The 72,089-nt window shown below is 42.6% G+C and overlaps 1 long non-coding RNA gene across 1 annotated transcript; it reads left to right on the top strand.

The window, feature by feature from the left end:
• Positions 1-30,592: 30,592 nt before the first annotated feature.
• LOC129622514 (uncharacterized) lies at positions 30,593-67,951 on the top strand. Its single transcript, XR_008700029.1, has 2 exons — positions 30,593-30,699; positions 67,657-67,951. It is a non-coding gene; the product is annotated as an uncharacterized LOC129622514 (long non-coding RNA).
• Positions 67,952-72,089: the final 4,138 nt, after the last annotated feature.

Here is a 72,089-nt window from a genome sequence, read left to right as displayed (position 1 = left end):
GCCTGTAGAAAACAGAACTTTTATTTTAATATTACACTTTCTAATTTATGCAACTTGAATTTCCATAAGATGACTCGTGAATCTATGTCTTCTTCCGCATCACCTCTGCCTGTCCTTTAGTTCAGAAAGTCATCATCTCTTTCTAGATCGTTAAATTTCTCTTCCATATTGTGATCATAGTGCTCATTTCTGTATGTATATCTCAATCTGTAAATTTAAGAGTAGGGAACCATTTCTGTTTATCTTTTTGCTCTGTCTCCCTTCTCATTTCCCTGTGTGCACCTGCACGCACGTGCACACACACACTCACACATACACAGAGTAATTGAAAATATTACCTCATTCAATCTTCCCAACCACTCTAGGAAGTAGGTGAATATTGTCTTCATTTTTCAAATTAATACACTGGGGCTCAGGGAGGTTAATAAAATTATATAAGTTCACAAAATTCAAAAGTGATGGAGTCAGTGTTTCAACCCAAGGCTCTGTGACTCCAAAGTCCATATTCCTTTTTCTGCCATGTCAGATCTCTACTCCCAGGATGTCCCTCACCCATTTTAAGTTTCTTAAGGACAGACTGTGTCTCTTTCCCCTTTATTTTGTTAGCATTAGCATAGTAACCTACAGTCATATTCGGGTTGGCACTTAAGAAAATTGATAGCTGTTGGATTGGTTATTCCTAAAGCAGAACATAGAACTGGGAGGAATAAGGAATGCTTAAAAGTGGAGCTGACTTAGAAGTTATGGTTGTTAGATATATATGTTTATCTTTTCAAGTAATGCTGTGGCCAGGACCCTGAGTTCTACCAAGTCCAGTTTTCATTCCTTTTTATGATATGAGTCAGACAGAATGTCCTTAAGACCTGGCCATGACTTTGATGTTTACTCAGCTGTCTGGTGGTAAAGAACTGCAAAAGATCCTAGTTCAATTTCAGGGTCAGAAAGATCCCTTGAAGAAGGGATAGGCTACCCACTTTGGTATTCTTGGACTTCCCTGGTGGCTCAGATGGTGAAGAATCAGCCTACAATGCAGGAGACTTGAGTTCGATCCCTGGGATGGGAAGGTCTCCTGGAGAAGGGCATGGCAATCCACTCTGGTATTCTTGCCTGGAGAATCGCCATGGACAGAGGAGCCTGGTGGGCTACAGTCCATGAGGTTGCAAAGAGTCAGAGATGACTGAGCAATTAAGCACAGCACAACTCTCTGGTTAGGTTTTGGCCTTAGTAACAGATTTAGGGTGAATGATCAAAACAGAGTAAGCAACCAAACCCTGGAGCCATGGACCAAGCCTAAAGGAACCTTATCCCTTTCTGGGGCCTCATCCCCATGCTCAGGAATGCTGAAATACTTTTTACTTTTTAAAGTTACAACATTCAATCTTATTCAAGGCTTATGAGTCAGTTGCAACCTCCATCTGCAGCTTTCTTCCTGTTTTCTTGCCTACCCACTTCCTGTTCATCATTCAGGTCTCAGTCAAGTATCTCTTGTTTAGGGAGGTTCTTTCTGATTGTCTAGAGTAGATTAAGGATTTCTGACAAGATTGCTGAAATAATCCTTTGTGCTTAACACCAGACATTAATTACACAATTATTTGATGCCTTTTTTGCACATCTGGACTATAAACTACATAAGGGCAGGGATTGTGTTCATTTTACTCATCATGTCTGGCACCGACTACAGAACACATGCTTAATAAATATTGATCAATGGGTAGATGAACAAATGGATGAAAACAATCATCTCTCGGCTTCTCCCCACTAGAGGCAAGTGAAGAGAGAGGACAAAGAGGTGACTTTCAGATTCACCTGGAGAACATAATGTTTCAATAAGAAAGAAGAGATTTCATTTTCTGGACTGTTGTTCTTCCGAATGTTTATCATTTAAATTCTCACTTTATTTGACAGCACCGCTTATATGCCTGTAAGAATGAAATTGAATAAATATATTTCAGAGTAACCCAAGGTGACCTGCAGGCCTAGGCAGCCTGAACTTGTAGAGGGCAAGCAGTCTTCAGGCACCAGGAGAGGAAGACCAGCATGTCTTGTGTTTGAACTGGCATTTCTCCTTCATTGCAATCTTTAGAAATCAGATGCAAATCTGAGAATAGCATTCATCTTCGGCTCTGGAGTGTGACGGGTTTTAGGTCTTACACAATGAAAACAGCGAGGGTCTAAGTTAAATTAAAACCTCTCTCCTTACATTCAATGTGTTCCCAAGTTTGTAGGGGTTGTTCATTTTCCATCTTTTGAAATGAAAATGGCAATGCATGCTCACAATAAAAATATTATTGGGTACTGTGTGTGAGGAGCCAGACTGGTGTGGAGGATGCCAGGAAGCCCTGAGGAGCTTTTGGATTCTCATTAGAGTCTGGAATGACATTGAGTTTAACATTTCAATGGGTTTACCATATTATTTATCTTCCCACTGAGGGGTGGTTTTAAGAGTAAACGGGTGTTATTGTTAATCTGAATGAACTTGCATAAGCCAGTACGGGCTAAACCTGGACACAGGTTTGTCCTATATTTAACAAAGCTCTGAAAGAACAATGACATAGATGCCTTGTGTAGTACATGATTCACTGCCAAATGAATTTTACAACTTATAACTACTCTAGAAATTCAGAAAATGAAGGAAGTGGTGTCACTGCTTATTAACAGTGGGTTGTTAGTAACGCTGTAACATGAAGGTCAAATCTGAGCTGTAGTCAGAGGATGGACAGGATCTGTAAATAGGTAAAGGGAGCAGATTGGCCCATGTGAGTGACAGTGCAGACGTGTTTTTCAGGAGTTAACTGATTGATTTTGCTTGTTTAGCCTAGAGTGAAATATATGAAAACTATCAATATCTTAAAGAAAAAAATTTGTGTTAATGTTCCCACTTTCTGGCTCTGCTCACTGTGGGATTCTTCCAGCCTACAGTAATCCCAAACCCAGCAAAGATCAGGCTGAAGTTGCTGGAGGCAGTACCTGCTATGATAGGTCCCTCTCTGCTTCCTTGTCTCTTCTTTCTTTTCCCTTCCCTTTTCACTCTTTTTTTCTCTCTTCTTTCCCCTCCTCCCTTCACTCTCCTCTTCTAGGCCTTTCTATCATACTCTCCTGCATCCTCTCCATCCTCTTTCCTCACTGGTCATGGGGACTGGGGCCAGAACAACAGCAGCCAGGATGTGGTGAACTGTCAGGGCCATGATTCTCAAGTTAGACGCTGAGACTCTGGAGGCTGGAGTGACTGATGGCCTCCTATCCAGGGAACATTATCTCCTCCAGGCTCCTGAAATTCCCTCACTACGATTACTCTCTTCAGAAGGAAAACCGAGGGCTGAAGACCCAAGTGGGGCACTTCCAACAAAGGACACATTCTTTGTCTCGTTTTCATCTCTAAGCCAGGGTTTAATATTCCGTCTAGAGGAGAGCTTGCTATCATTTTTCAAGAGGATTTCTTTTAAGACAATCAAATTGCTGAGTGTCATTGTTCTGATCCTGCCTGGAGAGCTCATCCATTTACAGCTGTGAAATGTAAGCTCCCCTCAGTCAGAGTGGCTCAGAAGGAATTGTGTTCCCAGGTGGATGTGAACTGGTTGAGCTTCCTCAGACTGGGATTCTGCCCAGTTAACAAAGGCAGAAGGGCAGGGCATTTGAGTGCATTAGCTTTATATTTTTTATTTTCATGAAAAATGTATAATTTTTAAAGTATAAAAGAATATTTCATAATTTATAATAGGTTTGCATGCTTTCCACAGATATCATGTTTGGAGACATTTTTCTTCCTCTGGGAAGTTATAGGCAATACCTTCTCCAGCAACCACTCCCATGCCTTTTGCTTTATCGATGCTGGTTTCCTTGAAGGAAGCCTGGCACCAGTATCTCCATCACTGCAAGATGCAGGAAAGTATGGGGAACAAGAAAAAAGGGCAACAGGGAGAGAGACAAAACTTGCTTTTAAACCAGAACTGTGTATTCCTTCTGGTGGTTAAAGTAGGAGGCTAGTGATCTTGGGGAGACATCTATCTGTGGGGAGACTGGGAAGAATTGTAGGTTCCCATGATGTAAAGAATAGAAATATTAATCAGGCATGAGAAAAAAAAAACCATGCCATTTGTGACAACATGGATTTTTGGATGGATTTTGAGGGCATTATGCTAAGTGAAATAGGTCAGACAGAGGAAGACAGATACAGTATGATATCACTTACATGTGGAATGTTAGAAGTTCAGTTTCTAACAGAAACACAGAGTTGAACAGTGGTTACAGGGCTTGGGGGTGGTAGTAGCGAGTAATGGGGAGGTGCTGGTCAAGGGTACAAGCTTCCAGTTATAACATGAATAATTTCCGGGCATCTAATGTACACCATGGTGATTATAGTTAATCATACTGTATTATACACTTAAAAGTTGCTAAGAGAGTAGATCTTAAATGTTCTCACCACAAAAAAGAAATGGTAATTATGTGACATAATAGAGGTATTAGCTAACACTATGGTGGTAATCATTTTGCAATGTCTAAGTATATTAAATCAAACCAATTTTATTTGAATTCCTAAGGATCAGACACTTTCACTGATAACTAGTTCACAGGAGTCCCCTCAAGAGTTCAGCATGAGCTGGCTGTGGCTCCAGACATGGGGTCTTGGCTCACGTCTCTCGCGTATAACTTCCCCTTTCCTCATTTCACTTGAGGCACGTGCTTTCTTCTTTGAGTGAAGGATGTTCTTCTGGGAAGGAGGCACAGTTACAGATGTGGTTTGCTTTCATGGCTCACTATTTTACAGTGTCTGGTTGCTTTTGATCATGGCCCCATTTCCTGGTCCTTTTTTTCCGCTCTCACTGTCTTTTAAATCAAAGTTACTGTCACATTGCCCCAGAGAACAAAATAGTTACAAAATGTGTGCTAAATAATGGATTAATAATTTAAAACAAATTCTCATTTAAGGACTATTTGCAAGACTTTTTGTTAACCACTGTAGAGGGGAAATGGTAGTTTTTAACCTAGATTATGTTTTGGAAACTCCTAAGGAACTTCTAATAAAGTAGAATCTGTAGATTGCTTTGACAGCATGTGGAAGTCAAAGCAATCTATAGTTTTAATGCCATCCTTATCAAAACCCCTATTTTTGCTTTAATAAAGAAAATCTACCCTAAAATTCCTATGGAATCTCAAGGGACCCAGAATAGCCAATCCAGTCTTGAAAAATAACAAAATTGGAGGTTTTATATTTTCTGATTTTAAAACATATTGTAAAGTTGTATTAATAAAAACAGTGTGGTACTGGCCTAAAGATAGACATACAGACCAATAGAATAGATAACCCAAAAGTAAACCCTTGTCTGTATGGTGAAATGATCTACAGCTAAGCCCACTTAAAGGAAAAAAGGACAGCTTCTTCAACAAATGGTGTTGGAAAAACTGGATATCCATATGCAAAAGAATGAAATTTGACCCTACCTTACATCATATACAAAATTAACTCAAAAACATAAGACTTAAAACTTTGAAATTCCTAAAAGAAACAGAGGGAAAGCTTCATGACTTTGGATTTCAAAATAGTTTCTTGGGTGTGTAATGCCAAAAGCACAGGCAACAAAAGTAAGATTAGACAAATGGGACAACATCAACCTTAAAAACATCTGTGCATCAAAGGACACATTCAACAAACTGAAAAGGCAAACTGTGGAATTAGAGATAATATTCACAGATCATGTAGCTGATAAGGGGCTAATATCAGAATATATAAAGAAATCCTACAGCTCAATAACCTCAACAACTAAAACCTCAAATAACCTGATTAAAATATGAAGGAAGGACTTAAGTAGATATTTCTCTAAATATGATACACAAAGGGACAACAAACATATGAAAAAATGCTTAACATCACTAGTTAGAGACATGCAAATCAAAAACAGAGATATCATCTCAGTGGAGTAGGATGGTTACTCTAAACAAAAATCCAGAAAATAAGTGTTAGTGAGGATGTGGAGAAATTGGAAGCTGTGCCCTTTTGAAGAATGTGACATGGCAAAGCCACTATAAGAAACACTATGATGGTTTCTTAAATAATTAAACATAGAATTATCATATGACCTAGCTAGTCCACTTCTGGGTGTATATAAAATAATTGAAAGGATCTTGTGGATACAAACTACAAGGCCTTTCTCTCTGCCTATGATGCAGGAGACTGAGAGTTGATCCCTGGAGTAGGAAATGACAGCCCACTCCAGTATTCTTGCCTGGAAAATTCCATGGACAGAGGAGCCTGGTGGGCTCCAGTCCATGGGGGTCACAAAGAGTTGAACACGACTGAGCGGCTTTCACTTTCAGAGGAATCAAATTCACAGAAAGTAGAACGGAGGTTGGTAGGGATGGGGGAAGGGGAGGATGGGGAGTTGCTATTTAGTGAATAAGGAGTTCAGGCTTTATAAGGTAAATATATTCTGGAGACTGGTTGTAGAACAGTGTAAGTATACTTGATACGTCTGAACTGTATACTTCAAAAGGCTTAAGGTGGGAAAAAAGCACCATGCCTAGACCTCAAATTCAGAACATTGCACCAGAGTCTCTGGGGTAGGAACCCAGTGCTGGTGTTTCCACAAAGCTCCTTAGGTGACTGAGGTGTCAAGCAGAGTTAAGGACCACTGGACAGGAGGGATGGGTGAGGATGGATGAGTTCTGGTTCTGCCTTCAAGGAGGACCACCTCTGGGTGGGGGAATGAGGGAGGAAGTGCAGTGTGTATGTAGAGCACCGTCAAGTTGGTCCATCGTGATAAGGACATTTTCCAAAGTGTCATGAAGATCCGGAAGGCAAAGGCCTTCCTTGCAGCTTGGAGTGCGTTTTCCAAAATGCACTTGTGCCAGGCTTTGAGGAATCAGTTGGAGTTGACATGATGCCCGAGGAACGAGAGCGTCTGCAGCTGTCACGGAAGGATGGAGGTGGGTAAAATGCCGGAAATGATTAGGAAATGGAGGGTATGCAGTTTCACTGGAGTGTGTAAAGGGTGTGTGGTGTGGAGGAGGCAGTGGTAAAGAATTACAATTTTCACAAGACAAGCCGATGCCAGCTTGCAGCGGGTCTTGAATGTCATGCTAAGAAGATTAGATATTATTCAGTAGACAATGGGGAGTCATTGCTTTTTCAGCCAGGGAGTGAAAAAAGCTAAAACATCTGGGTGATTTAAAATCCAGTGATAAGAGTTATGTTTGAAGAAGATATATTTTACTCTTCCTTAAATGACATATACCAACCAATACTTTGGAACTGCCTGTTCACATTTCATGCAGGTTTTCAACACATGTTATTTCATTTTCCCCTGCCTGGCCCAGAACTCTTGTTTTCTCCAACCTGATGCTCCCTAGGCTTCCTGGCTCACCCAGCTGAACACACAGGAGTCACATTATCCTGGTGCCTATCCCACGGGCCCAGTCGCTTTGCTAAGCTAAAACTGTCTGCCTCCAAACAACCCTTTTAAGGGAGGGGCCGTTCGTATTTGAAAGATTAGTGCTAATTATCTTCCACAGCGAAAACCACTTCGTAAGCATGATTCCTTACACAGAGACTGGAGTGGGGGCTGCTGATCTCCTTGAGCTGGGGCCTTTGGGAACAGCATGCAGCCACTTGGCCCTTGGCTTCTTTCACAAGTGCTTGCTTTCTTCTTCTTGGAAAGTCCAGATGCTTGTATTTTGCAGAATATTTTCAAATCTGCTCCTGGACCCTGACATTTTCAAAACAACTAACCTGCTTTGTTTGAGAAATGCATTTAAATAAATTAATGAAACCACCACTCCAAATGAATCCTTTCAGGCTGCTTACAGAGAAATTTTGAAAGGGCAATATTATCACTGACAAAAACTACAGCATCTGAGCAATTTGATATCCAGAACGCTGAGCAGGGAGGCATAACATAATGACAGAGTTTTACCTATAGCAAAACCATTAAAGGTCGCCTACCAGAAGGACAGCTGAAATAGAATTTGTTTTCAAATTATAAGATTAAAGAACATTCCTTGAAGAAAGTATTATTATGCAGTGTCAAAAAAAAAAAAAAAAGAGAGAGAGAGAGATTAAAATGGTTGGAAGATGCAATCACAGCTGAGATAAATTCTACTTTCTCTGTGGTTTGCACACCCTGCTGTCTCTCCGCCTCAGTGGATTGGGTGGGTTGGAAAAATTAGCAAGTGCTTCTCTCTCCACACACATCTTTCCCCCACTGGGAGTTCTTTTCCCCTCTGGTCTCACTGAAAACACATTGGCCTACCATGGAAACCATGGGAGGAGTGGAGGGTTTCTTTGTTAATGGTGCCTGTTGGAGAGGACAACATTAAAAATTCTTTAAAATGAAAGGGGCAATTTTGAGTTTCCAAGTCATTAGGCAGGTTTATGACTTGTCCATTTGCAAGGGAGCCGATGGGAGTCTCCACACAGCCATTTTGTATAAAATTGGCTCATCTAACACGTGGGCTTTTGCTCAGTTGCCCCCCACCCCCAACACACAGCCCATGCCCAGAACTCCTCTGGTCTAGGCTGAGGCTCCCTTTGGAGGACATGTATCATTCATAAGTTCTTTATAAATACTGAGAACGAGCCTGTGCAGCTACAGATGGAAACTAATGCAGGTGCTTTCTGCAGTTTAAAAGTATTTGACTACGTCCCTTGAAAACAAACTTTCTCTTTACCTAAGGCTTTTTGTAGTGGACACAATCTGTTCAAAATTAAATAACACAGAATGGCAGGAGCTAGGAGGATTATACAATTGACTGTAATGTAATAAATAGTAGTGTGTTATTCTCAACACAGAAACAGGGAGCTTCTCAATATATTATCAAGCTGATCATCCAGGTCTTCCATCTTCAAAATGTCTACTCTGGACAGAAATGCCACCTCAGTGATCCCTGAATGTCCATTGTGCCTTTTAGCCCTCCTGTGCCCTTCTTGAATGTTAGCTCTCTGTGAGGCTGGCCCATACCCCCTCCTTTATCAGTGCCTGGCGGGTGAGTGGGGAATTATGAGAGTTGCTGCAGAGCTGAGGCCAGAGTCAAGCTGTCAGGAGGCTGGAAGCTGGTAGGCATGGTCCTGGGTTATCTTGGACCCAGGGTTCCAAGAATGCTGGGTTATCTTGTCTTTGTTTCCACTATCTTGGCTGGAAAGACCACAATGTTAGTGACAGTACAGCAGAGCTCCTGGGGTTTCCCTGCTATGGGGACCAAAATGTGTTTTCCATTCCAGTCAGTGGGGCAGGAACCACTGCTGCTGTGCTCTCGTGGTGAGGCAGGAACAGCTCCAAGAAAATATCATCAGCTCTCCTCCCCACCCACAAAGCAGAAAGAACTTAATTTGAACTCAACATCAAGCAATTACTTAGCTGAGAACCTTGGATTCCTGGACAGCTGGGTTTCTCAGCATCAAAATCCAGTGCCAGGGACAAAGTGAACCTGCCTTTTGATGTCATCCTTATCTCTGTTCTGTTCTCTTTAACTTCTCTTTTTGGTTTCATTCTCACCCAAAGTAGATCTAAATTCCAGTGTCCTGGTTAGGAAATGTGTCCTGTGTTATGGAGATCCCAGTGAACAGATAGAACTTTGCTATCTCTGTTACTTTGCCCAGGCCAGAGGTCAAGCTTAATATTTTATCATACTTTTTTCCTTTGTCTGAGTTTAGAACCAGTTAAGGAAACAGGTGGAAGAATCAGACATGGGGATTAAAGTGATAACCTTACTAATCATAAATCTGAATGTTGAGAATGTCAATTAGATAGGCAGTCATGAATGGTACCTTCTAGTATTTCTGTCCTAGTCTAGACTTTGCATCTACTCACATCATGGAGAGCCTGGACATACCAAATAGATGCCTTTACCTGGATTTCCTGCCTCGCATCTGTCACACTGCTGTCGTGGGGAAGAAAGCAAGATATCTGTGGTCCTGGGTTCTTAACATGTGGATCCCTGGTTGGGGGGAAGAAATAGAAGAGAATGCATCTGTTCTATGGAAAAACAGTAGAGAGAGAGGTGGTGGTGAGTTGGAGTGGGGACAGTCCTGAGACATTTACATTCAGGTGGTTATGTGCTGGTTTAATACATACTTGTTAACTAGAAAAAGTGACCATAGTGAATGATATTCTGGTGAGTTTTCAAAATAGTGTAGAAACTTGAGTAAAAGTACAGAAAATAACTTCCAAGCCAGTAGGATTTAAAAAGCTGTAAAAGAAAACTTCATTGATTTGACATAACAAGAATACTTAAAAAATAAAGAAAAGCAAAGTTATTCTGGAGAAAAAAGAATTGCAGACAGAAATCATAAATAATGATGGAGAGGAACACTTCATTATTAGAAAGGAATATCACCGAGAAGTAAACAGACAGCTGTTACAGATATTTACCAACATACCTTTCAATCATAGAAAGAAAATAAACATTTAGAGCAGATTTGGAAGATTAAAATAGCGTGAATATCAAGCTTGACTTCATAGATATAATAGACCTAGAAAATATGCATTATTTTTAAGACATAAAGAACATTCATTAAAATGAACCATGCATAGGTAACAAAAGTTAAAAAAATTAAAAAGTTATGTGCAAACTGTTTATCAATCTGCTGATAAAAGAAGCTGTTAATGGGACTTGCACTACCAATAGTTAGACATTTTATACAGCTGCATTAATTAAAGCAGTAGCACTGGCAGAGGGAACAGCAAATAAATGACTGGAACCGAATGGAGAGTCCAGAAACTGAGGGAAGCTAATAGAGGAGTTTGGTGGCTGACACAGGAGTCCTCAAAAATCAGGGGGAAAGGGTGATCTGGAATTGGGAAAACTGGCTTTCCATATCGAAGTAAAAATAAATTGCATGTCTATTGCTTATAAACAAAATAAATTTCAAGTCGAATAAAGACTAATTGCATAAAAGATGACTTTATATGAACATCTCAGTGACCTCAGGGGAAGAAAGGGATTTCTTAAGCAAATTCTCACCTACACAAGTTACACAGGGAAATATTGATATATTTAACTTAAAATTGATAAATTCCTACATGACCACATGCCATGAACCACCTGAATGTGAAATGACAGGTTAGGAGAAGCTGTTTGCCACACATGTAACTAGGAATCTGGAAAGTGTTGTCACTCAGTCGTGTCTGACTCTTGGCAACCCCATGGACTGTAGTCTGCCAGGCTTCTCTGTCCATGGGATTTCCTATGCAAAAATACTAGAGTGGGTAGCCATTCCCTTCTCCAGGGGATCTTCCTGACCCAGGGATTGAACCCAGGTCTCCTGCATTGCAGGCAGATTCTTTACTGTCTGAGCCACCAGAGAAGCCCCAGAAAACAAACAAACAATTCTACAAGTCACTAAAAGACAAACAACCTAATAAATATGGGCAGAGGATGAAAGCAGACAGTGCATAAAAGAGAAAGCCTAAATAGGGAAAAATAATCTTGCTAGCAATCAGATAAATATAAATTTAAAAAAATATTGTGTTGCTAAAAGTTCATTTGGATTTTTCCATATGAACTTTTTGGCCAATGTGATAACTTTTTATCATCCAATCAGCCAAAATATTTTTAAAAGGTGAAAATTCAAAGTGTTGGCCTGTGTATGTATAGGCATATGAAGACTCCTCTACACTGCCAGGGAGAGTGTGAATGGTAAAAGCACTTTGGAGGGGCTTTTGATGTTTTCTGGTACATTTGACTATTTGCTAACCTATGAACTCACAGTTTGGCTTCTGGTTACATACCCAGAGATACTCTTGCACATGTGAAGTAGGTGCTTATTATGACATAGCTTGAGTAATGGAAAATCAAAGGGAAAGTAATGGTCTGGTAATCAAATGTAGAATTTTCATAGAATGAAATACTCCATCTATCTTTCTACCTGTCTGTCTTTAGAGAACTCAGAACCTTAACTTGAGTGAGAACAGTTGCAAAAGGGTAGGTACACTGTGATAGCATTTAAGTACATTTTAAAAACATACTTAAACATTGTATTATTTTATGGACATATCTATATGTAGAAAAAGCATAAAATTGTGAACCTGGCATGATACACAAGAAGATCATGACATTAATTGCCTACTTTTTAATAAAAATATTAAAAAGATGAAACCCAAGTAATAGGCCTAGTCCATAGCTACGCACATGCTGGAACTTAATAATAATGCTTACTATTTGACAAAAAGATAATAAGGTATTGGTTTGTTAGGATTTGATGCAGATACAAAGAAGAACTGAATATGCATCAAGTAACTAAGATAATCACCTTTGGCATGGACTCCTTAGTCTTTCTTTGCTATGAGAAAAAGAAAAGCTTAAAAAATTTAAAGTCAGTTTCAACTGCAAGCAAATGATGATCAAGAGATAGTGGGATGTTGTCCAAAGAACTTTTCCTATTTTTTCAATGCATCTTTAGAGTTCTTGTGAAGTACCATTGCCTAGATTTTGGTCATATTGGCCAAAAAGTAAAGATTTTTATTGTTCCATTCTGAAATATATCCAGAACCTGACACAGTGTTCTCTGAGGGGCAAGACTCTTTTTTTATTAGATCATGCAAGATCATCCACAAATACAAAGTCATTGCCAGTTTATCTCACAGGCTGCTCATGAAAGTACATCCACATTGATGAATTCTACTGCCACAGATGCTTTGAGAGCTGGATGAAGAATCCTGTTCTCATCGATTTCCATGTGGAATATGCTTTCATAGATCATCTGAAGTTCAGTCTGTGGTCCAGCAGTATTGGCATCACCTGGGAGATTGTTAGAAATGCAGTCTCTGATGCCACTCCAAAACAACTGAATTTGAATCTGAATTCTACAAGGTCCCCTGATGTCTTATATACACACTCAAGTTTGATAAGCCCTGATCTAGTTCAGTTGTTTCCAAACCTGGCAATAAAGCAACCAATATCCCATAGCTAGCACCACTCTCCCATCCCCAGCTCCCACTGCAGAATCTCCGCCTGCCACTCTGGGGTTTCAGCACCTCTCCCCAGGCTGCTACCATTGCCATTCCCCTGAACTAGTGCCCTTCTTACTGTGCTCCTACATTCCATTCCAAATTGCCATCACTGCCCCTCTGCCCTTGAAAACACTTTCCTCACTCAACCAGGCTTCCATACCCCTTGCCAGGCTGTGCAGAAGCTTTCCTCACTGTTTGGGCTCTGACAACAGATGCCAGACTGCCATAATTATCTCCTGCTCTACTTTGCACCCTGCTTGGGCTCTGACACTCCACATGAGCTGCCACTGCCACTGTTTACCCAGCTCAAGTATCCTCTTTGCTCATCTAGACTGTGGCTTTGGGCTATCTCCCCCTCCATCCCTCATTATTCTCCCTTGGGTCAGTACCTCTTATCTCCACTTGCCTCGGCTATTTCCTTGTCTGATCATTCACCCTCTCCTTAGCATGAGGGCCCACATTGCTTGACTCCACTTAGATTCCAACGCTGAACTCACAGTGGTATGTTGAGGGTCTAGTTGGTAGTTTGGTCTTTACCCATCTCCATGATTTTCTGCACCACTCCTAAAATTTTCTTGACTATCTTTTGCCCAAACTCTTTTGGGAAAGGAAGCCTACATGAGTCCTTTACTTCTTTTAAAGCTGAAATTTTATTCCTTCTCTTTCCACCCCTCATTCCTTGGGCTGCTCACTTTTGGCAAAGAACAGATTTTAATATATTAAGACAACCATCCCATTTCACTCTAAATCTTCTCCTTTATAGTCCCCAGATTTCTAGGTCTGTCACCATCATTTTTATGCATTACAGTTTTTGTACTCTTTAATAGTTTAATTACTTTTATTAGCAGTGTTCTAGGTTACTAACATTCTTACAGTGTAGCTACTGGTATGGTAACTTCACCTCCTTTAACTTGAAATACATACCTCTTCTAATTCAGCCCATGACCCATCCAATTTTCCAGTCCATACATCAAACAAACAGCTCACATTAAGCAGTTTTCTAAAACTCTTATAGTCTTTTCTTCATAAGCCTCTTCATTTTATTAAAGAGAAAAGAAATGCTTATAGAATTCAAAATAAATTAGCCCCAGTGAGTAAACAAGATAGCAGGGGAAATATTTTAAATTACTGGCTTTTTTTTTTACAATATTCTAAAACTATTTACATTCCAGAATAATATGCTTATGATGATATTTCTTATCAATCTATTATGAAATTCTTAAAATAGCCAAGCTTTTCAGAGTGCCCCTTAATTATATATATATTGTCACCCACTCTCTACAGATCTTCATTATGAAGATGAATCTTATTAATTTGCATTGGATCCATGATTTAGCAATAAATAACTTAGTTCAAATAAATTCTTAGATATCACTCCAACATACAAAATCTATAGAAGTGGATCCACCCTTGATATAACTTGTAACCATCTTAGCTTTTTCCTTGTCTCCTGGAGTATTTCCCGGGGCCTCCACAGAATATAGAAGATGTGCTAGATGGATTATCAAGGAGCCTCAAAATGTATTGAGCAGTCATTTTGCCACAAATAGCTGGTCTGAAAGTGCAGTTTCCATTACTAGCCTAATAGGTCCCCTGTCTTGAGTGCTAGGAAATGTATTTATTAACTCTAAGCCCAGCTACTGTGGGGATGAATTGGCTGTTCCTTAATAGGAACGCGATGATTGGAACACTGAGAAATGTCAGAAATAGCCCATTCATCCACCCATCCATCCATCTACCATCCATCTACGCGATAAAGAGTTAAGATCCCTAATTGTTTGTAGAACGAATACCTAAATTTCTTAAAGGCGTGTTGTTCGCCAAGTTAATTGGTTTATTATCCTCAGATGTCTCGTGGTTGGTGGATGCCATCACATTCTACATGTTCTTCTGTCATTGTTCAAGATCAGGCTTTTTGGGGGTCCTTTCCTCTCTAGTTTTCCTGGGGCTGCAATCACTTTTAGTCTTATCTGTTCATGTAGGCTCTCTGGCTCAGAGGTCAAGCCTACCCTGATTTTCATTACTTTTTTCAGTCTTAGGAACATAGTCATCTTCACCATGATTATAAACATTTTAGTGGCTACTCGTATCAAGTTTCTTTAACAGGGAGTTAATAAGAAGGGAAGACACATTTATTAAGCAACTGCTATGCTTTAGACAGTGTATTAGGTGTTTCTTTACTTTAATCCATGCTTCTCTCATCTTTGGTTCTTTCTCATCTCTCAGCCCTAGCTTCAGTGACCTATTTCATGACCTAGTCATGACCTCTAAATTGGTCTCTTTCCTGCTATTTTCTAAATTTTAACTGGTGTAATTTTGCAATATCTCCCATTCCCATAGAAGATAAGTTATTTGAAGATACTGGTTATGGCTGTTGGATAAATTAGTTATCATGTGAATTTATTCACCTATGAAAAGTGGCCTGCCATTAACCGTCTTGTTAGGGGTCTGAAATGAGCTAATAATGTAAGGTTTTTGTTAACTGTGTCTGACACTTAATAAATGCTCACTCATACTGCTCTTCTATAATTTCTACAACCGCAATAACAGCTACGATTATTCCTACTACAACTATTATGCTTACTCGTTAGGGTATGTGCCATTGTAGAATGAGTGCCCAATAAGTCCTTTTTGAGTGAGTGAATGCCCAGTCCTCACAGACTTTGTGTGAGGTCACAGTAAGAGGAAAATGAGGCATTGAGAGGGAGATACCCTGCCCGAATCTGCTCAGTAATAAAACTGGGTCCGGGACTCAGCCCTGTCTTCCCCCAGTGAGCCTTATGTTCACCATGGGCACTGTTTCAGACCACAGGGATTCCCTCCTTCATAAGAACGCTGCCTAATTAAATGTCTGTTTAAAAGGAAAAAGAGAGAGAGGTCTTTCACGATTTTGGTTAAGAGGTTAGCTACTAGCTACCTGGTCTTGTGTGAAGAACATCTTGTGTGTGTGCCTGTTCTGGCCCTTCCCCGCCCAGCCCAGGATGCTCTGATATCCGCACCCGGGAGGCATCGGAGGCCTGGGGGAGCAGGCGTGGAGTGTGAAAGCAGGGGTCTGAAGCCCATGTCCCCATGCCCCCAGCCCGCCCTGAACACATTTCTCTTTCCCACCTGCTCTGTGAGCCACATTTGCCGCAGCAGCCTCCCCCCTGGGGCCGGCTCTGCCTCATCTGACAGGCCATAATTTGGGTTGTTGCACCCTCCCGTGGGCAGCACTGACATTTTTTTCTTTCCTAGACACGACCCTTGTGCAGTTGCCTCACGAAGGGAGAGTCGATAATGATTATTCCTTCTCTTTGGCTCCTGGCTCCACCCTGGCAGGGCTAGTGATGGCGGAAGTCTGCTCCAAGGGCCCCTTTCCTAGTCGCGCTTCCTTTTGGTGGCGCATATTTTGGCAGAGATGCTCTGCACAGCGGAAGGGGGATCTAGAAGGGTCACACCCTGGATTGTGGCCACTGGGGGTAGTGTGGGAATTGGCACAGGCCACAGGGCAAGTGTCCTTGTTCGAAAGCAGCCCTGCCTTTACCCCCAGAGGTGCTTTTGCATTAATAAGCTTTGGGGAAGCTCAAGCTCAGAAAAGCACCCATCTTAGTGAGAATTATTAGAATCACCTGGTGTTGGTCTATTCCCTTCAGGAAATATGTTTGGATGAAAACTGGAGAGGGATAATGGCCAGTCCTCCATGAAAGCGCTGGCCGGAGCAGAGCTGCCAGGAACATAGAAACTGCTGGAAGCCATTGCAGACCCTCCTGGTCCTATTTTGTGGGAGAGGGTCACAGAAGGGGAGGCACGGTGGTGACAGATACATGTAATTCTGGCTTTACCTTAGGATGCTGTCTAGACTGTCAGCTTTACCCAAAGCACCACTTAGAGAGATTGTATGATGGATTAAACACACGCCGACCTCAGGTCAAATAGAATGGAATCCAGTCGTGTTCTGCCAGTTACTCCCTTAGGAGTGCTGGCAAGATGTCACAGCGCTCCAGGCAGTGTCCTTATTTGTCAAATGAGGGAACTGCTCTCAGCTTCTTAGGGTCTTTCACATAGTGTTTTATGACTCTTGAGAAGCAGCCGTATTTCTATAAGACTACCAGGCTGAGACTGAGTGCGGGGCTGGGTGGAAGGTACCTCTTGTCTTCTGGGCCCAGGAACCCTGAGCTGTGGGTGACTCTGGGTTCTAGCAGAATCCACTTCCAGCCCCTGGCCCAAGGGTTATGACTCTGTTAAATTAACATCTGTTAAGTAGAGCACAAAGAACTGGAAGCTGAGCCACAATTTAACAACAGACCTCAGGAGAAAATGAAGTAGAAGAGTTTATTGCTTACAGTTCCTGGAGGGAGTACATAGTACATACATAGTGGCCCCCTCGAGGGGTCACATGGAGAGGTCAAGGCCAAGGGCTGTCAGGCAGAGAAGCAGGCCCCAGGGCACATACCTTTTTTAGGTCCTGTGGGTGAATGCTTTGGGACTCCTGGGCTAGGGCTGCATCCATCAATTCAAACCAAAGGGTGAGGTTTTGATGAGGCCCACAGGGGTACATAAGGCAAACAGGGCCAGGTGCTAAAAGGCAGGGAGACTGTAGATCACAGGGTTTGCTGGGGAAATCCTACTGGAACATAACATTTGCTTGTGACTTTACTATCTAGGGTATCTAGGGCATGAGCTTGCATGCGGGGTCTGGTATCATTTTAAGGTCTCTATAGCCCACTTGGCCAAACAAAATGGATGCTGAGGCAGCAATTCCATGGAGTAGCTTAGCTCAAGTCTCCACACTGAGGCTCTGACTGTGGGACTGAGACATTTGTAAGCACTGGGGATTTAGTTAGCTGCCAAACTCCGATTTAGGTCACTTCTATTTATCCTTCCCTCATAAACCCAGTTTTCAAACTGCCAGCAACATATCTTTCCCCAGTGCTTTAATTAATGAGTTTTTCATTTGAATTATTTAAATGTTTAGAAAGTGACTTTTTTTCCTAAGGTAGTTTGCTAGTAAGTTACAAGTGGAAGTAAGAGGGGTTTGGGTTCTTGGTTATAAATCTACTCTTTTCTTGAGACCACCTAACAGCGGGGCATTAGGTTCTGGAATGTCCCCAAGTGATCAGCTCTTTTCTTCATAAACAGCTAGGGCTTAAAGTGAGGCACCGTCAGCAGAAGCCTAGACACATCATTCTCTTGAAATATGACATCTGAATCCTCTGTTTTGTTTTGCTCAAGTTACAGTATATTGTGAGTGAGAAGAGGGAACACAGTAGTCATTTAAGCTCATGTTAAAATGACAAATGAACACATCCAAAATCAGAGAAATGTTGGTGACTTGGGAGGGGCACTTTCTGGGTTGTATGGAGGCAAGGGGACCACTACAGTGTTGTGAAGGAGCCAGAGTAGTAATTCCTGGGGTTTATTAGCAGGGGCACAGATGATGGAGTGTTAGCTCATTGCTACCCAGGTGGATGCCAGTCACAGGTCAGAGAGAGAGAGGAGAATATTCTGTTGATAATAGCTGGAGTCTCAATAATCTTGTATTATTTATAGGGGCCACCTGTCTGCCCTCTGCTTCTCCACCAAGCCACCAGCATTGAGGAATCTCTTGTTGGCAGCACTTTTAGCCTCCACCTCCTGAACACTGATAGTGTTATTGACATGTGGTTTGCTGACAAACTCACTACTTACTTCTAAGGACACTGTTTAGCATTGCCAAACAGCTCTCGGTACCAGGACACTACATACTAGGAAGAGCTGAGAGTTACCTCCCTGTAACTCCAACTCTGGCTCTTTGGCGACTGATTTCCATGGCTACTCTTCAGAGAATTGAAACCAGCTCCCTTGACCTTGCCCAGACCCAGGTCTTCACATCTCAAAGTTTCTCATCAAAATTTTTATTTCAGACCTTCCTCCATTCTGGGGACCCACCCCTGATTAAGCTCCATTTGTGTACTAAGGCTTCCTACAAGCATGTCATGCTTTTGTTTCTAAAGTATAGTAATAATAAAGTTTGGATTATTATACTATTGAATTTGGATTAAATACCCAGGGTCACCCTGAACCTTCTGTCTTTGGGAAACATGGAGTGAAGGAGTCTGGACTGTGTTGAGAATGGCTGGTGGGAGCCAGGCTATTGGTGGACACACACACACACACACACACACACACACACACAGACACACACGTGGACACACACCCCCTTGGAATAGGGTCAGTGGAAAACAGTGAATACACTCTGTTCTCTTCATCCTTCCATCTTGTAGGACACCAGCGGCAGCTGTTACTCTGCCCTGCAGAGGGGCTCCTAGCTGGCAGGAAACAGATTTAGGTTCTGTCTGCAGCTGTGCTTTAGTGTGTCATCTTTACTCTTTGGTTTCTTTGGTTCCTACTGAGGTACCTCGTTATAGACGTTAGACGCACTTCCTCCAGTAATTATGGTTAATTCCTGGAGGAAAGTTCCAGTGCTTATTTTGTCCTCAGCTCTCAGTGTGATTTAGGACAAGTTATTTGCCCCTGTCAAATGAGGAGATTGGATAGGGTGAAGTTCCTTCCTGCTTTTACTGGAAAGCTTCCCCACTGCAGGACAATCAGCCAGCACTTCGCATACCAGGAATGGGCTTTGACACACTTGGTTGGACTGTCAGACTTGCATGCCGTCCTCGATCCATTGGTGAGAAGCATGCTGATGGGTGAGTTAATCCCTCCTCACTCTGGGTTAAGTAGTTTACTAGATGGAGATTTGGGAGCCTTGGAATTTTCATCTCAAGGTTTATACATCACCTCTGAAATTGCATGGGGAGTTCTAGAAGGACAAACGGAAGATCAGAGCTTCTGGGTGGAGATCTCTGAAGCAGGGTAAAGGATAAATCCAGAGTCTAGTCTCAGTCACAAGCCATCTATGAGATTTGGGCAAGTCAGCTGACCTCCAAGCATGGCTTCTTCATCTTGACACAAGATTGGAGCTGAAAGTCTGTTTGTCATAGTACTCTGATGCAAAATTTCCCCTTAGAGAAGTTTTATAAGTTTTCTACCCATTAGAGCTCTTGATGCCAGAAATTAACCTCCTGGAGGTAGGTCTTACCTTCATCCAGGCATATAAGAGAGTGTTGGGAAGTGCTCACAGTAGATACTGGTCTGTGTCACTCAGAACTAGCCCCTTTGCCATTAAAGAGCTTATTCTTTCCATGGTTAGGAGTTCTGTTATTTGACAACCCTCAGCTGTTAGCTCTTTCCAGCATTACCCTTGGCTGCAAAGGTCTCTCTCTCCCAAAAGTTGCTGATCCTCCACTTGGAGGCAGACTTCATCTAATGTTTCCTCCAGTCTGGAAAAAGTGGCCAGGAAGTTCAGAGGGGCCATGAAGATTATAACCAAATCTAAGACAAATATATACTCATAGGAACCAGAAAGTAACATTCGTATGTTAGGCAGTGGATTCTGAAGGTGCTGAATCTAGGAGGATGGAATTGGATGAGGGAGAACATATTGGTATAGACACACAGGATTTAACAAACTGGCAAGGCCCCCGGGAGATGGTGCTAACGTGTTGGCTCTTGCTGTGGCTGTTAGAGGCATGGAGGAAGTGATGGCTTAAATCAAGTAAGGTAAGGATGCTAGAAGTGGTATGGCAGATGGTGGATCTAAAGTCTCAGAGAAATGAGCATGCTAGGATACGATGTACCATGTAAGGCTGGAAAACTCACCAGCTGGTTATATTTACTGGGAGGACCCAGAGGATGCTCCATTTCTCAAAGCAATAAGAGATGTACTAGAAAGAAGGGCACCAGCATCTCCCAGAACTCAGTGTTAGCTGTCTCTGAAGATGATTTCTGACCGTTGGAGAATTTAGAGAATTAGGTTCACTGATGGCAATGGGATGGTAAGATCCCCAAATCATACAGGCTGGGTCATGGTACTTAACATTCGGAAAGAGCATGAGTAAAACTCTCATAATGTCAGAATGGCAAATGAATGTTGTGTCTCTAGTAGGTAAAATACATATGTCTCCAGGAGGGAAGAGGAGGAAAGGCCCACCTACCATCAGTTCCACAAAGCTATTTGGGAGAATTAGTGCTCCTTGTTCCCACAAGTCTGGGCTCTGTAGGTTTAGAAGTTTTGATTCCCAAAGGAGATGAGCTTGCATTGAGGGACCCAGTAAGAATTTTATTGAACACTGAGCATTAGCTGCTACCCAGACACTTTTTGCTCTTTGTGCCAGGAGATTAGGAGACAAGGAGAGGAATTACCACCAGAGGTTCTTATAATCAAAGCTATGATTTTTTCAGTAGTCATGTGCAGATTTGAGAGTTGGACCATAAAGAAGGCTGAACACTGAAGAATTGATGCTTTCGAATTGTGGTGCTGGAGAAGACTCTTGAGAGTCCCTTGACTGCAAGGAGATCAAACCAGTCAATCCTAAAGGAAATCAACCTTGAATATTCATTGGAAGGACTGACACTGAAGCTGAAGTTACAATACTTTGGCCACCTGATGCGAAGAGCCAACTCATTTGAAAAGACCCTGATGCTGGAAAGATGGGGGACTGGGGGAGAAAGGGGTTACAGAGGATGAGATGGTTGGATGGCATCACTGACTCAATGGACATGAGTTTGAGCAAGCTCTGGGAGATGGTGAAGAACAGGGAAGGCTGGTGTGCTGCAGTCCGTGGGATTGCAGAGTTGGACGTGACTGAGCAACTGAACAACAACAGGGACACGAACTTAATGACTCAGGGAGAGGCAGGGCTGCTGCTACATGGAAGGGACAGGGAAATTGTGTTTTGCATTTGGATCTTCTTGGCACCCCTTTGCCTACTTTTAATAGTAAATGTATATATGTGTACAAACCCCGTATAGCAGCCATGTCCTAAGAAGGGCATGGTGACCTGAAGCTCTGACTTCTTAGGGAGGAGGGTCTAGGTCATGCCACCTAGATAGCAGAGGTGCTGACTGAGCGCACAGGGCATCTAGGATGTCCAGTAAAAAAGGAGTGTGATTAGTAGCACCTGGAGAGCAGCTGAAGCCACAGAGGCTCTCATTTGTCCCACTATTAACTCTTTTTATGCATTTACTCCAAGAAAAAAGGCCCCCAAGAAGCCTGGAAGAGCTGGTCTTGGAACTTAAATGAAACGAATCTGTAATAGACACAGGATTGCATGCTCCACCCAGACTCTTCCCTCAGGACTGAGGGTTTATTTCCCACAGGTTCTAGCCTTCAGCTGTCGGCTCTTTCCAGGAACTTCCGTGTAGAGATCCTCCTTCCCATGGGCAGTATGCCTCCAAGGACTAGTCTTTGCAGAGGCCCGAAGGCCAGCCCTCCCACCCTGATGGGGACGATTCTGAAACAACCTCCAGGCTTTGGAGCCAGCTGAGACTTCTGTTGTGATTGCATTGCAGTCCAGCTTTTCTCTTTCTTCAGATCTGTTCCCTTTCCTTCCCCCACTGATATAGGTCCTGAGAGCACCGCCTCATACATTTCCTGTATGCTCATCTCCCTCTCAGGGTCTTCTTCTCAACTAACTGGACCTGTAAGAGTTGTAAAGTTTTGAGCTTGGTATAGGAAATATTAGCATTATACTGATGATTGTAATGTAGTAGGCACTCAATAAATACATGTTGGCTGCAGTGGAGAATGTTCAGGTTATTTTTTATGCCCTTTGCTACAATTCCCTTAAAGAATATTCTTTAAGGCATCAAGTTCTGGTGTTAAATAAAGTCATATAGATTCAGAAGGGTAAAAAAGTGCTTTCTCTAGACACGAGGAGCATGATGCACCAGATCTTTTAATGGGTCTCCTTCAGCCTCTGCTGTGATTTATTTGATCCCAAACCGATAACTATGGGCCTGCTTTGTACTTATTTCTGGACTAACCTGAGAAGAAATTATGCTAGTTGTGCTCATTTTAGAAATTTGATCAAACAAACTCTGGCATAGCCTGGATTTGAAGTCTACAAACTTTGTATATAAAGATTCAGATAGTAAATATTTCTGGTTCACAGGCCACATGACCTCCGTGGCAATTACACCTCTCTGGTAATGGTAGGGTAAAGAAAAGGATCTGTGTTATAATCAAATTTAACTTATAAAAACAGGTCTTAGATCAATTTTGGCTTGCAGGCCATGTTTAGAGTTGAATAATGCACAGAGCCTATGAAATGAGATGCCTGCTAGTCCTCCTTTGCCAGGAATTAAAGACTTTCCATATGTGTGCCTAGAATCACAGACTAGCCAATTAGTCTTATTCATTTGTTAGTTCTCCCGATCAAGAAATGTACATTGGACATGTTCTCTGCACAGATCCTAGGCATATAAAGATAAACAAAGTATCATCCATGCCTTTCAGGGGCTAATACAGAACTAAGAGTTGAGTCAGAATGGTACCGTTCTGTAAGTATAAGAAAGGATCTATGAGGGAAAGTACATGAGGCAGACCCAGAGGAATGGGTGGCCCATTTTTCATCTCGACCCTTTGAAACATGAAAGCAGCCTGATATGTCATGGGCATAGCATGCCTGAAGGCTCGATGGAAAAAGGGCCTGTGAAAGGGGCCCAGCTGGAGGATTAAACAGGAGCCAGAGTCATGGCCTTTATCCTGAACATGGTGGGAACAACCGAAGGGTTTTACTCAGAGGAGTAGCATGGTGAGATTTGCATTTTACAAAAGTTCCTTTGAAAGCAGATTGCTGGATGGGATGGGCAGGTGACAAAAGTAAAAACATAGTGCTCACCTCCTTCTGACTTTAAATACAGCCTACCTTTATTGCGAGCATTTTTATGTAGATACATTTATACAGCATTGCTTTTTAAAATTGGACTATAGTTGTTTTACAACACTGTGTTAGTTTCTGCTGTACAACAACGTGAACCAGCTAAATGTATACATATGTATCCTCCCTGTAGAGCCTCCCTCCCATCCCCAAATTAAGTGTATTGTTTGTTTCTATCTGTACTGCCTACAGTATAAACATCAAGAAGCAGAGAGTTGTTTTCCTTCCCCACTACTGTTTTCAAGCACCTAGGATAACAGGGACACAAGAAGGTGGTAATATAATTCCAGTACTGGTTCCAAAAACATTTAGAAGCAGCAAGTAAATTTAGTTAGTTGATTCACAGCTCTTTGGGCTACAAGAGAGGCTATGGAAGACCTAAAATGATACATGCAAAGAGAACTGAGAAAAATTACCAGTTATTCAAAGGGCAGTTCCCAAGAGTAATCTGTGAAGGAAGAGCCGTCAGCTGGGAATCCAGAAATCTGTATTTTTCTCCCCACCCTCTGGCTTAGTATGTGAACCTGGCCATGCCCACTCCAGCTCTCTGTGAGATGAGACCGACTCTTACTTATCTCAGTGTAGCTCCGAGGATCTGGCCCATAGTAGGTGCTCAGCAAGTATGTGTTGAATGACAGCTGTAACGGGTGTTAGGAGCAGACTCCTTATGACCCACAAAGTTGAGAGGGTGTGGCTTAGAGGATAGGAGATAAACCAAGCTCAGAGGATGCAGGGTAAATCATCGCCCTTCCTCTTTAATGACACAATGTTATGGTGAGGAAGGCCTAGCCCCTCTCCATCTAATCATTTTCTGGCTCTGGTGTAAGTTCTTCATGTGTAAATTCTTACCATAGGCAGAGAAACTCAGGCCTACCTCCGTGCTCCATCTATAAGCCTGAACCCTCTGGGAAATGCAGAAGGTGACCCAGGAGTCCTGGTGTTGAGGTAGCTGCTGAGATCCAGTGCTCTCACTGCAGGAAACTGACTTTTCTATGGCCCTCCTACACAGGCCAGGATTCCCTAGACTCTGTGCTTGATCTCAGATCCTTGGAACACTCTAGCTTTACTGAGTTTAAGAAGCCCTGCTGGGAAACAGAGCATTTGCCTCCTAGGAGCTATCCCAGTCCTTCAAAGGTTTTCCCTGTTTAATTTTCCTCCATCTGCTTGGTTCTCTCTCCTGGAACAGTGCTTTATATGCAAACTTTGCAGTGAAGGCAACTTACGACATCCACAGAGAGGGAGATGCTAAATGTTTCAGAAAAAAAAAAAGCATCAAGCAGGCCAGAATCAGAAATCTTTTCCAAACTGGAAGTGATGAGAAAGGAAACAGACTTGTCTATTTTTACCATGTGTGTCCCACAGCTGTGCTTGACCCCAGCACAACCTGCTAGGAAAAAGTCTTGAGTCACTTTTCAGGTAACCAGGAGTAAGGAAGCACCACCTCTGTTTTCTTTAATAGCTCCAATTCTCAGCCTGAGTCAGATTTTCAGTCCACACCCTGGTGGCTCAGATGGCAAAGCGTCTGCCTACAATGCAGGAGACCTGGGTTCGATCCCTGTTTGGGAAGATCCCCTGGAGAAGGAAGTGGCAACCCACTCCAGTATTCTTGCCTGGAAAATCCCATGGACAGAGAAGCCTGGTAGGCTACAGCTCATGGGATCACAAAGAGTCAGACACTACTGAGCAACTTCACATTCCTGTCAAGTTAGTGAGGTTGGTACTACCGAAATCTGTCTGTTAGAAGCGTTAGGAACCTCGTGAGAGAGGCTCATTCTGAGAGAAGGGAATGCACGATGAGGTTGGTCCTACTAAGGAAACCTTAGTCATGGTAGGAGGGAGAATTCTGAGTACAGTCTGGTGTCCATCACTAAAGGATAAGTAGAGGACAGAAGTAACAGCTGGACTGAATGCTTGCCTGAAGCATGCGTGGATCACTGAGGTGCAGAAAACACAGCTCAAATATTTCCCTAAACAGTAGAATTCTCTAGCCAGCTCTTACTAGGTCATCAGAGCTGACTACATACCTCAAGCTGAATGGTAGGTGTGAGTATTTACACCACAGAGATTGGCAAACAAAATTTTTGTCTGTGGAGAAATGTTTATTAAACATTTATCAGCACACTAGTAACAGGACATAACCAACAGGGTAAAAGAGAAGACCTAGGCTTCCAAGCAGTCCCAGACTGGAGTACATTTGAGCAGAGTGAAGTTCCAATACACGATTTTTCAAAATGTGTACTGCAAAACACTATGCGTGCACACTTGATATGACTCTTTAGTTTATGATACACAAGCACATTAAAGGCTCTGAGGAATTTTTTTAGAAATATGCTTAATTTTGTTTAATTTAGAGTAGTAGTTCTCAGACTTTAATGTGTGTATTATTCACCAGGGGATTTTGTTAAAATTTGGGTCTGGGTTGGGGTTGAGTTTATACATTTTTAAAAAGCTATCAAGTAATACTGATACTGCTGCTCTAAGAGGACCATACGTTGAAAAAACAGCAATTTAGAATCCCTCGACTTATTTAATTATGGAGCCCAGCATTAAAAAAAAAAAAAAAAAACCTATAGAGAACATTTGGTGTTTTGCAGAGCTCTGATCCAGTGAATACACTTTGGAAACCTTGTTCAAATAGAGCAGTGGGGATATGTGGGGGAGGGGAGGTGTGAACAAGTCCTGGTGAGATCAGAGTGTCTCCAGGGCCGGATAGAGGCCACGGGTCCACAGGCATGAGACAGGCCCTGGGGAGACCTTGGTTTTCAGGGAAAAAGAAGCAGAGTTTGATGGAATCATGGCCTAAAATAGATATGGAGATGGAATTCCCATGGGGGTTGGGGGTAGCAGGCAAACTTATCCAGGAACATATGTAAAGTGCTGTGAGACACTGCCTGGGGACATCCAGAAAGTTTTGGTGGGAGAATTTGGCAGGAGACCAGTTTTCTACATCATGGAGATGGTGGTACGAGGAAACCAAATATTAGATAATACTGTGATTAACACTAGTTTGTACCCACAGGCTGGTGAAGACTGGCCAAAATGAATAACACTGCTCAGTTCCTCAGAACAGGGGACACATTCTGTCTTAAAAGATGAACAGAAATTGTCTAGGCAAAGGTCGGGTATGGACTTGCATAGGTGGAGGCCAGGAAGGAGTGCACATATCATCTTAAAGGATCAGAGAGGGCTTGCAGAGTGCTAGTCCTGCTGGAGCGAGGCTGTGGCTTTTGCACCAGCTGTTCCTTCTGCTGTACTCACATGGAAAATGAGGCAGATGTTGTCTGGAGTGAGGCGGTGCTTCCTAGCCCTCTAAAGGCCAGGCCTCTGGCCTGGGAGGGGATGCTGAATGGGAAGTGTGTCAGGGAAGGACGTAGGAGGAGAAAATATATTGCAAAGGAAGTAAACTTTTCAAAAGAAATCGCCTGAAGAGTCAGGGGACCAAATTTTATTTAATAATTTCACATCTTAGTGGCCATATCGCTATAGGTAACAAAGGGAGACTCACTAATATAATACAACTAGAGATATTAGAAGTCTTTGCTGTGGAATATAATTACACTTCCAGCCTAACAGGTAGGAAGCATTGGCAGAGAGCACCTCATCCACCCCGTCTGGGGTGGATAGGAGCAAAGGAGAGCCTGGCAGGTGGTCGGGACCCACTGCAGTTCTGCACATGGGTTCCTAGTCTCAGGATAGCCCCCTCTGTGAAGGCATCCACTCCTCTTTCAGGGAGGTTTGGATCCCACCCCCATTATGCTCTGGCTTATGTACGAATGTGCTTATCTCTCCTGCCAACTGCTGAGCTAGCTAAGGAAAGGAGTCATATTTTATAAAAATAAATAATAAAACTAATATTTATGAGCATCTGTTATGAGAAAAGCGATTTCAAAAATGTTATTTTCTTTACCTTTCATGTCAACCTCACAAGGTAAGTATGACTATCCCAGATTTACAGGAAAGGAAACCAAGTTGCAGAAAGGAAGTGAGGCTTGTGAAGGTCCTGCAGGGAGGAGCTATCTGACTTCCAGTTTGGTGCTCATCTGCTGGGTTGCAGCCCTTCCTTATTCAGGTCTAAACTCCCCCAGGGCTCAACCCAGACATGTGGTGGACCTGCAAGAGACGCCTTAGTTATGTCTGTTTATCCTTTATCCAGAAATTGCTTGTTTCAAAGATAAACATAATCAATGAGGTACTAAGGAAAAAAAGATATTTCAATCTCAGTGCATTTTACAATTTGATTTTTGCCAATTATATGTGGCTTTGGGCTTCCCTGATAGCTTAGTTGGTAAAGAATCCACCTGCGATGCAGGAGACCGCACTTCGATTCCTAGGGTAGGAAGATCCCCTGGAGAAGGCATAGGCTACCCACTCCAGTATTCTTGGGCTTCCCTTGTGGCTTAGCTGGTAGAGAATCTGCCTGCAATGCAGCAGACCTGGGTTCAATCCCTTGGTTGGGAAGATGCCCTGGAGAAAGGAAAGGCTACCTACTCCAGTATCCTGGCCTAGAGAATTCCATAGTCAGCATAGTCCATGGGGTCGCAAAGAGTCGGACATGACTGAGCGACTTTCACAGCTATAGCCCATTCTTTCAAAAACTTTCACTGGGTTGCGGTGGTGAACAAGCAGACATAGTCTCTGGCCACAAGGATCACATAATGTGCCTTGAGCATTGCTCTTAACATCTATCTCTATTTCAAAATCTTACCACATTTTATCATTTGCCCCTCTGTCCATGTGAAATAAAGCCCATACCCGTATCTTCTACATCTAAATAGGCGTTAATGCACAGATGACATTTTAATTTGCCCTTTTACCTATCGTCAGTTCCACTTGGCCTCTTTATCTTGATGAGTTTAAGGTTGTAGATTTTTGAGCAAAGAGTTTTTTTTGCCTTTGGTGTAAGTCCAAAACAACATGGATTCAATAATTAGTAGCAAAAAGGGGAGGGTATGAGAGCACAGGAGCACAAGCAGAAATCAAAACAGTGGGAACTCCCGGAGTAGGCATGATGGTAATGCAGGTAGCTGGTTGCTGTGAGAACACAGAGGAGGAACGACTGCCCCAATCCAGGCAGAATCAGGAAATCATTGCAGAAGAAGTGATTATCTGTGTTCACATCTGAAGATCAAGTAGGAATGAACAGGCCAAGGGAGGAATGTACGGAAAATTAAGAAAGGACAAAAGTCATGCTGAGAAAGCAAGTGGTTTGGGGTGTGGGACTGCAGAACCTGATGGGAGGAAGGGGAATGAGAAAGCTGTGTTGTGCTATTGGATTTAATATGGAGAGCCATGGAGAGTCAGTGATGGGTTGGACCGGGAAGTGGCATGATCTGATTTTAATTTTAGGAATATCACTCTGGCTGCAATGTGGAAATTGGTTGGTAATTACATGGGGGCAGGGTGACTAGATAGGAAGCTGTGGCAGTTGTTCAGGTGAAAGATGCTGCTGCGGAGCTGAATCGTGGCAGTGGGCCTAGCAGGGATGGGGCAGATCTGAGAGACACTTAGGAGGCGTATCAGCAAGACTCGGTGGTGAATTGGTGGCAAGGATTGAGACGTGGTCAGGGATGGCACAGAATTGGCTGGCTTGAATCACAAAGTACCCATAGTGGTTTCATTTCACTATGAAAGGAGAGGAAAGGGGAGAGAGAGGAAAGGGGAGGAGAAGGGTTTTGGTCTATCTTGTTTGAGAGTGGAAAATGAAAATTTTTACATGAACCAAGGTATCTGTGGGAGAACCACTGTGCAGGAAGTAGCTGTGCATGTAGGTCTGAGGGCTAAATGAGAAAACTGAGCTTCAAGAATAGATCGTTACCATATACAAGGTGACCGAGGTCACTGAGCCCGTGAAGGAGGCTGGAGAGGTCAGAAGGAGAGCAGGAAGTCCAGGGAAGTGTGGGAATAGCACCGCCAAGGGAGCGGGGATTTCAGGAAGACCAGCTCTCAGCAGTGTCTCAGCCCCATGCACCACTCCCCTGTCTTAGGCTCTTCCAGCTTCCTTGTTGTTGCTCAGTTACAAGGTTGAGACAGTTATAAGGATCAGATGCTGAGAGTGATCTGGGCATCCCTGGGGTGATGTGGGGCCTGGTGGTACAGGTGTGATGTTGTTTTGAAGTAGGTATGGCCAACATTTTACAAAAGATTCAAGATGCCTGGGCCAGATGAGGAGAGATGAAGGGACAAATTAAAATGCATCACATACTGTGTTTCATTTTCCCTCCGTCCCTCCACTTCTTCCTTCCTTCCTTCAAATGTATCCCATGTTTTCTTTCTTCCTTTCTCTCTTTCCCTTTTAGTCCTTTCTCCCTTTCTCTTTCTTACTTTCAAAATGTTCATAGAGATCTTATTGCATTTCAGAATCTATACTAAGCTCTAGGCTGCTGTGCTAAATGAGCTAGACTCCCTGTTATTATGGGACAGTTTCCAAAGGCCAATAGAAATTACTTAAATAGCTATATAAATTAATAACAACTGTGGAAAAGACTACAAAGGAGAAAGAGCAGGTGCTCTGTAAATGCAGAATAGAAGGGTTTAAAGTGATTTAGAGGATCAGGGAAGAACTCCAGAGAGAAGGGGTATTTGATAATTGAGAGTGGAATGATGGGTAGATCACTTGGTAGATGCTAACTATTCAAAGAAGAGGGACAGAGGAATAGCTTGACTAACTTGTCTGAAGTAGGAGGAATCCTGGCGTGTGAGGAAGTGAAACAGCTCTGTGTGTTTGGAGCAGGGAGAGCTGTGACAGAGAGATCTAAAAAGTGAGCTGGGAGGAGCAGGAGCTAGGCTCAGCAGGACTTAGGAGAGCTTTGCCAGGCGAAGCTATTAGACTGGGGGGTGATGTGATTAGATTTGCATTTAAAAATTCACCGTATCTACAGTGTGAAGAATGGATTGAAGGTGGCATGAAGTGCTGCAGAGACTCCATTGTGAACATCCTCTGAACACCGAAAGCGTGCCGCTCTTACTGAGTGTCTGCTGATGGTAGCAACTCTTGGATGAACGCTGGAGGATGCAGGGTGTGTGATGGTGGTGGGGGGCAGGGGGCGGTGAGGAAGAAGTGTGTGTTCTTGAAGAGCTTGAAATCTGTTTGAGGAAATAGTCATGTGACTTCCCCAAGAAAAACACAGGCTGATTGTAAAACCAAGAGCTGAGTGTGATAAGTCAGAAGGCATAGTGGGGCAGGGCCACTGTGGGCTGGAGGACTGAAAGAAAGAATTGTCAATGGAGACCTGGGCCTCCAGATTGAATTCCTGAGGTGGAGAATATGAACACTGGGCTTCCCAGAGGGTTCCATGATGGGGGGCAAGAGGCCATTCCAGCCTGGAGCAGGACAATATAGGATCCTCCCCACTTTTCTCCTGACTGCTGGAGATGGCTTCCTAGCCTCACAAAATTCTGGAGTTATTGGGCTTTATCTGTCTTGTCTGCCTGTCTATCTGCCTATCTATCTAACGTAATCTATCTATCCAGCTGCCTATCTATCTATCTACTATTTAGGAATGGACATCCCAGAGGAAGTTTCATCTTCCTTTCTGTCATTTCCCAGCAGAGCAATCAGCTTTGCAAAGCTTCTGATTTTAGGGCTGATCATGCTCCTTTTCTCCCTGGAAAAGGACTATTTGCATGTTTTTATGAGTCTTATTACATAGCTTTATGACTTGTACATGTAATAATAGTGAGCCAGACGTTCATAGTATGTGTCTCCAGAGAAGTCATCAGTTGCACATAAAAATGTAAATCCATTTGGAAAAACACAGACCAGTTATTGAAAGTGACGCCTGCAGAACATGTGCCCCCAGTGATAGATTAGCTGAGGCCCGACGACACACACTCCCAGCTCAGACCTGCTCTGCAGACCATCTGGAAACACGATGCTTAATAATGCAGAATAATAAAATCAGCCAAGTTCCCATTTACAAATGAGATAAATGGGAGAATGAGTGATTACACGGACCTAAAACCAATGGCCATAGTGTCCCCAAATTTGGGGCATGGTAGGTCTGCAGGAGAAGATGGTCAAAGATTCCAGGCCCTTCTTGTGAATCTGGGTGAAGCCAGACATCTGAAAATAAGAAAGTGAAGATTCCAGGTGGGTGAATCTCTCTGCAAAATTGGCCTGTCAGAAACCCTCTATGAATGACTGTACTTTCTCTGACAAACAGATATCAATATCTAAAAATTCTTCCTGCAATTTCTTTCCACAAAGCAATAAGACAGTTTCAGGCCAATAACGGCTCACTAAGTGATATTCTCTGTTCTGTCACCCCTGCAGCTATAACCAGCAAAATGAAAAGGTAAGAAAGATAAGGGAAAAATCAGGGGTCACCTGCGATGAGCCAGTGTGGCTCTTTTTCCTGACAGGGAAAGCCAGAGTAGCTTGACTCTTCCTATTTCCTTAGCTTTTCCTTCCAAAATCTTCTAGGTCTTTTATGAGCAATTAAGACCATTATTTGTTTTGCTGTTAAACAGGGAACCAAGTACCTGAAAGTTTATGTCACATATTATTGAGAGGCAGTTTAGCTGGAAGGACCAGGACTGTAGCTGAGAAGTGGAGAGGGGCAGACTCGAGAGCCCCATGTGTTAACTGCTCTGGCTCTGGTGCCAGATGAATTTTAGAGTTTGCTGCTCATGTGATCATTCTGCAGCAAAACCTGAAAGAGATTTCTGTGTAGGGCAGCAGCAGCGGCAGCTTTATCTTAGAGTCCAGGCATTAGAAGCAGGAGAATTTTATCACATACCACAGAAATATGTATACTGCAATCCCAGCTCCTTCCCCTTGTTTTGGGATTAAGCACACTACCACTGTCTAGTCAAACCTATGGCTTTTCCAGTGGTCTTGTATGGATGTGAGAGTTGGAACATAAAGAAAGCTGAGCACCAAAAATTGATGCTTTTGAACTGTGGTGTTGGAGAAGACTCTTGAGAGTCCCTTGGACTGCAAGGAGATCCAACCAGTCCATCCTAAAGGAAATCAGTCCTGAATATTCATTGGAAGGACTGATGCTGAAGCTGAAACTCCAATACTTTGGCCACCTGATGTGAAGAACTGAATCACTGGAAAAGATCCTGATGCTGGGAAAGATTGAAGGTGGGAGGAGAAGGGGACAACAGAGGATGAGATGCTTGGATGCCATCACCAACTGTATAGGCGAGAGTTTGAGAAAGCTCTGGGAGTTGGTGATGGACAGGGAAGCCTGGGATGCTGCAGTCCATGAGGTTGCAAAAAGTCAGACACAACTGAGTGACTGAACTGAACTCACTACCACTACTACTTCTCTTTCATATGTATCAATCAAATGTATAACAAACTTACATCGGTGTGGCCAGTCTTATGCTGTGTGGCCTGGCAGATACATTGCATTGTGTGTGTGTGTTAGGGATGAGGGGTTGACGGTTGAGCAGATGAAGATTGGGAGAGGATCAGGGTCGAAGAAGCAAAGGAAATCCTTTAGGGTATTCTGAACTGTGCAGTTGGGCACAGGATCCTGGCCAGCAAATTGCATTAGCAGCCAGTCACACAAAGTCCCAAATGAGGGGAGTGCACCATCCATGAGGGGTCTGGAGAAGTGGAAGAGCCCCTGAGGCTCAGGAAGGGGTCCAGTGGGTGGTTGGGTGGTGGTGTCTATGTTGGGCCTTGGAGGTAAAGGTGAGGGTGGAGGGGATGGAGGGGAATGAGAGCGGCCTTGATGGTTGGGGAATGTGAAAGAGTGGATGTATGTACATGTGTAACTGATTCACTTTGCTGTACACCTGGAACTAACATGACATTGTAAATCTGCTGCTGCTGAGTTGCTTCAGTCGTGTCCGACTCTGTGAGACCCCATAGACAGCAGCCCACCAGGCTCCACCGTCCCTGGGATTCTCCAGGCAAGAACACTAGAGTGGGTTGCCATTAAGGTGTGGAAAGACAGTAAGGCCTAGGGGAAAAAGGTAAGAAAGAGTTAGAGTTCTAGAGGTCGGCAGTCCTGACTGAATCTCACTGAGCCATGATGTTGGTGGGGCTGAGTTTCTTCTGGAGGCTACAGGAGAGAACTTTTTTTTTTTTTTTTTTTTTTGCCTTTTCTGGTTTCTAGAGGCCACTTGCATTTCTTGGCTTCTGGTCCCTTCCTCCCTTTTCAAAGTCACTGAGTTTGGGCTAAGTCTTGACAGTGACATCTCTCTGGTTCTGACCTGATCGGTTTCTTTCTTCCACTTATAAAGATCCTTGGGATTATATTAGGCTCACTCAACTAATTCAGGATAATCTCTCGGTTTTAAGGTCAGCTGATTAACAACCTTAATTACCCTTTGCGCATAATCTAACACAGGTTCTGGGGACTAGGATGTGGGTAACTTTGAGGGGAATATGGTTCTGTCTACCCATGGGGCCCAGAGTTTTAATTTACATGTTACAGGGAGAAGGAAGAGCAGGGACTTGATCTCCTGGAGCTGCTGTTCCAGTGTTGGGCTTTAGGACTTGCCATGAGCAAGGCGTGTTGTTTGATCTTCCAGAGTTTCAAACAATGCCTGTAGACCGAGGGCTCCAAAATCCTCATCTTCAAAACAGGCCATCTTCTTGAGTTTTATCCCTTTGATCCAGTTTTCTACTGGATACCTCTCCTTGCATATCCCCAGTCTGTGCTGAAAACATATGTTATCCAAGTTTTCCTTAAAGATCAGCTATAGAACTCACCAAGTTCTTGCAGAATTGCCTTTCTTCTTAAAGATTCTGGCACCCACCTCTTTATTCCTTCCAGACTTTCACCATACTTTCCACTGCTTTTTCCTTGTCTGCTGTATTAACCATAGCCTCCTACCAGTCCTGCCTCTGTCAAATATGTATTCCTTGTATCAAACCATTGTAGACACTGCCAGAGCAATTGTAAATAAATGCAGAGCTCTAATATTCTGTGTTGCCCTCCTTTACACAAAATCAAAGTCTGACTCCTCAACCCATACCAGCGTCATCTATCTTCAAACTCTTTCCACACAGAACGATGATTTTCCATCACTCGTAAGTTCTATGCAGGGTTCACTGTCATACTTTATTGTCTCTGTGTAATTGCTTACATGTGTGTCAGCCTTCCTTTGTAGATTGGGGCCAACTCAAGGGTAGGGCAGTAACTTATTTATCTCAATATCCTCCTTAAAAGACGCCACAGATGCTTAGCAAATATTCAGTGAAATAGCCAGTAAGTTGTCCCTTTTGCTTGCATTTTAGCCATCCTTCCAGAGCAACTCATAGCAGTAGTAGTGATTACCAATCAGGTGATAACACCCATCTGCTGTTGCTGGCCAGAGCTTCTCTGTGTCTTGGCCATCTCTAGCCATATTCAGACTTCTAACCCTTGTTGCTCTGGGGCACTGCTCACAGTATGCCCATTGCTACCAACTAAAGTCAAGTCAGAGCTTTCTAGTTTTCAGCAACAGCTGCCAAGAAATGGGTCTCATGCAGGTGTCTCCTCCAGCCATTGCTGCTCATTCCTTAGAGTTTACCTTCTTAAAAATCTCTTTTCCTAACGCTCTGCTCTTCAAATAATATTCTGGCACAACTTCCTCAATATTGGGTGAATAAACTATAGCCAATGGCCGGGGTCGAGTGGGTCCAGAGTTTAGTGAGGATGAAAGTGCCTCGACTTAGAGTGCTTTGTCTCTAAATCACACCATCTCTTACTTATTTATTTTTAGGTAGAGCAACAGTCCTAAGATGGAGTGGCAACTTACTGTTTCTGAAACTCTTTTCTTACTGAATCAACTCTTTTGACCTTGCCTTTGTAGGGGTCATAAGCAACTTTAAGTAATGTTAACTATTCTCTGGGAATGTCGCAGTGTGGAAACCTCATGATAAGTAGTTTGCATTTTTTTCCATTACAAAAAAAATAAGAGAGAAAAAAAAAAAAAACAACCCTCAAATGTCTATGTCACACATGCACTTTATAGAGGGTCCTCGAGTTAATTATATTTACAAAAAGTGCCTTAACATTTGCATTATTTGTGACCCATCTTCAAAATATTTTGCTTTTGCAGATTTTTGCACCATTTTAAAATGGTCCTTTGAAAATGCAGACTGTGACATCTGTACACTTAAATTTATGTGACAGCCTCTGACCACAGACACTTATAACTAAGTGCCACATAAGTAGCTTATTGAGCAGAGGTGCAAGTGGTGCGGAAGGATAGGAGGTCCCTCTTCTTCTCAGGCAGAGCGGGTATATGTATCAATTATGCTTTTGTATTCTCTGGGCTCATGGTCCAAGCAGAGATTGTGCCTGGGAAAGGATCAATAGTGGAGCAGTGGAGGTTAGAGCAGAGGAGAGAATGACATCTCTAAGACAAAGTACTAGAAGCCTGCAACACGCTTGTCAAGCATCACCCAGCATCACTCATGTGCTGCTTTTAGTTCACACTAACAGTGTAGAAAGGGTTATTACAACAGAACAACTACACCCACCCAACAGCCAACACCTTTCCCACCAGTAAGTCTTGGACTGAAACTTAGGCTGTAAATCTTGGGCTTTGAAGAGCAAGAGGCAGAGTTTGCAGGTCTCTGTCCTGCCCTACGTTTCTCTTCTCTTTGAAAAATATTGGGCCTCAGTGCTGTTTTCCAGTGTTTTCAGAGTCACACAGGATCCTGGGCAGCCTACCTCCACCTTATACTCCATTTTAATGAGTCATGGTTTTTCTGTTTGCTGGACAAGAGCAAAGCTTCAAATTGTTAACCACAGATTGCTGCTGCTGCTGCTAAGTCGCTTCAGTCGTGTCTGACTCTGTGCGACCCCATAGACGACAGCCCACCAGGCTCCCCCGTCCCTGGGATTCTCCAGGCAAGAACACTGGAGTGGGTTGCCATTTCCTTCTCCGATGGATGAAAGTGAAAAGTGAAAGTGAAGTCGCTCAATCATGTCTGACTCTTCATGACCCCATGGACTGCAGCCTACCAGGTTCCTCCATCCATGGGGTTTTCCAGGCAAGAGTACTGGAATGGGGTGCAATTGCCTTCTCCGTAACCACAGATTAGATCTCTGCAAAAATGTCTATTTAAAGCCCACCTTGTATTTGAGACCCCCCACCTCTCTTCCTAGTGATTAGAGGGGCTAATGGAGGTGGGCCTGTAAACATCTGTGGTGAAACCAGGCACTCAAATCTTTGGGGGCACCTCTGTCACCCTGTCACGCTTTCCCCTTCTCTACCAGTCAGGCAGACTTTTTCAAACAATCCAGCAGCTTTGATTTGTCTGAAAAAATGGTTTAGATTTTAACTAGTTTACTTAATCCTTAAGAGAACTATAAAAGCCCTCCCTAAAGAGATAAAGTGAAGAAAAGCATAGGCCAAAAGCACTTTGAATGTTCTCAGGCTTCAGAATCTGATTTTAAGTGTCCTTCACAGCATTTCAGGCACCTAAATCTCATTAACTTGGCCCCACCCCCTTTTTAGAGCCCCAGAGTGAAGAAAGACATCCTATTATGCTTTGGGGAATCAAGAGGAAACACTTTAGATTTGGGGTCTCCTCTGGGTTGGGAGCACACAGCACTGAGGAAGCTGGGTTAATGGTCAAGTCAGGCCTGGGTGGTCCTCTGTGATGCTGTTTCAGGGGTAGGTACTGAATTCCCTCCCTGCCCAACCACTGGTGCTACCTCCTAGGGACTTGTCTCCTGAGCAGAAGCAGGAAGGTGGCCACATTTTTTTTCTGGCAGATTAGTGATTCTTTTACAATGCAGCTGCTAGTCCTTCAGGTCAAAGGCAGTAAACAAATCACCTGGTGATGAATGCGGCTCTGCTGACTGGCTGGAACCTTCTCCCTGGTGGAGGTGCCCACAGCCTTTAGGGAAGGCAGTGAATGGGCGTCTGCACAGGAAGCATGCATAATCCCCGTCTATTTACTTACAAATATGTAAAGGTCTCACGCAGCTGAGGATGGTTTTGAATAAATATGCCTCTCTCTCAAAAACAACAGCCCTATAGATCTGGTGATGGAGCTTCAGTGCTCCCCAGTGCTCAGCTCATAAATAAATAAAAGGTGCCTGTTGATTCAACTGCCAAATGCGACATGGTGATGAATTCCCAAGGCTGTCAGTCAGGGTGGTGACAATTGCAATGCTGATGGGCCTGGGAGCAGGCGATGGGCAGAGGATCTGTGTCCATGGGTTTTTCACTGAGGCCCTTTATAGGGCCGATGACTTGAAATTCTGGTGACCAGCACAGCCTGACTTTCTCAGATACCTCACCTAGCACACCCTGCGAAACACAGTAAAGAGGCTACAGAGACCCAGTTAAATAGACACAAAGGGGTGATCAGTTCAGTTAAGTTCAGTCGCTCAGTTGTGTCTGACTCTTTGTGAGCCCATGAACTGCAGCACCCCAGGCCTCCCTGTCCATCACCAACTCCCGGAGTTCACTCAAACTCATGTCCATGGAGTCGGTGATGCCATCCAGCCATCTCATCCTCTGTTGTCCCCTTCTCTTCCTGTCCCCAATCCCTCCCAGCATCAGGGTCTTTTCCAATGAGTCAACTCTTCCCAAGAGGTGGCCAAAGTATTAGAGTTTCAGCTTTAGCATCAGTCCTTCCAAAGGACACCCAGGGCTGATCTCCTTTAGAATGGACTGGTTGGATCTCCTTGCAGTCCAAGGGACTCTCAAGAGCCTTCTCCAACACCACAGTTCAAAAGCATCAATTCTTCGGCACTCAGCTTTCTTTATAGTCCAACTCTCACATCCATACATGACCACTGGAGAAACCATAGCCTTGACTAGACGGACCTTTGTTGGCAAAGAAATCTTTCTGCTTTTGAATATGCTATCTAGGTTGGTCATTACTTTCCTTCCAAGGAGTAAGTGTCTTTTAATTTCATGGCTGCAATCACCATCTGCAGTGATTTTGGAGCCCTCAAAAATACAGTCAGCCACTGTTTCCCCATCTATTTGCCATGAAGTGATGGGACCAGATGCCATGATCTTAGTTTTCTGAATGTTGAGCTTTAAGCCAACTTTTTCACTCTCCTCTTTCACTTCCATCAAGAGGCTTCTTAGTTCCTCTTCACTTTCTGCCATAAGAGTGGTGTCATCTGCATATCTGAGGTTATTGATATTTCTCCCAGCAATCTTGATTCTGGCTTGTGCTTCTTCCAGCCCACCGTTTCTCATGATGTACTCTGCATATACGTTAAATAAGCAGGGTGACAATATACAGCCTTGGCGTACTCCTTTTCCTATTTGGAACCAGTCTGTTGTTCCATGTCCAGTTCTAACTCTTGTTTCCTGACCTGCATATAGGTTTCTCAAGAGGCAGGTCAGGTGGTCTGGTATTCCCATCTCTTTCAGAATTTTCCACAGTTTATTGTGATCCACACAGTCAAAGGCTTTGGCATAGTCAATAAAGCAGAAATAGATGTTTTTCTGGAACTCTCTTGCTTTTTCCATGATCCAGTGGATGTTGGCAATTTGATCCCTAGTTCCTCTGCCTTTTCTAAAACCAGCTTGAACATCAGGAAGTTCATGGTTCATGTATCACTGAAGCCTGGCTTGAAGAGTTTTGAGCATTACTTTCCTAGCGTGTGAGATGAGTGCAATTGTGCAGTAGTTTGAGCTTTCTTTGGCATTGGCTTTCTTTGGGATTGGAATGAAAACTGACCTTTTCCAGTCCTGTGGCCACTGCTGAGTTTTCCAAATTTGCTAGCATATTGAGTGCAGCACTTTCATAGCATCATTTTTCAGGATTTGAAATAGCTCAACTGGAATTCCATCGTCTCCACTAGCTTTGTTCATAGTGATGCTTTTTAAGGCCCACTTGACTTCACATTCCAGGATGTCTGACTCTAGGTGAGTGATCACACCATCATGATTATCTGGGTAGTGAAGATCTTTTTTGTACAGTGCTTCTGTGTATTCTTGCCACCTCTTCTTAATATCTTCTGCTTCTGTTAGGTCCATACCATTTCTGCCCTTTATCGAGCCCATCTTTGCATGAAATGTCCCCTTGGTATCTCTAATTTTCTTGAAGAGATCTCTAGTCTTTCCCATTCTGTTGTTTTCCTCTATTTTTCTGCACTGATCGCTGAAGAAGGCTTTCTTATCTCTTCTTGCTATTCTTTGGAACTCTGCATTCAGATGCTTGTATCTTTCCTTTTCTCTTTTGCTTTTGGCTTGTCTTCTTTTCACAGCTATTTGTAAGTCCTCCCCAGACAGCCATTTTGCTTGTTTGCATTTCTTTTCCATGGGGATGGTCTTGATCCCTGTCTCCTGTACAAGGTCATGAACCTCCGCCCATAGTTCATCAGGCACTCTATCTATCAGATCTAGGCCCTTAAATCTATTTCTCACTTCCACTGTATAATCATAAGGGATTTGATTTAGGTCATACCTGAATGGTCTAGTGGTTTTCCCTACCTTCTTCAATTTAAGTCTGAATTTGGCAATAAGGTGTTCATGATCTGCTGCTGCTGCTGCTAATCACCTCAGTCGTGTCCGACTCTGTGTGACCCCATAGACGGCAGCCCACCAGGCTGCCCTGTCCCTGGGATTCTCCAGGCAAGAACACTGGAGTGGGTTGCCATTTCCTTCTCCAGTGCATGAAAGTGAAAAGTGAAAGTGAAGTCGCACAGTCGTGTCCGACTCTTAGCAGCCCCATGGACTGCAGCCTACCAGGCTCCTCTGTCCATGGGATTTTCCAGGCAAGAGTACCAGAGTGGGGTGCCATTGCCTTCTGAGTAGGGGCTAAATCCTTGGGCCCAGACTGACAAGGATGTAGTGTCCACAAGGCCATTCTTCTGTAGCCACTAACTCTGCCCCTATTCATCCATCCTCTATTTGAAGGGCCCCAGAGAGTTTTTCTAATAGACTTGGTGGTCCTTGCCTAAAGTCCTTCAATGGACCCTATTCACTTTTAGGATAAAATCCCAATTCCTGAGTTTAGCATGCAAGGCTTTTCATAACTGTGGCCTCCTCCCTTATGGCTCCATATCCCACCACTGTCTGAACACTTGCCACAGTGGCTTTCCTCTTCTTGCCTGGGCACCTCATGGATCTGTGTGTGTCCATCAGGGTTCTCCAGAGAAATAAAACCAATGGGATATATGTTCCTAGATTTATTTGAAGGAATATGCTCATGTGATTCTCCATGCTGGCAAGTCTGAGATCTACAGGGTAGGTTGGAGACTCAGGCAAGATTTCTGTTACAGTTTAAGGCTGAATTCCTTTCTCTCCAGAAGCAGATTTTGTTTTTAAAGCCTTCAGTTGATTGAATGAGGTCCACCTACAGAATGGGAGGTAACTGCTCTTACGTAAACTCAGCTGATTGTGATGTTAAACACATTTGCAAACTATTTTCACCACCACCTAACTAGTATGTGATGTACTATAGCCTGGCTTAATTGACTCATTAAATTTAGCCATTACATGGTGTCTGTCTGCTTTTGCACATATCCTCCCATTGTCTGGAAAAGGAAATGGCAACCAAATCCAGTATTCTTGCCTAGAGAATCCCCATGGACAGAGGAGTCTGGCAGGCTATAGTCCATGGGGTCACAGAGTTGGACACAACTGGCTAAGACTTCCCATTATCTAGAACCCCTGAACCCACACACACAACACACACTCCATTGCCTGTTAAGTGCCTATTCATTTTTCAAGATTATTCAAACACTTGCACCTCTACAAAGCTCATCGCTCTGAGACGGAGCTGTACACTTACTCTTTCCTCTTTACCACTGTCCTTTCTCCTTGGTTATAGTACCTAGTGTGCTTTATAGCAGTGGCTTGTCTGTCAAGTGTGTCTCCAAGTTAGATTACTAGCTCCTGGAAAGCAGAGATTTTGTCTCACTTATCAGTTCATTTTCTACTAAATAGTGCAGGACCTAGAATGTAGCAGGTGCTCAATAGATAGAGATTAAATGAATTATTATAAGATACACATAAAAACCTAACATCTGGCAAATTTGTAAGATAAAAAAAAAAATCTGTCCTTTGATTTGGTTTTGTTTTTCATGAGGAACAAGCCTCAACATGTCACATCACTGAACTGATTAGCAGATGTTAGCTGTTTAGGCTGGGTGAGCTTGGGATCAGTTTGCATCTGAGCCCTGGGCCCCTCCTGCTTTGCTCCTAGATCTCCCAGTGTATTCCCTTCCACTCATCAGCCCCAACCCCGTATCCCAGCCCTTTTTTCCTGTGGGAGGGCGCCTGTCAGAGCATAAGCACCTACTGTAGCCTCTAACTTCTGAAATGACTCTTTTTCCCCTCCTTGAACATGATCTATACTGGGTGGGATAACACTTCCCGAGTAATTTGGGTAGAAGCAGTTATTTGGAAAAAGAGAGAGAGAGATGACTCAGAAAAGACTCATTCTAATCTGTCACTTTGCTACTTAATTGGTTGACAGCTCAGCAGTCCCCGTTGCTCATATAGTCATAGCCTTCCTGCCCCATCACATAGTTTTTAACACCAATAGATCCACAAATACGAGGTTGTCTGTTATCAATGCATCGCTACTTTCTTCCAAAGTAGCTGAGCCACACTGCATAGTTTTCTCTTGCTCCTAGGATTTTGGGGAAGAGTTTGCCAAGGAGTGACATTCACATGACATTTGGGAAACGGCAGAGGAGGAGAGGCCAAATTTCTCAAGAGACATAGTGGGCGGTTGCACGGGTCTCTCTGTGAGTCTCCAATTTCTAAATTAAAGCATTCATATTAGAAACACAGTGGCTTCTAGCCACTGTTGTCCTCACAGCACCCTGCTTATATTATTGTTTCTGCCAGGTCTTTATGGATCACTGGCTTCTTAGTAATTGGATAGTGGAAAGGGCCCTAGACTAGGATTCAGGGTTTTGGGTGATCTGATAACTGTCACTAAGTCACTCCCTGTTTCTAGGCCTCCATTTCCCATAAGTAAAATGAGAGGTTAAACTAATTGCTTTTGAAAATTTCTTTCAAACTTAAAACACAGATCCATCAAATGTATTGCATGTCTACTAAATCCTACCAGAGACTATGTTAGAGCAGTTTAATACAGAGGCAAAACTTGATTCCCTAGGTTTTCAAGTCAGATACGTCAGTGATGGATTAGGTGTTTCAGACTGAGAACTGGAAGAAAGGATTGTTGAATCCAAGGCCCCAAAGCCAGGCCTCTAGGATGTTACACTCACTGGCTGTGCGTCCAAGGAATCTCCATTCAGCGCTGAGCACGTCTTCCAGGTGATCTGTATGGTGAACCTGCAAACATGGAACAAGAGGTGCTTATCACTCAGAGATAGCCCGTGCTCAGACCTGCACACAAGGCTGTAGGATGCTGAATGAAATGAATCTTCAGTTCATAGTGACTGCTGACGCCTTCATCATTAGCTGTCCCTGGAAGGGTGCTGACCACAGATAATCTTTGAAGCCCCTCCTGGTCCAACAATAGCACATGGATTTCAGAACATAATCACAGGGGGTGATTATGTCAAGTGGTCAGAAGCCTTCAGATCAGTCAGAGGACAGGGAGCTCAGAGAGTGTGTCCAAGCCTTGCTGATGGAGAGCCTTTGGTGACATTGCCTCTGCTTTGCTCAGGGCTGGCTGAAGCCAGTCTGGACCTTTTGCCTTGTCCTTGGTGGAAGTAAGGAGCTTCTTTCAGGTTTTCCCATTCACTTCATGTTGACTAAACTCTAACCAACATAAACCTCACGTACCACCCCCTCCACCCCCACCTCTGAAGAAGTAGCAGAATTACATTTGTATGATGTCATGGTATTCTCTTCCAGGAAGGAACTAAGATGGCAGAGGCTTAATTAATGGTGACTATTAGCAGTATTTTTGTTGCCAAGGTGGCTAATGGAATGGTCTCTGTCACATTTGGACAAGGACACAGTTACTCAGCCCACTTGGAGAAATATTTAGAAATTCTCTTTGATCATACAAATTTAAAGAGGGAGAATCCATCAGTTCCTGGTTTATGCATTCCCCATGGGCAGTGAGTGAGCTCTAATTCTTTGTCTCCCCACAGCTCCAAGCTTCATTTTAGACACTAGGTATTTAGTGAATATTTGTGGTTGGCAGATTCTAAATGGGTTGCCAGAAATCTCCCAGAGGTACTCTTTGGTATCTTTTTCTCCATCTAGTAGTGAGCACTCCAGCCCAAGGCATCGCAAGGCACACACAGTACAGATGAGAGCTCCTTTGGAAGATGTTGATTTTCATACGCAAAGTACAGTGTTCTTAAGAAGAGGAAGGGGCCCTCCCTCAGGAGTTACTCAGCCCCTGGAGACAGGCAGGTGTGAACACAAGAGTCTAAGACAGCAAGCTCCATTGTTAGTGCTTCCTGTTTAGTAACCAGGCTGAGAACGTCTGTCTGTCTCCTGTGTCCCTGGAGAGAACAGCTGCTGGTGACATAGTGTTGGTTTGAAGAAACCCTTAGATGCACTTGCTCTCGTGTTCTCTTTCTGTGTGATTCCTCCTCTTAAATTCTAACATGTTGCTGTCATATTGGCAACAGTGAGCACTACGGTGGAAAATGCATCTGAGTTCTTTTCAGACCGACCTTGTTACCCCTCAGGTGAAAGCTCTCCAAAATTAGACTCTCTTGGCATGGCTTTTCTTGATATTGAACTGAATGCACTAAAGAATGATGTTTGAAACTTGGGTTGTTCTTGAGATATATGGTTTTCAGAATATACTTTTCAGCTGTCACATTTTATTCATTTTGAGAATGCACATATATAATGGTTTATTTTTAGATCTGACTGTTTATCATTTATTGTAAAGCATACATTTATTTGTGAATATTCTAGCCTATGTATTGATCATGACTGAAGTCTAAGTACTGATAAATACTCTAGCTGGCAGATGATTTATCTAAATGTTAAGAACAGAATTTAATTCCCAAAGGTGCTAATAAAAGCACATAGATTCCATTTTAATGCATTCAGGATTACTAGTAAATGAACATATGTTTGCATTTCAAAAGTTATGTTTGCATTACCCAAAAACTGCATTTAGTACTAAGGAGTTGAAATTAGCAAATGCTTTAATGAGATATTGCCTTATAAGAAAGATGCCTAGCTCTGATAATAGACATGCAAAGAGAGGAAGATGTATGATGCTATTGCAATTTCATGATGTTAGTATTGGATTGCCTTTGGTTCTCATTGTGCTGGAAGCATTTCATGAAAAACAATGTCACAAAAGCTTCTGCTTCTATCTCTTCTCCCACTTCAACCAGTTTATTCTTGTGATGTTTCTACTGTTACCAGAGTTTGTATTGATAAAAACATTGTCTCCAAAGTCTGAAGTCATTGTCAACCATTCAACCAATAAATTCTTAATGTCTTACCATTCGACCAATAAATTTTCAAGTTCAAATTTTAGCCTTTAGTTACTTTAAAACCATTTGAGGTTAGGAAACAACTTCCGTGTACAGGACATATGTTCAGAGTTGTTATTCTTTTGATATAGTTAATGGAATAAAATAATCTTACTGACTTCCCATATGCTAGAGAATGTATATTGTTGTTTTGCTTATTAAAATGTAACTGTATAAGATCATTATTATTAGTCCCCATTTCACAGAAGAGAAATTAAGGGCAGAGTAAAGTTCAGCAACTTGCTTGAAGTTGCAAAACTCATCAAGGGTGAAGCTGGGGCTCAAACCCCAGTGTATCTGATCCCAAATGCTGTTCAGAGCAGGAAGGCTTTAGAAGAGTGGGAGCATATTTGGTTTATATAAGTCTATAATGATAACCCTACAGACCTTGTTCCTGCCAGGCCTGAGCATGTAATAACACAAATATTTAAGTAAAGAGTTTAGAAGCCACTTGTGGGTGTATCCCAGAGAAAGTCAGCGTATTGGGCAGGGGCACTCTCTTCTTCCCAGGGACCCTCTTCCCTTGGAGTCTGGGCCTGCAGAGCCAGCTCTGGCTCTTCCACCTTCTTTCCAGGCCCAGTCCTTCCTTCAGTTCAACTTCGGTAGCGCTTACAAGCTTAAGGGCAGGGAAGGGTGGGGTGGTAGTGAAGTGGGGAAGGGAGGGCAGACTTGGGAAGTGTCAGGGGTGTTCTTTAATTTTAAACAGGCCTTCCCCAATAGTTAGAGAGTCTGGGATGGACATGTACACCCTGCTATATTTAATTGGATAACCAACAAGGACCTACAGTATAGCACGTGGAACTCTGCTCAATGTTACGTGGCAGCCTTGATGGGAGGGGAGGGTTTGGGGGAGAATGGATGTATGTATATGTATGCCGAGTCCCTTAGCTGCTTATCTCAAACTACCACAATGTTGTTTATTGGCTGTACCCCAATACAAAATAAAAAGTTCAAAAAAGAAAAAGAAACCCCAGGTAAAAGTAAAAATAAATAATAAATAGGCCTTCCCCATATCTTTTCCTTGATTTAGGAGTGCTATCCCACTCCAGTACTCCTGCCTGGAAAATCCCATGGACGGAGGAGCCTGGTTGCCTGCAGTCCATGGGGTCGCTAAGAGTCGGACACGACTGAGCGACTTCACTTTCTCTTTTCACTTTCATGCATTGGAGAAGGAAATGGCAACCCACTCCAGTGTTCTTGCCTGGAGAATCCCAGGGACAGGGGAGTCTGGTGGGCTGCTGTCTATGGGGTCACACAGAGTTGGACACGACTGAAGTGACTTAGCATAGCATAGCATAGCATCCCTCAGGAGAGGGGGTGGAGGTTGTGATGGGCTTTGAGAAAGGAAAGGGGTTATAGAGCCTGGGTGGGGCAACAGCACAGCAGACAGAAACTGTGGGACTGGTGGGAGCTTTGGTCTATGAGAAGGCTGAGTCTGGCGGAGGGGCCTGGGAAGTGAGAGTGGAATGGGGTGGGGACAGGGTTGGGGGTGGGGACAGAACAAGAGTTTGAGAGCAGGGGAAAGGCAGAGACCCAAAGTTAGAAATACAAGTTTATTTATTTATTTTTTCTTCTTCCTGCTGTTCCCCTGGGAGAACTTTCCACCTACCATCCACTGCAGGGTCCTTCCTGCAGACACAAACCCCTTCCATCAGATGCTCCGAAAATTCCCATGTAGTAGCCTCCCTCTAAAGACGATTCCCCCTCTGTCTCTTATACTCAGCTACCGGTCAGGTCCCTTTTCTAGGACATTATTCTTGATGGACTAGGGAGTAGGGTGACCTCTTCCCTATGACACTGACCTATATGCCACTGTGTTTATATGGGTTCATGGCCAGTCAGAAAGCCCAGGAGAACAGAGGCTTCTTTGCAACACATACTCATTATTTGTAGTGCAAAAGCACACCTTTTCCTGCCTTGATAAGGACTCATCTAGGAAAATACTCAGAGAAGACGATGGCACCCCACTCCAGTAGTCTTGCCTGGAAAATCCCATGGACGGAGGAGCCTGGTGGGCTGCAGTCCATGGGGTCACGAAGAGTCAGACACGACTGAGTGACTTCACTTTCACTTTTCACTTTCATGCATTGGAGAAGGAAATGGCAACCCACTCCAGTGCTCTTGCCTGGAGAATCCCAGGGATGGGGAAGCCTGGTGGGCTGTCGTCTATGGGGTCGCACAGAGTTGGACACGATGGAAATGACTTAGCAGCAGCAGGAAAATACTGGGTTGGCCCAAAAGTTCATTAGGGTATTCTGTAAGGTCCTACAAAACAGCCCAAATGAACTTTCTGGCCAACCCAAAATGAGGAGAGCTGTAAAATGTCTCTCAAAGACCAGGAAACACTGCTCAAAATGAGTGCTAAACCACCATTCACTATGTATAGGAATTACCCAGTGATCTTGTTAAAGATTCTGATGAAGTAGGTCTCAGCTGGAGTCTGCCTTTCTTCCAGCTCATGCAGGTGCCAAGGACCACACCTCACTCTAGTTTCTGGCTAGGCTTTGCTTTACTTCAGCCTTCAGGAAGATGGAAACACGTTCTAGATAATGTCTTTTGGGTGTTGTATGTGCCGGGTGTCTTATTCGGATATTTTAGGATGTTTAAATGTGCCTGTGTTTGGGCTATTTATTCTCCCAATGAATGCTTTTGCACCAGAGGCCCCAAGTCCCTAAGCTGACATGCCCATAGACACATACAACTCGCTGTCATGTGCATCACCATTCCTGCTGTTGCTGGCTGTTAAGTTTTCTCTGTCTGAAAGAGTCAGGACTGATGCTCTTTTGGTGACCTAATTGATCTGGTCAAAGAGAAGCTTCTGGAAGCTCTCACAGCCTCTGCCTTGCCCATTGTTCCTCCCTGAGGGCCCTGGAACACCCCCCCACCCCCACCTCCCTGCCTGGAAGGAGCGACAAGTGTGTTCATCATGTTTGTGGCCTGATTGTGTTTCTATTGCCTGAGGCTGGGCTTTTGAATTTTTCAGCAGGAAGAAAAACTGCACTGGGAAATAATTTTCCTGTTGGTAGGTTCTGTAAAGGTTACATGCAACCACAGATACACCATACAGTCCAGGTAACAAAGGAGACAGACTCTTCCATTGCTCACCTCTTTGCCAGCAAATGATGGTGACCAGTGACCCATGGTGGTCCTTCCCACAGGACTTTAGACTCCCTCTTCTGCCTTGATTAATTCTATGTTCTGAACAGAAATGACAATCATTTATTATTCTGTTTTACATATTCACCTCCAGGGAGTCCAGCTAAAAGCTCTAATTTTCTAGTTCAATTGTAGCACTGGTCTCTGAGAGGCATTGACTGCAGAGATGCTAAAAGGATGCCAGTTCAGTGAATTATTGAGTTTTAGATAGAATCATATGCTTTATGGATTCAGGTGGTGCTTATTGAAACATGATGCAGCCCCCCCAACCCCTTGTCCCTGGGCCAATATGTTCTTACGCGAAAGAACAATGAGCTTGGGTGGGAGTGACCTATTACAAAAATCAATGAGGTCGTGCACCCTGTGTCTGCCTGCAGTGCCTGACTGTCCTTAGATACAGCCACAATTGTCAGTCAGCTCTGAGGGACCTTGGCTGCCTGTCTCTGCATCCTTCCGCAAGCCTGCGGCTGTTGGAAATGGAAATCAAGGCAGTTTCCTGCTGATTTAAAAAGTGTCATCCTTTCCTTCCATTAAAGTGTTTTAACAACGCAAAATCTCTTAATCTCCTGCTTAAAATGATGATGGATATTTCAGAACAGCGATTTTGAGGCTCTTTGAATTTTTCAAATGTGCATAAGAATACAGCGTAGCTGGTGAGCCTTGGGGCACCTGGAGTCCTGAGTTAGGTAAGGTTAGAACTTTCCCACCTCACTCTAGTCGCTGGCTAGGCTTTGCTTTTCTTTGGCCTTCAGGAAGGTGGGAACGTTCTAGATAATGTCTTTCAGGTGTTGTGTTTGCCGGGCATCTTATTTGGATATTTTAGAATGTTTTAAGTGTGCCTCCATTGGGGTTATTTATTCTCCCAATAAATGAAATCATGAACTTTTGACTTAAGTTGGTACGGAAAGCAGGAGGCAAATTGAACAGAGACAAATGCAAAGCCTTGAGGAGGGCAAGGAGAGCCAGGCAACTGGGGGTGAAAGATCATGGCAGAGTCTGGAGAACCATCTGGATGTGAAATGTCCATGCGCACGCCTGTGAAGGCAGGAGTCAGGCTGCAGCCAGCAGGGGGCGCCAGGCTTGAACCAAAAAAAGGCCTCTGTGGAGGGTGGGGAGAGGGGCTGGAGCTCTGGGTAGCTGGTTCTGGTGGTGTCAGGAAGCATTTTCACTGTTAAAAGACACACCTCCTCGGGAAGTGAGGGGACTGGAGGAGGTCCCTGCAATTTAATATATGCACTTGGATCCTCAGGGAGATCTTGTGAGCTCTCATAATTGGGCAGTGATGTGACCCCATCTTCCTCATTCTTGAGTGCTCCTGGGAAAGCAACAACAGAAGAGCAGAGTGGGCTTGCTGGCTCAGGGCTGCCTCCTCACTCAGGATGACCTAGATAGAGCATCCATGTAGCGATGGAGAGAACTCGGGCGCGGTACTTAGCACTGCTGCTGCTGCTAAGTCACGTCAGTCGTGCCCGACTCTGTGCGACCCCATAGACGGCAGCCCACCAGGCTCCCCTGTCCCTGGGATTCTCCAGGCAAGAACACTGGAGTGGGTTGCCATTTCCTTCTCCAATGGATGAAAGTGAAAAGTGAAAGTGAAGTCGCTCAGTCGTGTCCGACTCCTAGCGACCCCATGGACTGCAGCCCACCAGGCTCCTCCATCCATGGGATTTTCCAGGCAAGAGCACTGGAGTGGGGTGCCATTGCCTTCTCCCGGTATTTAGCACAGTGTATCGCTATAGTCGGTGGTCACTGGACGGTAGTTTTCACTTCTCATTTATCCATACAGTAAACATGAATCAGGAACCTACCTACCCTGGGCCGAGAACTGGGCCTAAGAGGGGTGGGGGGCAAGTGTATTCCCTGTTCTTTGGAAACACGAGGTGGGCACCGACTGCCTTGGAGGCTTCGAGGGGAGGTGACATTTGAGCTGGTTTGTGAAGGATGCATGCATGTATATGAAATAGATGAGGAAAGGGCGGGGGGTGGGGAGGGGGGCGGTTCCTGGTCTTTGGAGGACATTCTGGGATCTGTGTCACCATGTCACCATGGCATGCCCAGGGAAGCTGAAAGTTCTGTTGAGTTGAGGTTCAGGACTGGTAATACATTTAGGATGGTGGAGAGGAAGGTACACAGAGGAAATGTGAGAAAAGAAAGTTGAGAAAACAGTTGAGAAGGCTACAGCTTGTAACCCTTTCAGGAGGTTTTGACTTTATCCTGCAGTTACCAGGAGGCAGTGGGGATTCATAAGGAAGGGTGTGACACAGCTGATCTCTGTATGCCTCAGTTTCCCCATTACTGTGACCGGCAGAGACACTCATGAGTGGCTTGGTCATCTTCTCTATAGTCTCAGCTGGTTAGCCCTGCTGAATTTGCACTTTGCTTTGGGTCAGATGTCTAAAAAGAGACAAGTGTGCTCCTTCCCAGGGCAGAAGACTGAGAGCTGTGTGCTGCCTTACCATTTCATGTTGCTAAGCCATGTCAACAGCTCATGCAGCAGCTGGCCCGGAAATGAATCCCATGAGGACCAGATGAGACATTAGGCTTGGCTATCAGGAATCAGTCCCCGCCCTGCTACCTCCACAGGCCAAAAGCCTGAGAGCCAGAGTCTAAAGACTGTTCATTAGAACAACACTTCAGGAGATTTAATGATGCTTTCTTGCCAAGTTAAAACTGGGGGCAGGTGATAAAATGGTGATTAAACCAATGCATATGTTTGAATTACACCAAAATGCACTTTGGTGACTGAAGATAAGCCTGCTGTTCACTGATGTTTTCATATGATTTACCTGTAAAATGCTATGGTTGGCCAAAGTGAAGTTTAAGGCATCTTTGCTCCAGAATTTTAGGGCTTCCTAATGCTCGATTTTATCTGAAGTCACCAAAATAGGCCCTCTCTACTTGAGTGTGTGTGCTACCCCAACAGATGACTGAGACCAGCAGAGTACAACCCAGAGGCCCCTCTCCAGCTTTGATGATGGGCCTGTCTTGGGTACCACGTATCACATTGTTTAGGAGGTTGCAACTTCACACTCCTGGAGACTTTCACTCTCAAAACTTCACACACTGAATTTGATAGAGTAATTTCTTTCATGTGTCAGGACATTTCCTGTTTCTAAGCTCCTTCCATGGCTATTCTGTGAGATGAGAAGGTTCTGATCCCCATATTTTAATTATCCATTTCTTCCCAATACTAGAAATTCCACTAATACAGACAGAAGCAAAACATTGGCAAGTACAGCTTAGAACTGAGCCTCAACTTTCCTGTTTACTAATTATTCAAACTTGGATGTCACTCTGAACTTTGGATTCCTCATGATTAATAGGGTACTGTTGAGAGGACTAAAAGAGGTGGCATAATTAACATTTCTTGCACAGAATCCCGCTCTAAGGAGATCACCAGGTCCTGCCTCTTCTTCCTCTCTTCTTGCTTTGCCGTGCTCCACCATTGAATGGACATCCACACTTTTTCTTCAGTGCTGCTGATTTTACTAGACTTGGCCCTGCTACCTCCATGTCTTCTGAGACCACTTGTTCCTTAACCCTCTCTTGTCTGGGCTCTAGCCTGGTTGTTCCTTGAAACCCAACTTACATGATCACCTAAACCTCTGAGCTCCCAAAGCTTTTATCTCTACCTGATCTGGAACTTTTTGATTTTCCCAAAGCACTGGACATCTAAACAACAAACGACTACAGTTATTCACAGTCAACCATCTACCTGTTTCTCCTGTGATTTCTCTCATTGCCTTTAGCTTCCTTTTACATCTGCCAGGCTCTGCACCCCTGTCTCTGCTCCTTCCCTGTGATGAGTCCCTTTCACTGGCTTCTCTTCCTCTGCTTGACTCCTAAACATGCATGTTTTCCAAGATTTCTGTCTCAGTGCTATCTATACCTTTTGGCATTTGCTTCATTCTTGCCCATAGCTTCCACTGCACCCGTATCCAGCCCCATGCTTGTGTTTCCATGGTCAAATGTTTTTTTTCTTTTTAATGCCAGGAAGCACACACCTTCCCAACAACCTAAACACTAGCAACTCTACTCATGATCACACCTTCAACATGCCCCAAATCATTTGTCCCCTACTACTTCCCAAGTGGGGAGTAGCATGATTTGACTTTCTCTTGGCTAATGGTCACTCATCTCATCACCTCTTCAGCAAAACTTTCCTATCCTGTACTTATCACCTTAACAACTCAGAAGAGATAGTTACCATCTCTGAGTTTCCATAGCATTTTCTTCAAACACTGAGAATCATTGGAAGGCTTTGTTATAATGATGTGTCTATGTCTCTTTTCTGCCTTTATAGATAGTAAGTTTTCAATGGACAGAGAGAGGATATTATCTTAACCTGGGAGAATCTAAGTAATCTCATAGCACTCACCACTCATTTAAATGCTGTTTGATTATTAATCCTTCTCATGTGTAGGTCTGAGCTCACCTACAGATGCAGTCTATGATTTAAATTTGCTAAAGATGCAGTCTATGTACTTTTTATATGATTAATAGTATTTACTTGTAAAAACCCTTCCCTGGTGTCAGTTTACTAAAGATGCAGCCTATGTATTTTTGGTATGGTCAATAGTATTTACTTGGGGTGGTAGTTATAAAACAGATGTCCTAGAATTATTTATGGTTCCTTTGCTAGGTGTTATGAAATGAATTGTGTCCTGCCAAAATTCATGTCCTGATTATCACTACCGCAGAATATGACTGCATTTGAAACCAGGGCCTTTACAGTAGTGATAAGGATAAAATGAGCTTGTATGGGTGGCTCTTATGACTGGTGTCTTTGTAAGAAGAGATTAAGACAGAGACAACACAGACTGAGGGGACAAGCATGTGAGTACAGCAAGGAGGAGACCATCTGCGGAACCAAGGAGAGAAGAAAGCAGACCTCCCCATACCTTGATCCTGAACTTGTAGCCTCCAAAACTATGAAAAAATAATGTTTTTTCTTTTTGTTGAAGCCACCCAGTTTGTGGTATGTTATGACAGCAGCAGAAAACCAAGATACTATCTAACCATTACAGACCAGATTTGGGGTTGAGTAACAATGGTTCTTTGGGTTTGACATTTGCAAACAATTCAAATTGCTTCTTTCTTTTAATTCTAGAGATGTGTCAAAATCAGACAGTGGGTTAAACTGGGTGGATACTTGCCCACATAGTCTTAAGCCAGAGGGGAATTTTTCAGAGTCATTGGCACTAAAATTCAATGACGCTTTCTATATATTTCTTCTTCTTATTTTGTTTTTTGTATTTTTCTTTCTTTCTTTTTTTTTCTTTTTTGGTTAGAGTTGAGCAGAGGTTTGCAATCTGAGTCATAAGATAACCTATATTTGACTGTAAAACAATCTGGGATGTTTGGGCTATGAAAGATTTGCAGCTTGATAGTAAAGGAGATGGGAATGCCATGTTCAATTTCTGCCCCAAGATGGTTATGCATGTATAACAGAGCCCAGAGACTGAATCATCACTTGGGTTTTACAAAGGAACTGTCCAGATGTGTATAGTAAAGAATCTTTTGAGCTGCTCTTGCTGTTAACAATCTGGTTTCATATACCCAGATGATTAGATGTCATAGACATCAGAAGGAGGTCAATAAAATTCAGGCTTTAAACTTTGACAATAATTTGAGCTGAATAATAGTTGAATTTCAGAACTGAGTTGTCATGGTGAGAGCCATTGAAGAGGAATAATTATCTTATAACTCAGTTATTGTCCTGGTGAACTCATAGCAATATCCCTAACTCCATTTCCAACTCACCAAGCCCAGATCATATTAAGTCATGCTTAGGAATGTTAGTTTTATATATTCTTTTATGTATATATTTATATTCATAGCCAACTACATATAAACTATATTTGAAAAAATATGCATTGCATGAAGCTAATGAAAAAAGGGTACCAGTGGTTTATTAGCTATAAATTGCATATTCTTGGAGAAAAATACTAAAGTACCATTCAAGTAGTCTCAAAAGCCAGGTGATAGAGCGATATTAGCAATAATTCTTTTTGCAGTTTAACATATATGACAATCACGCCATTTGTTTCCATTATTTTTGTGAACTAAAATTTTCTCTCATCTCTCTTGGGTAATGCCATACATTTCCCCCCTTATTAATCTATAAAAGCACTATGGTGCATTTTGCTAATCAAAGTTGCACACTGTGTAATAATTTACAACCCAATAAATATAAGCTTCTTCCACATTTCATCAAATGTAGATGCAATTACTAAAAGATACTAAAATAGTAAAGATAAATTTGAACTAAGAGGTAATTTAGGTGCATCAAAACAGTAAGAAATAAATGGTAACTTATTTTAAGTACAGTTTAATCAATTATTTGAGGAAAATCCCCAGGGTGTTTTCATTGAAGGTAAAAAATGACAATTCTTCCACCGAGACAAGAGATTTTTCAAGTGATGCCAATAAATGAAGGGCAGAGGGAGGGAATGGAGATAATTATAGCAGTTCTATTCCTGATGGCAATGAAAGAGATGAGAAAATTGAGAATTAATGGAAAGGAATCATTCATGTTCAAGACATGATCGCATATCACCCGTTCTCCTATTGAAATAACCAATAGAAAATACAAATTGTGAAAAATCTTTCACCAGCTGTGACAACAGGAAAGAGGTATCAACTACATGGCAAGGATTTCAAGGAATTTCTGCTAACTAGAGTGAACATGGTACCCTACTAAAGTTTAGAGGATGAGCATATGGCTCCTCTCTGGGAACAAGAGCTTATCATGCAAGAAAGCAGAGGTGATGGGAGCAGAAACTACCTCATACTTTATCTGAGGTGGGTGACAGCTAGAAGACAAGGCTGCACAACCACCTCTCACGTCTGCTGACTTCCAGGCCATTTGGCGTCAGTGGTAAAGAGATGGCTCTAGGTTTTGTCTCTAGCATTGATGTCCAAAAGCTGTAGAGTCCTAGCAATGCTGGAGTCTGTGCCTGGGACAGCCTCCCTCAAAACAGAGATGCCGCACTTCACAGGGAGTCAGAGCTCCTCGGGCCCAGCTCTGTCCCCACTGCTCAGTGGAGCCTGCCCGAGCTGCACTGGAAGATTATGATCTTATGTATTATTTTCCTCTTATTTTTCTAGAGCAGTAAACACAAATTTCCAACAGAAGGCAACCCATTTCCTACTTTCCAAAAAACTCGTAATGGATATGGTAGATTCTCTCTTTCTAAAGAAGAGAAAACTGAGGAAGTTTACAAGGCCTGGCAGCAAATACTACAGGTTTAAAAATGAAACAAAACAAAAACAGGTCACTGTTGAAAATGAGAACAACAGCCTCCAGCCAAAATATATTACTGCAAGAAATATAAAATGCGTGTTTTCCACAAGATCAAAGTTTCGCCACAAGCATGATGACGTTGAAGGCAAAAGCCATGAGGACCATGGGGCACCCTATGGAAATGAGAGTCAGACTTGTAAATTAAAACCTCAGTGGAACAAATGAACAACAAATTGGACATTGCATCAGTCCAAGCTGGTGAATTAGAAGAGCAAATGTGGGGAAATCTCCAGGAATTCAGAAGAAAAAGACACAGAAAAAAGCAAGTAGACTGCATTCTTCTCAGAGAGTATGAATAAGGAGAACAGAACCAAAGTGAAAGTGTGATTGAAGACAGTGGCATGGACGAGACCTGGAGCATAAAACTGTGAGAGAATGTTGTGTTTCAGGTGAACAGCATGAAAAGAATATCAAATATAGACATGACTTCATAGAATTTCCCAATTTCAGAAGGACTAAGAGCATCATGTATATCTGGGGATATGGTAATCTGTTGGTTCTGTTTCCCTGGAGAATCCTAACAGGGTGGGTTCCATAATTGAATAAATTATGGAATATCCATCACACTGTAATCCTGTGTAGGCACCAAAAGTGATAAAATGACTCCATATTGAAAATAGATATGGGCTTATGGATATATCAAATATAAAAAGCATACTAAGCAGCAAGTATGATAGGACCCCATTGACAAATAATATAGCTCCATGCACTTAGCAGATTAAGCAAGTTGTGCTCTGTCCTTTGCAGAGGGGCCTCTCTAAGTGTTAAGAGAATAAGAAGTGAATTTTATTCCCTTTGTTTATTTTATATTAACTTTTTCTATGTATTTTTGATAAATACTTGAATATTATGTTTTAACTTCATAAAAGTAATAAAACAAATCTATTTCCATAAAAAGAGGGGAGATTGATCCCTAATTTTAGGGCCACCTCTTTTACTTTGTTTAAAAGGAAATAACATTACAGAAATAGAATGGTATAAGATAAAAAATAAATGCCTGACTCCCTTCCTTAGTTTGAGTTCCTTTACCCAAGGTGATTATGGGTGACAACCTCTTGTGTAGTTGTAAAAAATTTTACACATACATCTGTATACGCAGAGACACATCCACTCCCCCTACAAAATTCACACATTCAGGAGTCACATAATCACTGCTCTTTACTTTACCATTTTTACTAAATAAATCTTGGTGGAGCTTTTCCCATTTTAGCATATATGGTTATTTCCTTCTTTATTACTACATATCCTTCTATTATACATGTAACACAATTTAAACAGTACATAATTAACCAGCATTTAGATTTCTTAGAGATATTTTTATTTTAAACTATGTTTATAGTAAATCTCAGAAGGTAAAATTTCTGAGACAATGAAGTTTTCACATCTTCTGAAATTGATATACATGTTGCTAAAATGTTCAAAAACATTTTTTTAAAGATAAAACAATGTACACAGAAACTATATATGAAAAGATCTGTATATCTTTGCTGGTACTGATTGTAATTTTAAATAATACACTTTTATCGAATCAGTGAGAAATACTATCTTGTTTTGATATGTATTGCTATAATTGTGAGTGGACTTGAGTTTGTTTTTTTATTTACATTTTTAACTTTCTATTTTATATTGGAGTATAATAATTGTTATTGTATAACAGTTAACATTGTCGTGATAATTTCAGGGGGACAGCAAAGGGGCTTAGCCATACATATACATGTATCCCTTCTTCCCCAAACTCCCTTCCCAACCAGGCTGCCACATAACATCGATCAGAGTTCCATGTGCTATATAGTAGGTCCCTGTTGATTATCCATTTTAAATATAGCCATAAATGGCAACCCACTCCAGTATTTTTGCCTGGAAAATCCCATGGACAGAGGAACCCTGGAGGCTACAGTCCATGGGGTTGCAAAGAGTCAGACACGACTGAGAGACTTCACTTCACTTCACATCCATCCCAAACTCCCTAACAATCCCTGTACCCCATCCTTCCCCCCAGGAAACTGTAAGTTCCCTAAGTCTGTGAGTCTCTTTCTGTTTTGTAAGTTCATTTGTACCATTTCTTTTCTCTTCCTATGAATATGTATAATTGAAAAGCAGTGAAAGTGATAGTTGCTCAGCTCTGTCTGTCTCTTTGAGACCCACGGACAGTACCCTTCCAGGCTCCTGTGTCCATGGAATTCTATTGGCAAGAATACTGGAGTGGGGTGCTATTTCCTTTTCTAGGGGATCTTCCCAACCCAGGTATCAAGCCTTGGTCTCCTGCATTGCAGTAAAGGCAGAGTCTTTACTGTCTGAACCACTAGGGAAGCACACAAATATGTATAACTTTCCCTAATTTTCTATTGTATTACCATGTTCATTGCTTGCTATGAAACTCTTTACATGTTAAAGGAATTCTCAGCTTCATGGTGTACATGAAATTGTTCAGTTAATTTTTTGACTCTTTTTTTTTCACTATAGAGAATTATACATTTTTAAAAGTATTAATGTTTGCCAATATTTTCTCCCATGACTTGCAATTATTTTTAATATTTTTTGACTGTGTTTATATTCTCAGTCACTCAGTCATGTCTGACTCTTTGTGAACCCATGGGTGATAGCCTCCCAGGCTCCTCTGTCATGGAATTTTCCAGGCAAAAATACTGGAGCAGGTAGCCATTTCCTACTCCAGGGGATCTTCTTGACCCAAGGATAGAACTCATGTCTCATGATTCTCCTGCATTGGCAGGCATTCTTTTTGCCATCATGCTACTTTTGACTCTAGGGTTATGATAATAATATATGTACTTTCTTCTAGAATTGTATCAGAGTATTTATTGATTGTTATAAGGAATTATGGGCTATGAAGCTTTTCTCTTTTTCTTTTTTTTCCAAAGCATTAGCTAGTTGTTTCAATCTAATTTCTCATATATGAACGCCAGTGAAAAATAGTACCAAGCTGTTTTAATCATTACAGTTTTGTAATATGTTTTAATTGTGGTTGGACTTATATTCTTTTATTACTATACTTTCTCAGAATTATCTGGGATAATGTTTTATATATATTCTTCCAGAAAATCTTTGGTGTTATTTTTCCCATTAGTAAAAATAAAAATTCCCATTAGTATTTTAATTTGGACCATGTGAAAGCTCTATATAAGTTTTGAGGGAAATTTACATTTTTTTTTCAATATCAAGTCTTTGTATGATGGTAGAACATGACATGCAATTAAATCTTATTTCATGTTACTCAGTAGTTTTACATTTTGCTTATTATTGATTATATGAATTTCCCCAAGCTATTTTTAAGCTATTTCATTTTGGAGAGTAGCATCATGAATTGGATCTTTTCTTTCATTATATCTTCTGATACTTGTTTTGTCTATAAGAAAACTTTTTTAAAATATTAGTTATATAAGTTTATGAACATGTCTTTTTGGACTGTCTTGAGTTTTGAAAATTAACAATTGTCTGTCATCCACAAAATAAGAGAAACATTTATTGTTTTCAGTCTTGCATCTTTATTGCTGTCTCCTGCTGTCCTAATTGCATTGACCTGTCCTTGTTTAATGATAAGTATGGCAATAGTGGATATTTTTGTACTGTCTCTGACATTAATGATGGCTCTTAGAGGTCCCATTAATTTTATATGTGATGGAATTCCAGTTGAGCTATTTCAAATCCTGAAAGATGATGCTGTGAAAGTGCTGCACTCGATATGCCAGCAAATTTGGAAAACTCAGCAGTGGCCACAGGACTGGAAAAGGTCAGTTTTCATTCCAATCACAAAGAAAGGCAATGCCAAAGAATGCTCAAATACCACACAATTGCACTCATCTCACGCACTAGTAAAGTAATGCTCAAAATTCTCCAAGCCAGGCTTCAGCAATACATGAACCCTGAACTTCCTGATGTTCAAGCTGGTTTTAGAAAAGGCAGAGGAACCAGAGATCAAATTGCCAACATCCAATGGATCATTGAAAAAGCAAGAGAGTTCCAGAAAAACATCTATTTCTGCTTTATTGACTATGCCAAAGCCTTTGACTATGTAGATCACAATAAACTGTGGAAAATTCCAAAAGAGATGGGAATACCAGACCACCTGACCTGCCTGTTGAGAAACCTATATGCAGGTCAGGAAGCAACAGTTAGAACTGGACATGGAACAACAGACTGGTTCCAAATAGGAAAAGGAGTACATCAAGGCTGTATATTGTCACCCTGCTTATTTAATTTCTATGCAGAGTACATCATGAGAAATGCTGGGCTGGAAGGAGCACAAGCTGGAATCAAGATTGCTGAGAGAAATATCAATAACCTCAAATATGCAGATGACACCACCCTTATGGCAGAAAGTGAAGAGGAACTAAAAAGCCTCTTGATGGAAGTGAAAGAGGAGAGTGAAAAAGTTGGCTTAAAGCTCAACATTCAGAAAAGGAAGATCATGGCATCTGGTCCTGTCACTTCATGGGAAATGGATGGGGAAACAGTGGAAACAGTGTCAGACTTTAATTTTGGGCTCCAAAATCACTGTAAATGGTGATTGCAGCCATGAAATTAAAAGACGCTTACCCCTTGGAAGGAAAGTTATGACCAACCTAGATAGTATATTGAAAAGCAGAGACATTACTTTGCCAACAAAGGTCCATCTAATCAAGGCTATGGTTTTTCCCGTGGTCATGTATGGATGTGAGAGTTGGACTGTGAAGAAAGCTGAACACTGAAGAATTGATACTTTTGAACTGTGATGTTGGAGAAGACTCTTGAGAGTGCCTTGGACTGCTAGGAGATCTAACCAGGCCATCCTAAAGGAGATCAGTCCTGGGTGTTCATTGGAAGGACTGATGCTGAAGCTGAAACTCCAATACTTTGGCCACCTGATGCGAAGAGTTGACTCATTGGGAAAGACCCTGATGCTGGGAGGGATTGGGGGCAAGAGGAGAAGGGGACGACAGAGGATGAAATGGCTGGATAGGATCACCGACTCGATGGATATGAGTCTGAGTGAACTCTGGGAGTTGGTGATGGACAGGGAGGCCTGGCGTGCTGTAATTCATGGGGTCACAAAGAGTTGGACACGACTGAGCGACTGAACTGAACTGATATATATATATATATATATATATATATATTCACTGTATTAAGAAGTATCTATTTATTTATACTGTTAATGTCTTACCCAAGGTTACAAGTGAGGTTTGGAAATAAAGTCGAAGTCTCTTTATCTGGAGGCAAGTGGGTTTTCCCCAAAATAGCCATTCTAATATGGCACGCTCACCAAATTCTAAATGGCTTATACATACATTCTTTGGGTCATATTTGCTTGCTTTCTCATAATGTTCTTGCTCTGACTTCAGCAGTTACATTGCAGGAAATACAATTATATATAAAAGCTAACCCAGCAATCTTTATTTCATGTTAGTCACTCAATTGTGTCTGACTCTTTGTGACCCAATGGACTGTACCCTGCCAGGCTCCTGTGTCCATGGAATTCTCCAGGCAAGAATACTGGAGTGGATTGCCATTTCCTTCTCCAGGGGAATCTTCCTGACCCAGGGATCAAACCTGGTCTCCCTCATTGCAGGCAGATGACGATCTGAGCCACCAGGGAAGGGGATTAAAACATTTTAGGGCCCAGGTTTCAGCATTGCACTGTTAATGGGAGGTGATCCTTCTTGGAGTTTCTGAGAGAACAGCCTTCCCCTGTACATTGCCTCTTTATCCTCCCTGCCCACATCACAGCAGGGTGTTCCCAAGGATAAGATCAAGGGTTACATACATAATTTTTTTTATGATATCTTGAGATTCTTTTCTACTTGTAAGAGTAAAACTTTAAAAAAGGTATAACCACGTGTGCAGATTTGAAATGCAGTTTCAGTAAAGAGCCAAGATTGTTGGCTATTACAATGATAAAACAGGCCAATTTCTGTATTAGGTCATGGCTAAATTGAAAGTATGTGCAATCCCCCCTGGATGCAATTATTTCTCGTGTAGCCCTTTTAATAATGTCCACATTTTGTGCCAAATAAGCTGATCAATAGTAGCTCTGGGAGAAAAATCTCATCTATGCCAGTGTGTCCTGCATGATTCTTATTAATAAATTAAAATTAAGAAGATGTGCTAAAGTGACCTCCTTCCTCCCACCTCCTGGGGGCAGGCACTGAAGAGAGGTGAGTGGGGAGTAGAGGTTTATAAAAAAAAAAAAAGAAGAAAAAAAAACATGGCCCACAAGGGAGAAACAAAGCACATGGAGCTGGTGAAATGCTTTGTGTGGAAGGATCAAATCAGGCCCCTTTGTGGCCCCTCTGTCGTCTAGATTGCACAGAGCCGAGCTTCGTGGTTATTGATAAGTGCTCTTGTCACACCTGTCTCTTTTTTGCTCTTCCCTGGGACCATTATCTACAGGCCTTCCTATGGGGGTGCTGGCCTCTTAACACCCTTGCCTTATAGTCACTTTGCTGCCCAGAGCTCAGAGGGACAGCCCTTAGGAAGGGAGGAATATGGGACCTGTGACAGTTCACTGAATCGAGGGCAGCTGTCTGGGGCAGGGGCAGTATTCTGATTAAAAAGTGCTCAAGGTTTCAAGCGTGTATGCTCGGTTTCTCAGTCGTGCCTGCCTCTTTGCGATCCCGTGGACTGTAGCCCTCCAGGCTCCTCTGTCCATGGGATTTCCCAGTTAAGGTTACTGGAGTGGGTTGCTCTTTCCTACTTCAGGGGATCTTCCTGATCCAGGGATAGAAGCTGGGTCTTTTGTGTCTCCTGCACTGGCAGGGGGACTCTTCACCACTACACCATAGCCCATTAAACATAGGGCTGAACAGGAACACCGTAGTGACCTGCCTAACAGCTGGGAGCAGCAATAGCAATAGTCAGGTCATCCAGATGCCACCTCTCTCCTCATCCCGGAGCTCATGTCTTAGGAATATTATTTTTCAAACACAATATACATGCTACCTCCAATACATAATGAGACAGGTGAAGGAAGAAATGCTCTGGTTGAAAGAGCCGAAGAGTGTAAGTTCCCCATCAGGCTTTCCCTTGGGTTCCCTCCCCAGTGTGTTTATATTAATACATGGTAAGCACATAACATCGTTTGTTCCATGAATTAGTGAACCTTTAATAAATTGTTGCAGGTTTTTTAAACATATCAATACACCAACAAGCATTTGTTAAACTCTTATCGAGTGATTACTGTTTTGTGGATATACGGAAGAGTATTAGATTCAGGCACTGTCTTTCATGATAGTTCAGTTAGAAATAGTAATTGCTGTAACCCAAAGAATAAGTGAAATAAGAAATGACAACCCACTCCAGTATTCTTGCCTAGATAATCCCATGGTAAGAGGAGCTTGGGGGGCTACCATAGAGTTGCAAAGAATGGGACAAGACTGAGTACGAACATGCAAACAACAAAAAATAAGTTCTAGCTCAATTACTTTTTCCATCAACATTGTCGTTTCAAAGGAGGTTTGGAGGGAGAAGTGGTTTGCTGAAGCCCCTCACCTGGAAGTGACAGAGCTGAGGCTTCAGCCTGCATCTGTTTGGTTTGCAAGCCGGTATTAATTCCACATTCTGCCTTGCCAGTGTGTGTGGGGACACACTAAATGATGCATGGAATTGGTTTTGCTGGTAGTGAGCAGTTAAGAGAAGGGAGAGAGAAGTCAACATGGCTCTGGGCCCCCCTCCATGTACAGCACTGCCCAAAACATGCTGCTGATTGGCTTTTAGACATAGCTTCCACCTGGTCGGAAATAGTCTCACTCTAATATATTAAAGCAGTAAGTCATTCCTGGATTGGTTCTATGAAACTGTGGCCACTTCTGACACTTTCTGAGAAGACAAGAAGTTATCTTTTGGGCACTCGTGGGAGAGCCAGTACTTGTTGGATGTGCTCGATCTATTTCACTTTCAACTGCTCATGATTTACAGTGAATTTCTCTTCTCTGCAGCGTCTCAGTCCTATTGGCTGTGATTCTGTTAAGCAGCTTGGGGGAGACATGGGAAAGAAGAAAGGTACACCAGTCTCCCCCTTCAAGGGATCTCTCTGGATAGAGGTACACAGAGCCGCTCACTGGGAGGTCTTCTGTCTGTGGACCCTGGGGCTTTCCCAGAGCTTATGAGGAAGGAGGGCAGCCTGAGACCAGTCTCACCCATGTCACTCACCTGCAGAACCCCCCTCCAACACCTGAGTCTCATGAAAATGGCCTGCTCAGCATGAACTCGCTGGGTTCCAGATGCTTCCTTGATTTTCAGATCCTCTTGTATTTGGTACATTTGTATCTCTTGTCATATTTCCTTTCCTGCTGAGGTTAGGATGCGCTGGGCACACAGAAGTTGTGACATCTGGCGGAGGACCGCTGGGGGTTCCAGACATGACTTAGCCCCCCGCCATGACAAAGAGCAGCAGGCAGCTCATCCCGAGCAGCTGACTCCACTGAGCAAGCAGCTGCCTCCTGAGAGCTGGGAGGTGGGCAAGTCACTGGTGTGAGGAGGTCTTCTCTGTGTGCTTAAGCAGGTGCAGGTGCCAAACGCTAGTTGGCACAGATGACACATCTGTGCACGCATGAACATATGTATAGAGGGGTGGATATACACACTTTCCTACACATTCGTATTTACACTCTTCTATACTTCTCATTAAAAATAGGGGGGGAAATATCACTTTTCACACAGTCACCAGAATTACCTTCCTAAAGCACAAATCCAACCGTGCTCTTTGATGATATTTAGCAATTATTGTTAATTTTGTTAGCGGTGACAATGATACTGTGGTTCTGCAGGAAATGTCCTTATTTTAGAAGATACATACTGAGTATTTAGTGCTAAAATAGCATGATGTCTATAAAGTATTACAGCAAAAATACAGATGAAGTAAATATGGCAAAATTTAAATTATGAGCTTTTCAATTATATTATCCTCTCTGGGTTTCTGTGTGCTTAAAATTTTTCCTTAGAGAAGGCTTTTTTTTTTTTTTTAAAAAAAGACATCTGAATCTGCTTGTACCATCTCCTCGCTGCCATGGTCCTGAATTTGTTTATTTAGAGAATAGTCCTTGGACCAGCAGCTTTGGCATCTCCTAGGAGCTTAAATGCAGAGTCTTGGGCCTTGCCCTAGACCTACTGGATCAGAATGTATGTTTTAATAAGATTCCCAGGTGATTTGTATATGCACTTGTTATGGACTGCATGCTTGTGTTCCCTCCAAATTCATATGTTGCATGAAGTCCTAACCCTCAATGCTGTGGTATTTGGAAGTGAGGCCTTTGGGAGACAAGTAGATTTAGATGAGATTGTGAAGGTAAGGCCCCCACAATGGGAGCAGTGCCCTTATAAGAAGAGGAAGATTGCTCAGACCTCTCCACCATGGGAAGACACAGTGAGAAGACTGTCATCTGCAAGCCAGCAAGAGAGCCCTTACTGGGGAACCATAGCAGTTGACACGTTATTGTCAGACTCCCCAGTCTCCAGAACCATGAGGGATAAATTTCTGTCATTTAAGCACCCACTCTGTGGTATTTTGTTTTGGTAGACTAACCTGAATAAGCACTCAAATTTTAAGAGCACTGGGCTAGAAAATAAAAGCCAAGCTCTTTGCCATGGCACCCTAAGCCTTCAGGACTGCATTTCCATCTTTGCAGCTGGAACACTTTCATGTCTGGTCCACCATCACACCCCGGGTGTGTCTGTCTTTTTCCTCTTTTTATAAGGACATGGTCACATTGATAGCTTATGGTGAACGATGTTGGATTCGTGATCTCTGAAGAAGTAGATTTAGCTTTGGGACCAGGGACCAGGCTTGATTACTCAAGAGTTTTGTGTAGCAGAGTTTTATTAAAGTGAAAAAGAGAAAGCTTCTGACATAGACATCAGAAGGGGGTTGGGGAGTGTCCCCACTCACTAGTCTTATCAAGGCCTTATATACTTTTACCAGACCCACTCCCACAACAGACATCTTAAATTAACAAGATTAGAACTAAAAATAGAAAGATCTTACCAGTTCAGTTCAATTCAGTCGCTCAGTCGTGTCCGACTCCTTGTGACCTCATGGACTGAAGCATGCCAGGCCTCCCTGTACATCACAAACTCCGAGAGTTTACTCAGACCCATGTCCATCTAGTCGGTGATGCCATCCAACCATCTCATCCTCTGTCATCACCTTCTTCTCCCGCCTTCAATCTTTCCCAGCATCAGGGTCTTTTCAAAGGAGTCATTTCTTCACATCAAGTGGCCTAAGTATTGGAGTTTCAGCTTAAGCATCAGTCCTTCCATGAATATTCAGGACTGATTTCCTTTAGGATGGACTGGTTGGATCTCCTTGCAGTCCAAGGAACTCTCAAGAGTCTCCTCCAACATCACAGTTCAAAAGCATCAATTCTTCGGTGCTCAGCTTTCTTTATAGTCCAAATCTCACATACATACATGACTACTGGGAAAACCATGGCTTTGACTAGACAGACCTTTGTTGGCAAAGTAATGTCTCTGCTTTTTAATAAGCTGTCTAGGTTGGTCATAACTTTTCTTCCCAGGAGCAAGCATCTTTTAATTTCATGGCTGCAGTCACCATTTGCAGTGATTTTGCTGCTGCTACTGCTGCTAAGTTGCTTCAGTTGTTCCTGACTCTTAGCGACCTCATGGACTGCAGCCTACCAGGCTCCTCCGTCAATGGGATTTTCCAGGCAAGAATACTGGAGTGGGGTGCCATTGCCTTCTCCAGAAGTGATTTTGGAGCCCTCCAAAATAAAGTCTTTCACTGTTTCCAGTGTTTCCCCATCTATTTCCCATAAAGTGATGGGACTGGATGCCATGATCTTAGTTTTCTGAATGTTGAGGTTTAAGCCAACTTTTTCACTCTCCTCTTTCACTTTCATCAAGAGGCTCTTTAGTTCCTCTTTGCTTTTGGCCATAAGGGTGGTGTTATCTGCATATCTGAGGTTATTGATATTTCTCCTGGCAATCTCGATTCCAGCTTGTGCTTTATCCAGCCCAGTGTTTCTCATGATGTACTCTGCATATAAGTTAAATAAGCAGGGTGACAATATACAGCCTTGACATACTCATTTCCCTATTTGGAACCAGTCTGTTTTTCCATGTCCAGTTCTAACTGTTGCTTCCTGAACTGCATACAGATTTCTCAGGAGGCAGGTCAGGTGGTCTGATAGTCCCATCTCTTGAAGAATTTTCCACAGTTTGTTGTTATCCACACAGTCAAAGGCTTTGGCATAGTCAATAAAACAGAGGTAGATGTTTTTCTGGAACTCTCTTGCTTTTTCAATGATCCATTGGATGTTGGCAATGTGATCTCTGATTCCTCTGCCTTTTCTAAATCCAGCTTGAACATCTGGAAGTTCACAGTTCATGTACTGTTGAAGCCTGGCTTGGAGAATTTTGAGCATTACTTTACTAGCGTGTGAGATGAGTGCAATTGTTTGGTAGTTTGAACATTGTTTGGCATTGCCTTTCTTTGGGATTGGAATGAAAACTGACCTTTTCCAGTCCTGTGGCCACTGCTGTGGCCCATAACAAGATTAGTCAGAAAACTCTCTTTAAGGAGAAGCATATCCTTGAGCAAGATACATTGTTATATTGACAAAGCATTATTGTTATATTGACAAAAAAATTTTGTCTTGACAAAGCAATGTAGAAAAAACACTTTGTACATTTTTCCTGGAGAGCCCCCGACTCCTTTCTCTTCCTCAGGGACCCTGGACTTCTTATCAACCTACCTAGGAATTGACTCTCTCAACATTGGACTATGAGGTCACCCACTCCAGCATGACCTCCTAGTCTTCTATGATGCCCCTTCCAAATATTGTCATGATCTGGGGCACTGGGGGTTAGGATTCAACGTACCTTTGGGAGGACACAATTTAACCTGTAACAACCCCAAGTCCCACTGTCCTCCTTTCTTCATCTCTGAGCTCCAGATCGCTTCTTGGACATCTCCACTTGGAAGTCCAAAATAGCTAAACATCTGCCAAAAGCAGTACACTCGTCATTTCTAATCACTAAATCTCTTTCATAATTCCTTATTTCAGTGAATGGTATGTCACCATGCACCCAGGTGTGCAAACCAGATGCGTTGTCTCCCTTGACATTATTATCTTTTTAATGCAACAGTTCAGAAAATAAGCCAAGAAAATCTAATACTTAAACACCTCTCAGGCATCACCTCTTCTCCCCTGTCCCCATACTGACAGTCACTGTCTTGTCATATCCAACAGTGTCTGCTGCTGCTGCTGCTAAGTTGCTTCAGGCGTGTCCGACTCTGTGCGACTCCATAGACGGCAGCCCACCAGGCTCCCCCGTCCCTGGGATTCTCCAGGCAAGAACACTGGAGTGGGTTGCCATTTCCTTCTACAGCAGTGTCTAGCTGGGCTTATTGTAATAACTCTCCATGTACTCACCCTCATCTGGTATTTTCCCTACCAACCCATTCCCCATAATGTATATGGAGTAGTCTTTTAAATCACAAGTTTTATTATATCAGTTACCTTATTAAACCCTTAGATGTTTCCCATTTCCATGGCATCAATTTCAAAATCCCTCAGATAGGCTGAATAATTAAGCCCTGCATTATCATTCCAGCTTTACACCTCATTTCTCTACCCTTCATTCTCCACACTTCTGTCACCCTGGCCTTCTTACAGTTCTTGGAAAATTCAGATGGACTTTGCATGTATTTTTAGTTCCTAAAAATTTTCTTCCTCTACCATTCTTTTGCCCAGCTGTCCACTATTCAGACTTCGGATCTCAGATGAAACTTCATTTTCTCTAAGCAGCTTTCCCTGCCTTTTCAGTCCATGGAAGATCTCCTGTAAAATTCTCTCATGGTATCCTCTGCTGTTCTTTTGTAGCATAATTATAATGAAATAATAATGCAATCAGTCTGCAATCTATTTCTCCCACTGAAGTGCAGTCTCCAACTTGGGAGCAGAGACTGTGTTCTCTTCACTGCTATTGCTTTTAACACCTAGAACATTGTCCAACACATGGTTGGTTGTCAGGACATCTGTGCTAAATAAATAAATGAGTAAAAGTCAAGACCTCTTTTGGTTTTGCTCATAGGTCTATCCCTGGTGTCTTGCATAGTCCCTTGCACATGGAAAGCACTTCATAAATATTGTTTGAATAGAATGGTGGACTGGCCATTTCCTCCTCCATAGTATTGAACACACATCTCTGGGGCAGCCGGGGGTAGCCACTCTAGAGAGGACACTGAATGAGATCAGTGAATGGCAAAGAAGAGTGCCGCTGTGTATGAATATTCTGAAATGTCCATGCCTTTGCTCTTTTTACATTCCATGTTCACCCCCCACCACAGCTCATGTGTCATTCTGACACCTTCTGTTGAGCTGGCACAAGCAAGGACAGGGTCTCCTGAGGTCTCACTTCCACACGTCAGACCTCGGCAGGGAAGCAGCAGGCGGGGGCTTGGGGGGGAAGGGTCCACACATCCTGTGTCCACTCTGCCCTTGGAGAAAATGGCTTGTACTGAATGCTCTTAGGAACATTGACTGTAAAACTTGTACTTGGTTGTCAAGTGCAGATGTGGATTGCCTGAAAGCAGATCCATTATGTAATAAAGTAGACACAACCATCTGTATTTAGCATGAATACCCCAAGGGCTATAGATGCTGGGTTTTTTTGGCGTGCAAAGTACTTTCACATGCCTTCTCGCCATTGATTTTCCTACGACAAATCTGTGGTAAGGGTTACTATTTTCCCTTTTTCACATTTACAGCATTAAATCTCAGTGTAAGGCAACTGGCATGGTGTCTGGACTGCAGTAGGTACATAGTGCATGTAGCAGAGCTGGAAACGAAAACCAGGTTTACTGACTATGAGGTCTCTCCTACTGCCTTCCATGGGAGTGTGAAGATGAACAGAGTTTGGCTCAGGTGCCTGGGCATGGCTTAATGCTCTTTTTGTAGCTCCCTGCTGAGAAGGGGTCTTTGTGCCTGCTTCCAGGAGTCCCTCCAAATATGTACCATTCATAGTGGCTAACCATTTTTGAGTCAAGAAATACTTTTATAGGTACTCCATAACTATTACTACTTTTGATACTCACTGTGTAAATTTGGAGTATGAAGTAAACTAGGAATCAGGGAAAGTAACATTCCTAAACCTCCTTGATAAGTTTTAAAGCCAAGCCATATCCAGGAAATCTGAGTCCAGAGCCTGAACTGTTAACTGTTAGATAGCACTGCCTTCTGTACCATATTCAGTCTCTTTTTATTTATTTATTCATTCATTCCTTCTTTAAATTGAAGTATAGTTGATTTACAGTATCTTGGTAGTTTCAGGTATACAGCTCAGTGAGTGGGTATCTGTTAGTCACATTCTCCTAATTTATCCCTCCTTTTCCTCTTCAGTAACTATAAATTTCTTTTCTATATCTATGAATCTTTATTTTATAAATAAATTCATAGCTTTGTTTTGGATTCCATAAGCAATATCATATGATATTTGTCTTTCTCTGTCTGGCTTGGTTAGTATGATAATCTCCAGGTCTATCCCTGTTCTGCAATGGCATTATTTCATAATTTAGGCCTGAGTAATATTCCATTGTGTGTGTACACACACACATACACACCACATCTTTATCCATTCATCTGTTGATAGGCACTTACATTACTTCCAAATAGAGCTGCATGAACATTGGACTGCATGTATCTTTTTGAATTACAGTTTCCTTTGGGTTGCCATCTCTAACCCTTCTACTCCTTATCACCCTCTCACAGGGAAATTTGAGTTTCTTTATACTCATCGATTTAACTGAACTACCTTTTCTCTCAATCTCTTTGTTTCCCTGTGATAGAGAAGAAAGCAAAAATACATTCCTTGGACTAAAATAATTTATGAAAAGTTCCTGTGATGTTCTTGTAGGATATTAGTGCTTATTCACTGGTAGTACTTAGTAGGTGATTGTAATAATTATGCAAAGCAAACAAATTAGCTAAGTTAACTTCTCACTAAAGCTCATTTCAATGAGGTGTACAAGAGAAAATGAATTCTCCCACTTATTGTTCAACCAAATGGGAATTATAAAAGAGAGGGACCATTCTAACAGGGATAATTAAAGGAGACATCTCTTAGACATCATATTTCAAATGTACACACACGTGCACACGCATAAGTGCTTGTTAAAACCTGTATGCAAAGATGTGGATTTGGAGACAGATTTCAAGGTGGCTTATTTTAAATAAAAGCAATGAAAACTTGTGATTGAGAACTGCAGCAGCATCTTTAAAATGCTCATATTTCTGAAATAATGAGCTTCTTTGCAAGATGACAGATTTAAATGGTGAAGCATAAGCTTCAAAATACTTGCTGTCTAGGCAAGCTTATGATATTTCTACAAATGGGGTTTTCATAGTCTGGGGGGAATTGTGAAGGGTACATCGAGTACTTCTCAATTTTAACAAGCACTTTATATTGCAAAGTTCTTCATAATCACTTTTAATAATTGTTTCTTCCAACAGCTCTGTTATTTCCATTTCACAAATACAGTAACTGATGCAGATAGAATAAAGGGAATATTTAGGAGGCCACTCCCCAGGTAATATCAATGGCTTAATGATCTCACCCTGCTGAAAATTTCAAGAAATCAGACTTGCTGTTGAGAGTTGATCTGTGTATTTCATAGAAGGGGCTCCATCACTTAGAAGGGGTGGGAGTCACTGCTGAACAGAGAGTTCTGGCTTGACCGTGTGCTACAGTGGAAGGTCACAGGTGGGAGGGGTCATCCCAAGGAGCTGTATATACTGGCTCCTGCCTTATCAGCTGCTGTGTAACTCTCTGTAGTATACTGTTTTGAAAGGAATAATTCACCCATTCCTTCATCCAGGAGCAACTATTTAGTGAGAATCTACAAAGAATCTGTATTAAAAGCTTTCTAACTGAAGATGACTTGGAAATCTGCCTGTACATCTTGCCACCCAAGTCTCATAGATGAGTGATGCTCTCAGTATTTTGCACTTGAACTGTCCTAAGTTAGGTACAGTTTGGATGTCAAGTGAAAGGTGGACATTTCTAAACTTTATTGACTATGGTTTAAAAAAAAAGCCATAAGTCCTAAGAGATATTTGTCTAAATATGTTAAAGATCATCTGATCTGTAATCCTAACCACCCTTGAAAGTCCCGGGTAACTTGCTCATCTCTGTGAAATCCTTGGGGACCAGTTTATCCTCTAATCTTCCCATCTGGGGACTGGTACTGCGCTAGTTTCCATTTGAATTCAGTGCCATTCAACGCTTGTTTGAATACTTACTTTTTGTTGGGTCCAGTGCTGGGTCCAGGAATACTGCATTGTGTACTTTATGAAATTTTTGTTTATCTCATGTCTTCATGCAATTTTACCAATGAGATTATGAGCTTCTAAAGGGCAGGATACAGCTGATGCTTCTCCTACATCCTTTCTAGAATCACCCAGCATTTTGCATTTAGGAAAAGACTGATGGTAGTAGCCAATCAACTGAATTGCATAAGTAAATCCCAGCATTATTCACTGATTTACTATTATTTTCCAAAATCTTATAAGCCAGAGGGTCAGGTGGCATCTTGTTTTCTAAATGAATATTTATTTCATATTTCTGATTCCTTTCTTTTATACCATAGAAACCCACTTAAACTTCTTTTTTGGCTCCAATTCTT

This window comes from Bubalus kerabau, chromosome 11, assembly GCF_029407905.1.
Source record: "Bubalus kerabau isolate K-KA32 ecotype Philippines breed swamp buffalo chromosome 11, PCC_UOA_SB_1v2, whole genome shotgun sequence".
In the NCBI taxonomy this organism is placed as follows: domain Eukaryota; kingdom Metazoa; phylum Chordata; class Mammalia; order Artiodactyla; family Bovidae; genus Bubalus; species Bubalus kerabau.
The sequence above is the reverse complement of the archived record's forward strand: the minus strand, read 5'-3'. Positions and strand labels throughout refer to the sequence as shown.